Source organism: Gossypium hirsutum, chromosome D13 (assembly GCF_007990345.1).
Source record: "Gossypium hirsutum isolate 1008001.06 chromosome D13, Gossypium_hirsutum_v2.1, whole genome shotgun sequence".
NCBI classification, from domain to species: domain Eukaryota; kingdom Viridiplantae; phylum Streptophyta; class Magnoliopsida; order Malvales; family Malvaceae; genus Gossypium; species Gossypium hirsutum.
Genome location: NC_053449.1, coordinates 46849642 through 46921496, shown reverse-complemented (window position 1 = coordinate 46921496; position 71855 = coordinate 46849642). Strand labels below are relative to the sequence as shown.

The 71855-nt window shown below is 34.0% G+C and overlaps 5 protein-coding genes and 1 long non-coding RNA gene across 10 annotated transcripts in view; 4 read left to right on the top strand and 2 right to left on the bottom strand.

Moving 5' to 3' along the window:
- The window catches only part of LOC107919578 (uncharacterized), a 1269-nt gene extending 530 nt beyond the window's left edge, over positions 1–739 (top strand). Inside the window, exons 1-2 of the long non-coding RNA XR_001690390.2 lie at positions 1–127; positions 245–739. The exon at positions 1–127 is cut by the window's left edge and continues 530 nt beyond it. This is a non-coding gene — a long non-coding RNA (uncharacterized lncRNA). The remainder of the gene's footprint in view (positions 128–244) is intronic.
- Positions 740–12866: 12127 nt separating this feature from the next.
- Positions 12867–15073, top strand: LOC107920468 (GPI-anchored protein LLG1). The gene is made up of 3 exons (XM_016850197.2): positions 12867–13267; positions 13355–13411; positions 14521–15073. Exons 1-3 carry the CDS (start codon positions 13189–13191, stop codon positions 14880–14882), a joined length of 498 nt encoding a protein of 165 aa, XP_016705686.1. The 5' UTR covers positions 12867–13188; the 3' UTR covers positions 14883–15073.
- Positions 15074–30536: 15463 nt separating this feature from the next.
- Positions 30537–35436, bottom strand: LOC107918385 (actin-related protein 8). 2 transcript variants are annotated; one of them, XM_016847939.2, is made up of 12 exons: positions 34872–35436; positions 34547–34632; positions 34342–34412; positions 34133–34200; positions 33958–34019; positions 33325–33422; positions 32979–33060; positions 32580–32722; positions 32025–32173; positions 31594–31727; positions 31364–31482; positions 30537–31023 (listed from the first exon to the last, which is right to left on the bottom strand). In XM_016847939.2, exons 1-12 carry the CDS (start codon positions 35207–35209, stop codon positions 30946–30948), a joined length of 1428 nt encoding a protein of 475 aa, XP_016703428.1. In that variant the 5' UTR covers positions 35210–35436; the 3' UTR covers positions 30537–30945. The 2 variants fall into 2 exon arrangements, with proteins under 2 accessions (XP_016703428.1, XP_016703429.1); XM_016847940.2 differs by having other exon boundaries at positions 34890–35305.
- Positions 35437–54647: 19211 nt separating this feature from the next.
- Positions 54648–55450, top strand: LOC107919873 (photosystem I reaction center subunit V, chloroplastic). Its single transcript, XM_016849281.2, has one exon. The coding sequence runs from the start codon at positions 54830–54832 to the stop codon at positions 55304–55306; it is 477 nt and encodes a 158-aa protein (XP_016704770.1). The 5' UTR covers positions 54648–54829; the 3' UTR covers positions 55307–55450.
- Positions 55451–55827: 377 nt separating this feature from the next.
- Positions 55828–59231, top strand: LOC107919872 (high mobility group B protein 10). 3 transcript variants are annotated; one of them, XM_016849280.2, is made up of 6 exons: positions 55828–56259; positions 57232–57310; positions 57448–57610; positions 57721–57798; positions 58463–58740; positions 58926–59231. In XM_016849280.2, the coding sequence occupies exons 1-6, from the start codon at positions 56102–56104 to the stop codon at positions 59010–59012; spliced, it is 843 nt and encodes a 280-aa protein (XP_016704769.1). In that variant the 5' UTR covers positions 55828–56101; the 3' UTR covers positions 59013–59231. The 3 variants fall into 3 exon arrangements, with proteins under 3 accessions (XP_016704769.1, XP_016704768.1, XP_016704767.1); XM_016849279.2 differs by having other exon boundaries at positions 58385–58740; XM_016849278.2 differs by having other exon boundaries at positions 58382–58740.
- Positions 59232–59332: 101 nt separating this feature from the next.
- LOC107919871 (WPP domain-interacting protein 2) lies at positions 59333–62862 on the bottom strand. 2 transcript variants are annotated; one of them, XM_016849276.2, is made up of 3 exons: positions 62582–62862; positions 61081–62226; positions 59333–60210 (listed from the first exon to the last, which is right to left on the bottom strand). In XM_016849276.2, exons 2-3 carry the CDS (start codon positions 62222–62224, stop codon positions 59468–59470), a joined length of 1887 nt encoding a protein of 628 aa, XP_016704765.1. In that variant the 5' UTR covers positions 62225–62226; positions 62582–62862; the 3' UTR covers positions 59333–59467. The 2 variants fall into 2 exon arrangements, with proteins under 2 accessions (XP_016704765.1, XP_016704766.1); XM_016849277.2 differs by having other exon boundaries at positions 61081–62279; positions 62582–62754.
- Positions 62863–71855: the final 8993 nt, after the last annotated feature.

Genomic DNA, 71855 nt, shown 5'->3' with positions numbered 1-71855 from the left:
CCCAGAGGCATTTCTGGCCACCACTCCCGATACCAAATTTGCCTGAGATTCATCGAAAGTCGCATCAAAGTTTAGTTTGACATCAGACCCATCAGGGGCACACCAATTTGTTGGCTCATTTCTTTTGGTAAGATTCTTAACCTTACAATCCTCCATCTCTTTTATATAACGTTTTATCCATGCAACAATTTCTGGCCCCATACTTCTTCTTCCCTCATGGAACTCCTTATTCCTGTCTGTCCAGACCGCCCACAAGGAGCAACAAAACACGCGACATTGTAGACTGGTACTATTCTTGAACACCTAGGCAACCCATTCCCAGTTAGACAAATTCATCTCCGGTAGCACCCACTCCAAATTTAAACTAATCCATACTTATCGTGTTACATAACATTCTTTGAAGATATGGTCCATATTTTCAGTCGCTTCTCCACATTTGGGACACATCGCCTCCGACATCAATCTTTTAATTCGAAGATTAGCAAAATAGGGGATAAATTTCCATGAGATTTTCCAGATTAATATCTTAATATTCCCTAGAATGTGAATATTCTACTACTTTTTGTAAAATATTTTTGCCTCTGTCTGTAAATAACTAGGAGTAAGGTTACTTCCATGTAATATCTTATATGCACAACGTACAGAGAAATCTCCAGACGACTCCCCCTTCCATACCATAAAGTCCTCATGAAAAGGTAGAATAAATAATTATAAAATAGCCCGTTTCTTCTCTTGAAAAGGTAGAATAAATGAGTTCAAGTTTCCATTCCTTCCTATGTTCATCAATTAAGGGTGAGTTTGGATGGGCGATTAGGTGCGGTGCGTTTAACTTACTTTTTGTCTCACGCTACAGTATCGCTACAGTATTTAATCTCACCGCCACCGCTGTTTTTACACTGACCGCAAATAAACGCATCGCCCATCCAAACTCACCCTAAATCTGAAACCTTACTAATTTCGTTATTACTGATTATTGACTCCACCTTATTACTTGCATTTCTAGGAAGCCACACATCAGCCATAACTGAAATGTTCTCTTTGGTTCCTACCCTCCAACAAATCCCGTCCTTCAATAACCCTTTTGCTGACCACTCACTCTTCTAGGTATACGAAGGTAGTCTCCCTAACGTAGCATTAAAAAAATCAGCATGTGGAAAATACTTGACTTTTAGAACTTTCAATAATAATGAATCTGGATAATTACTAATGCGCCAACCCTGTTTAACTAATAATGCAACATTAAACTTAGCTAAACTACGGAAACCCATACCCCCATTCTTCTTAAGGTCGCAAAGTCGATCCCAACAACATCAATGGATCCCTTTTTTGCCACCAGAATTGAGCCATAATACTATCCAATTTTATACACAACTTACGAAGCAAGAAACAAGCCATAGTATAAGTAAGTATAGCCTGCAATACTGTTTTTATAAACACTTCTTTTCCCCTTTATGATAGGAACCTCACAATCCAATTCTCAATTCTGTGCCTCATACGATCCTTTAAAAGCTGAAAACAAGCCCTTTTTATTCTTCCCCACCACATTCGGCAAGCCTAGATACCTCTTTATATTATTATAATTTCTCACCCCAAGGATGGTAGATACCACTCGTCTAGAACATTCCAATGTGTTACTGCTATAATAAACTGTGGATTTATCATAATTGAAACCTTGCCCCGAGCATCTCTCATATTCTCTCAAAACTGATTTCATAACATGCGCTCCCCTTTCACTTGCTTCCCTAAATAAAATACAATCGTCAACAAATAATAAATGGGAAACCTAAGGGCCCCCTCTACTTGCCTTTGCACCCTGAATTAAACCTTCCCTCAAAGCAAGCCTGATAAGTGATGAGAGGCCCTCACTACAAATTATAAACAAAAAAGGACTTAAAGGATCCCCTTGCCTTAGTCCTCTCTCTGGTTTAAATATCCTTCTTGTTATCCCATTAACAATTACTGAATATGAAATAATCATACATTTCATAATGTTATCCACCCACAAAGTATGAAATCCCATCCGCAACCTCATTACCCTTAGGAAAGACCGTACGCTTTACTCATATTCAGCTTAAGCGTCATGAATCCTTTCTTTCCTACCCTTTTTTGTCGAAACGTATGAAAAATCTCATAAGCAAGTTGGACATTATTTGATATTAATTTACCCGGCACAAAGGTACTCTGAGCACCATCAGTGCAAGTTTTTATTACATTTTTGAACCGGTTCGCTATTATCTTAACAACTACCTTATAAATAACATTGTATAAACTAATAAGTCTAAAATTCTCCAAACTTTTCGGATGGAAAACTTTAGGAATCAACACAATATTGTATTATTACAGGGGTCCATAGGCATACCTTTATACAAGACGCCCAAGTAATATTTGATTACATCATTTCCCACAATGTGCCAAAAATGCTGAAAAATAAAGCCAGAAAACCATATTCCCCCTAAGCCTTTTTTGGCCTTATTTACTTTAAAGTCGTCAAGATCTCCTCCTTTGTATAATTTTCTATCCGCTTTGAATTTACTTCCTCAGAAACATATCTCTCAACCCTAGAAAGAACATGCATAGTATCTTTACTCCAATTTGACATAAAGAAATATTGAAAGTAATTTCGAGCAATTCCCTCTATCTCCCTCTCATCAGTAGTCTCTATACCATCATCATGACTTAAACTTCGAATAGTGTTTCTGTAACAACTCGATTTGGGCCTAGTCGAAACAGTAGTTTCGGGACCACAAATCCAACGAGGAAAAATTTATTCTTATTATATTTTTATGGTCTACAATTTCACAGAATAATTTCATGTAAATTTTGTTCGAAAATTTCGACGTTTGAGCACTCAATTTAGTAAAAAGGACTAAATTGTAAAAAGTGTAAAAATTGAGTTCTACATGTTAGAAGTGTCCAATTATTATGAAATTTTAATCTGAAGATCCTTATATGGTAATTAGACTATTGGTTAAGTTGGTGGACAAAAGTGGACATGGTTAGGCATGTTTCTAAAGTTTTCATTGAGGGTATTTTAGTCATTTAGTAATTAAAATGAATTAAAAACAAAATTAAAAGCCAATTTTTGTCCATCTTCAAGCTAGGGGCCGAAATTTGCATGGAGAAACCATGGCTAGGGTTTTTGAAGCTTTCAAGCTCGATTGTAAGTCCGTTCTAGCCCCGTTTTTAATGATTTTCACGTTTTTGAAATCCTTGTAACATGATTTATTTATTTCTACCATTTATTTGAGATATGATGAAGGTTTAGGTTTTGACCCATGATAGAAATTTGTGTATTTTGATGGTTAATGGTAGGTTATGCATGTTTATGGTTAGAGAAACAACTTTTACTAAGTGATTTTCGGTGAAAATGCATAAAAAGACTAATTTGTAAAAAGATTGTAAAATGTGTGTAAATGTGCGAATAAGTGAAAATTGTGGACTGCTATAGTTATGAAAATGGTTCGGCTAGGCCTAAAATGTAAGGAAATTGAATTAGAGGATGAATAATATATGAAATTAAAGCTTAATGAGTCTATTTTCACATAAAAGAAACAGAGCAAGCAAAAAAGTTTTATATTATGAGATATTTGAATTTTAGTGAGACAGAGCCAAAATGATTTCGAAATTCCCTATTTTGACTTTGGAAAATCATTAAAAATTGTAAAAAAATAATTATGGGCTAAACTTCATATGTTTAGAATTTTGAATTCAAAAGAAACAAACGAGAACATTATCCGAATTCTATAAAATGAGATAATTAATTTTTAGTGAAGAGGGGTCAGAACTATCGAGCAGTGAAACAGGGGAAACTTTAAAAAATAAACTGTACTTATTGGATAAGCCAAAAATTTTGAAAATTTTATGGTAAAAAGATATATGAGTCTAGTTTTGGGGAAAATTAACGGATCTTAAGTTGGAGCTCTGTAGATCGAGATATAAATAAATTAGTGACTTTGACTCAAACAGACAACTTGAATTTATATACAGGAAAATAGTGAAAGTATGGATAATGTGGTTTAAGTGTGTTATATACATTAAGGATGTGGAATGGAGAGGAGGAGGAGAAAAATTGGAAAATATATGAATTATTTGTCTATAATTAGTCATATGTTCGATTATAATTAATAAATGATGAAAAAGAAATAACGCTTATATTTGTGTATTATTGGTTATGGTTTAAGCTCATGTGGGAAAATAAAGTTTCATAGTATGTGTGTATGGTATATTGGGTATATGATTTGGCATGAAGTAATGTCATGAATGGTTTATGAATTAACTCATGTTGGTAAGTTTGATACATGAACAACTGTTGTGCTCATCCATGCTTATAATGCTTATGCTATATGTTTATTTGGCTAACATATTTGGTGTATATGCTTAGGCTTTGGCCAAGTTGTGGCTGGATTATGCCACGTTAAACTTATAATTATGCATTGAAATGGTAAGTGCCTAAATGGAAATATGCGTGTGATCAAGAAAGGGGTGATAAGATTTAAATTATGTAATCTCTAGTGAAATGGTTTATCATGTGGTTGGTTCCAAAAAGAATTATGTTTAAATGCACTAGCTTGCGACTATAGTTGAATGATATGTATAGGAAACGGGTATAGAAAGGTAATGAAATAGTAAGTTCATACTTGAAGTGTAAAATGACGAAAACGGGGATAATGAGTTGAATTGATGTTGTTATTTAAGCTAAATTGATATTTTCATTGCAAAATTAAGAATTTCATAGATGTGTTAATGAATGGTATAATCAATAAACATTGAGTTAAATGGTAAATACGTATTAGTATTGATCTTAATGATATTGAATTGTAAGTGAATTAAAAGGAAATTGCCAGTGATATAATTTGAATTGTAAGCATGAGAAATTGTGAAATGAATGAAAAGGAAATGAAGCATTGAATTGCATGAATATGTATCGAGTCTAGTAGGCCCTATTTATTATAAATATAATATTTTGAGGATATATAGTGAAGAATTATAATAGTATGTTAATAATTTGAAATTTTTAATTTAGATGAAATTTTATAACTCGATTCAATACGTTTACAAGTGTATGTGTTTTGGTAATGCCTCGTACCCTATTCCGGTGTCGAATACGGGTAAGGGGTGTTACAGTTTCTTCTTCTTCTTTGCAAGGCGTGACTGTGAAAAAAGTTATATTTTTGTCACCCAATTTCAACCAATTAGCACGAGCCCTTTGCTCCAAACACATTTCATCTTTATCAATATTAAGATTGATGTGAATTTTAGCATCAATCAAATCCACCATATTCTCAACAATTTTGTCTTGATCCAAAAGGACTTTTACTTTCTCTGCCAACTTGTTTTTACGTCCTTCCCTTCTTTACCTCATCACGACAACCCATCTCCTTAATCTCTACTGTAACTCTTTTAATTTCTTCAAGACATTGCCTCTAGCAGAATGCCATAGACTCTGTACCTCTTCCTCAAAGGACTCTTTCTTAACCTACCATGCAAAGTTAAATTTCCTTCTAAACATAGTATTTAATCTTGTGTCTATATTAACCAGAAGAGGGTAGTGATCTGAGAAAGAATGTGAAAAATATTGAATCACTACTAAAGGAAACATATTACTCCACTCCAAATTAGCCACTCATTTGTCAAGCCTTTCACGAATATTAGTCTCCGAAAAATTCCCTCTTTCCATGTAAACCAAGTTCTCGAATAACCAATATTTATTAATTGGCAATTAACCAAAACATCCCTAAAGTCTACCGTCCTCTTCTCTTCCTTTGGTACATCGCTTACATTCTCAAAGGAGTATAAGATTTTATTGAATTGCCATATACCATCCATGACAACCCATGAGAGCAACTTAAGTTTCTCAACAAATCCCACGAAACCCCTCTACTATGCGTATAAAGGGAGTCGTAAAACCCGGTAAACCTCTATTCCTTTTCCCCATCATATTCTTTTAAGATGACATCAATGTGATAATCAAAATAACTTTTTAATTTAACTGTAGCATTTTCCTTCCATGCTAAGCATAATCATTTTCTTGATTCAACCACAGATACCTCAATCCCATTTAAAAAATCACACCTCCTTTTAACACCTTCCATTCGCATTTCACTTAACTTAGTCTCCATAAGGAAGACAATCTAGGGATTGTACAACTTCAACACATGTCAAAACCTTCTAATAGCCCTTGAACTCCCCAATCCACAGACATTCCAACTACATATTTTCATTACGATCGGTTGGCTTGCCCCTTGGCAGTTGCTGATAAAAAATGGTTTTTTTTCCAACACCCTCATATTCCTAATAACTAATTATCCCACCCCATCCCCTTCCAAAGGTTTATCGCTCTCTTTTCTAAGCTTTTTTTCCCGTCTCTTTCTTCCAGTACACGAACATCCGAATCATGATCTATGTTTGATTGACCTAATATTTTTGAAGGATTGCCCTCCAAACTCGAAACCCGATTCATATCTCCCTCCAAATTACACCCAGAATAGGGTTAATAAAACTTCTAAATCCACCTCTATCTGCTTCTTCCCAATTGCGCCTTTCCAAATCAGGCCCCTCATGAAAACTCTCCCTTTTCACACTACCCTCATCTTCTCTCAGCTACACACTGTTCATTGTAAAAGCACGTCGAGATTGAACTTTCAGTGTTAAGTCCCAACCCATCTCAGTTACTTTAAACCCCAACTCCATCTTAGCTTAACAGTAAGAGTCACTATGCCCTAACCGGCCACAGAAAAAACAAAACAAAGTTAATCATTCATATTTAAAGTTAAGATACGAATAATTCCTTGATGAAAATAATATATTCTTTCTCCTCAAAGGATGCTTTACATCTAATTGAACCATCACACGCAAATGATTTCGCAAACCTCTCCCGGATTGGCATCACCGTATTCTAAAAAATTCCCAAGAATAAAAATCCCCCATTTTCCTCGCCAAAGCCTTAGAAAATATCCTGGAGGTACCTCATGAATTTGAACCCAAAAATTTGCAAAGATCAGTGGCACCTTTAACGGATCCTTATGTTTCCTCAATGATATAACATCAAAATGTGGTTATTAAAAGTCCATGAAGACCCTTTTTGAACACTCTCCAAATCTATCCTATGAAATAATCTATACAGAACCTTTTCTCACCTAGATTCAAGATTTGAACCCCTTTTATTGGATGCCAAAGATTTTCTATTGTGCTTCTCATTGCTGGAAAGTGTAACATTTGTTGTTAAAAAACACCTTACCAAACAAAATTCTTCTTCCTCAATAACCAGATCAGACTTTATCGATGCTTGTAAAACTTTCTCTTCCTCGTTATCCAATGACAACGCAGCAAACCCCTTTCCATTTTGTTATACTGCGCTAAATAGACACCCACAATTAGAAACAAAATCGTGAACCCTAACCTCATCACCACCGCCCAGACCTTACGAAAGCCACAAAGAAACACAAAAACCCTAAAACAAAAAGCTGCTAGAAATAACAGACAGAAACATGCTAGGATAGTAAGACTTCAAAACCGTTGTTTGGATAATAATAATGAAAAATTTTAAAAGATGATTTAGATAACTCAAATTTCTTTTTCCAAATTTCATTTTGTGGAGTGCGCTTCGCATTTTCAGACCTCTTCAAGCATTTTTCGTTACCTGTATCGCGACACGAGGACTTCAGAATTGTAACACCCCGAACATTGCCGCGACGATGAGGTTTCTAACGTTACGATAATGGTGAATACAACGTTGTGATGATGTGACTTTTTCCCCAAGTAATTCCTTCTTTTTTGCAGCAAAGTATGATTACTTTTCTGAGTTAAACTTTAATTACTCTAGCACAATTCTAGTCATATTAGGTCACGAATTTTAGCCTAGTTAAAGGCCATAGTAACACTAGAATTAAAAGATAGAAAATACAAAATTGAGAGGAAAAATAAAGAAAGAGTTTTGTGGAAATTTTGTGAGAACTTTGTATTTTAGGTTTGGATTTGTTTTAATTCTTCATCTTGTACTCTTTCAGTTTTGCTCATTAGTGAAGTTTCTTTTGCCCATGGTTTTTATCTTCTTTGGAGGAGTTTTTCATGTAAAATTTGTGTTTGATCTTCTCTACCTTTTCTGTTTCATTGATTATACGGGTTGATCCCCAACAAATTGGTATTAGAGCTTGGTTCGGATTCTATATTTAACCCGTTCAGAGATGGCGACAATGAGATACGATATTGAGAAGTTTGATGGGATCACAAATTTCAGTTTCTGGTAAGTTCAGATGACAACAATTTTGGTTCAGAACGATCTGAAGAAGGCCGTTACAGGGCAAAAGCCCGCGAATGCGAATTAGATAGAAAGGGATGCGTTTGATGAGAAGACGCTATCTACAATTCAATTATGACTTACAAATGTGTTACAAGAGGTGCTCATGGAGAAAACGACGTTAGCCTTATAGAAGAAATTAAAAGCTCTCTACATGACAAAGTCTCTCACAAATCGTTTAGTATTGGAACAATGCTTATATGTAACACCCCTAACCCGTCTCTGTCGCCGAAATAGGGTCACAGATATTATGAAAATTAACATATTCAATAATATTTAAACACAATTCAAAAATCAATTTAAATATCATAAATCAATGTCCAATCAATAATCATAGCATTCAAATAAACCTATGAGACCATAGAAACAGTTCAGAAACAAATAGGGACTAATCTGAAACAAAATAAAAAAATATGGAAAAATAAAAATAGGGGTCACACGACTGTGTGACAAAGGCCAGCCTGTGTGGCTCAAAGACATGGCAGTGTGGCTACCTCACACGCCTATGTGACTACTCCACACGCCTATGTGCTTAGATCGTGTAACTAATTGTGACAATGTGAAAAATTCTGCACCTTAAATTAATAAGACACACGACCGTGTGAGGTGGTTGTGTGTGTCACACGGCCATGTGGCAGCCCGTGTTCCAGGCCGTGTGCACCCAAAAAGACCCTTAATGCCAACCAATTCAACATCCATTTCTTGGACACCAAACCAAACCTTTTTCAATAATTTTCACATGGTTAAAACACATTGAAATATACCTAAAACATGCCAAAATCATTCATCCTATGTGTCTAACCAATATGCCATCACTTGGCACCACACTTCAAACATTGAAACATAATCCATTCAAGTGCAACTACTTAGCATTTCATACTTCTTAAACTATCAAATTTACCTCATTTATTATGACCAAAATCATCAACCAAGATTTACCTAGTTACCTAAGCATTTGTACCAATTCAGCCATTCCATTCACTTTCAATCCCACCATATTTCAAACACTTCCAAGAAACATATACCAAACAACTAAAGACATACATATATGGACATATATAAGACAAATCCAAAGATATATATATATATATATATGCTTAAACTAAGTTTAAATAACATCATTATAGCAAAAGAACTTAAATGCTCCTAGAACATGCCACTTATAACCTAAATTAGAAATAATCACATCTTATATCGAATTGTTGAATAGATAGTGTGGTCTCCAAAAGTAATCCAATCAACAAATCGAATCTAACAATCTACAAAGAAGAAAAACCAAAACAATGTAAGCTTGCATAAAGCTTAGTAAGTTTGTGATAAACTTAAACTTTGACTTACCAAAAAGGATGTAATAAAACATTTTACAAGATAATTCAATGTCCTGGTCATGAGTTGGTTAATTTCCTATACACATCACAAGTCTCACAAGATTACTGAGTTCATATATAAAACATGTAACTTTATCATGTCATCAAACATATACCTAAAAACTCATTTGGTACATAAACCAACCACTACATATTCATTTACCATTTAAGATCTTTATTCAAGTATATATTACAAATATCCATTTTTCACATATTTATATTCCTAAAAGTATTTCGTATAAACACTTTATATATTCGTTTCATATATCTATATTCATAAAAATTTTTTGTAGAACCATTTCATCTAAACATTTCATTTTACCATTTAACACATATTCATTCATTAAATCTTGTACTTACATTTCTTTCCTATACAACACAACCTCACAAGGCTAGTAGGTATCGCAAAGAAACATATAATTCCAACAAATAATGGAACATGAAATAATAACATAACAAGTACATATTATATCCATCATGTGTTCGATAAACATAACTTCCCATTTCAAGTATTTATATCAATATCTTCCAATTCACATGTCTTGACCATATAACATTACATATATGTACATATTCGTTTAAACCTTTATCACCCGTTAAACCAAATGAAATAACATCGGATACTCGAGAATTACTCACACAAGCTGTGACTATAACATGTAACCGTTTATGTTTACAAGATCTGCGAAATGGGTTTACTCACAGGAGTTGTTGGTCGGGATGTTAGGCTACACGATGATGCTCACACGAGTTACGAAGAATCCGTAACAAATGTAGAACCCCGACCATGAGTAAGACATCCAAGACCAACACCCGAACTATAATAACCCTAATGACATGTCATTTGGATCCTAAGCATTCACAAGGTTCATACGGGCCAATATCCATTCCAATTCGTTTAAATTTCTCCATATCATACCATAACAAGAACGTATCCATATAGTTTCTATTTATGATCATAATCATTAACTTAGCTAACATGGTAATTCAAATCATTTCATTAATTACTATATATATTAATTAATCCAATTCATCACTTATCAATTATCAAACAAATGCACTCAATCACAACATATATGGATCACCATTAAATCACAAAGCAACAATTAATTAGTCAAACTAATTTATGAACTTACTTAAATTGATTCTGCAGCAAACACGACTCTAATGACTAATCAACAGATTTTCCTTTTTCCGCATTTGCCTATCAATTGATTTGCTTCTTGATCTATATATAATAATTTAATTCAGTTATCCAATTCAAATACTTCAATTCATGTAATTTATCCTTTATCAAAAGTTTACACTTTTAGCCTGAACTTTCACCTTTTATTCAATTTAGTCTCTAAACCTGTAACTTCAAATTTAACATAATTAAACTCAAATCATGTTGACCGAATATTTCATAGTCCCTATACAGCCCATATTTATTACATTTTTACAAGAATTTCACGAAATTTTACTATTTTAACAACTTAGTCCCTAAATACAAAATTAACAAAATTTTCTTAATCAAATAGTTTTTGAACATTTCATAGCTTCCAAATCTAACAATTTCTTTCAAAACATATAAGATTCATCGATGACAAGTTTTAAAATCTTTACCAGTTTTGAAACGGAGATACAGATCAACGATCTCAAAAACATATTAAATAGCAGAAAAGGTTGTAGTGGTCTCATCGACAACTCTTAATTTAAACTTGAAATTTAGAAGTAAATTAATAATTTGTTAATAAGTATGCAAATATAGAATTATATTTCTGTATAATGATAGATTTGTAATCATATTAAAATTTAATGTTATATTTTTTGAAAAAATAATTTATATTATTATAAGTTGAATGATATGAGGTATACATGATCACCACAATTGTTACATAGGTAGTAGTAGCCGAATTCACTATTTTTCATACATTCTTTAATCGACCATAATATGTCTAATTAGGTGAAAACACTACTTGTGAGAAATGTGTTATTTTCCCGTCCGGAGTCCATAAAATCAAATAACACTTTATTGCCTTTTACGATCTCCATTTCTGTTAAACTGCTGCTAAGTGGATTTCAAATGCCACGTGTCATAAACATTTTTCCCTCATAAAAATGAAAACACCCTCCTCCTGCTCGTCTTCTTTCTTCATCTCCCTGAATTCATTCGAGTCGGTCCTGTGGAATAAGGAGTGAAGGTTACAGGGCAAATTCGTGGTGAGACAGAAGAATGGTCCCTGATGCAAGACATGTTGGTGTTGGTAAGGGATGAGATGGAAGAACTTGATGCATCTCGTGATTTTTGGGAAGCAGATTCAATCTCTGCAATCTGCTGTAAGATTTATTTCATAATTAGCTACTTCATCCCTGGAACTATATATATTTGTACTTAATAATGTGTGTGTTGGTTTGATTAGGTGAAAGAATGAAGACAAAAAGCAATGTCATGGGAGTTAGAGGCACAAATCTATGTGGAGATTGAGGTAAGGAAGAGATAGAAAAACAGGGAGGCGCCAAATTGCATCACCCATCAAGCAAGAAGCACAAAATGAAACAGAGAAGAGGGTGCTTGTGTGCCACTTGAAGGATCTCTTTAAGAGATGGAAGACGAAAGCCCCAAACAATAGCAATTTCTCGACAAGCCCTTCTCACTTATCTTTGCCCTCGTTGATAGAAAATAATAGCAATCGAGTTTCAATTTAGGGTTTGATTAGAGGCTTTGAGTCGATTTAGGGTTTGTGATTGGAAAATATACCTGATACATGATTTAGGGATTTCACTGGAAAGCTTTTATTTATTCAATTAAGTTACTTAAGCGGAGTGAGGGTGAGTTTGAATGTATGGTGTGTTTATCTGCTGTTAGTATAAAAATAGTGGTAACGGTGAGATTATACATTGCGTAAATCAAAAAGTAAGTTAAACGCATCGCACTGCACCTTACCGTCCTATCCAAACTTACATTGAAATTTAGTTTAGATGGGCAGTCCGTTTACCTACGGTTAATATAAAAATAACAGTGATTATGATATTAGATACTTTATCCTGAGACAAAAAAATAAATTAAACACCGCACCTAATTGATATTAATATTTAAGAAAACATCCTTCAAATTGCTATAAATTTTGATGAAATAAATCTAAAACTTAATTAGAGAGATAAACTATTTGAATCTGTAATTCAATATTAAATATCATTTTCATCCTTACTATTCAAACCATTAACTTGAATAAAAATTCATCAGAGTTAGTAGCTGGAAAAGGAAAAAAAGAAAAAAAAAACAGAGATGAGCTGTTATCAATTTTCAGTGATAACAAAAAACACGGTTTTTCCTTCTTCCCTGTCTTTCTCTGTCTTCTCTTACTTTTTATATTACTCTCAATTCCCATTAAAACTTTCAATCTTTCAGCCATAATTAAGCTTCTTCCCTTCAGAAAACATCGACTGAAGCTGCTCCAAGATTAAAGAAGCTTCAATTTATAATACTCTGCCCCTTAAACTAGCAAAGCCTGATCTGCTGCATAATCGTCTAAAGAAAAATTGATGGGGATAAATAAGTTGCTGTGTTGGTTTGCAGTTTTCTTCTTTTTGTTGGGTTTCTCTGCTTGCAGTTCGATTTCTGGTATTTTATCAATAAATTCATAGCTTCTCTTTGTTTGTTGTGAAACCCATTTTTTTTTCTGATATGCGACGATTTGAATGAGTACAGATGGTGTTTTTGACTCTTTCACTTCTACTGGAAGGCACCTCCTTCAAGCTAAGAAAGGTTCTTTTTTCTATCTTTTTCCTTTGTTGGGTTCAGTTTTGTTTACATTAAGATAATAAATATTTGCTATCAGATCTGATTCCTTGGTTTGGATATTTCAATTCTTGGTGTTACTGTGAGCATATTTGAGATCTTGCGACCTTTTAGGCTAATACATGAGTTTGTAACACAAATGAATATGATTAGGCTATTTCAAAATCTTGAACAGAGGGAGAAAGGGATTGAAGGGTACTTTTTCATTTTTGTTTTTGGGCGGTTTAGATCTTGAAAGGAGCAGAAAGGGCTTCAAAAGGATTGGTTTTCTGATTTCCATGAAACTGAAAAAAATCTGCTGATTAAGGGTTACTTTCATTGATGCTCTGCTTGAACTGAATAAAAAAAGGGTATCTGACTGTGTTTTCTAGGTTTATCCCATATTTTAAGAACCACCTAAGGTTATCATTTGTCAAGCCATTCTTTTCGTAACACAACAACATATATTCAGTTTATTTTCTCTTTTGTGTTCCTGTAAGTTAAATATATTCTTATATGGGGTTTTCCATTGGTATCATTCATTTGATGTATGGCTGTTAGTATTTGTCCTTTTTCCTTTGCCAATTTCTCCTTCCATCGTAAGGGAAATATTGAAAGTGCATAGTAATGTTCTTTGTAAGGACACCCTATACTTAATGCTGATTTTTCTTTTGGTACAACAAAGATTTGAACCCAGGTTAATTCTGGGAATTGAACACCCAGCCAATAGGCCAGAACTTCGGGTTCCTATAGTTAATGCTGATTTTGTGAGTCCTATTGTTTTATTTTCTTTGTGCTAAAGGTGACTCAACCAAATGCGGCAAATGTTAAAATCAACAGATTTATGTCTTGAATTAGATGATCACCCTTCATTTTGATTTGTGCCTGACACGAAGTTGGCAATTGGTATGGGGACAAGAGCCTCCAATGACCCTCTAAATGCGTAGGAAAACTTTAAAAAACTTAAAACATACTCATGTTTGACACGTGCACGTATTGAACACTTCCATTTGAGTCCGAGTAACATAGCACCTAATACCTTGAAAGGGATATATGATTAAACTTTTGACATACTATTTCTGATGCATCATTTGCAGCTTGCCCTGTTAACTTTGAGTTTCTGAACTACACAATTATCACAAGCCAATGCAAAGGACCAAAGTATCCACCTGAAAGTTGTTGTTCTGCATTCAAGGAATTTGCTTGTCCTTATGCAGAACAGATCAACGACTTGACGACCGAATGCGCTTCAACCATGTTCAGCTACATTAATCTTTACGGGAAATACCCTCCTGGTCTTTTTGCTAGTGAGTGCCGTGAAGGGAAAGAAGGGCTCGCTTGCCCTGCCTTATCGCCATCAGCATCAGCATCGGAGAATGCTAATGGTAGTCAACAGCTGATACGTAATCCTTGGATGCTGGTAATGGCCGCAATCATAGCTGCAGCTATGTTGTTATGAAAGCCTGGAAATGAATTCCGATTATTCCATTGTTTGATTTTTATATAATATTTATATTATTTTCCCACTTTTAACGCTGAAGAAGAGTGCAGTATTTTGATTTCATACACCAGGTTCTTTCTTGGTGCATCCTTTTATTTGTACTTGAAATGTTGTAGAAATAATATACTTCATTTGGTTTTGCGTGGACAGACATCAAGTCTAGTAGTATTAGGAGATTTCAAGTCGGTTTCTACCACCTAAGTCAAATTGGGAGAGTTGTTTACATTTCGTCATTCTTATTTGGTTTGATTGAACAATGGAGACCAGAGCATGGACAAAGTCAAAGTGAAGAAAACTAGATTGTGAGGTTAAATTATAAAAAATTAAAACGAAAACTAATGCATAATGTTAATCTTTGATAAATCATTGTATAAATGTAATATTATTACAAAATTGTTGAAGTTACTTATAAGGTTGAAATTGCGAGGTTGATACTATCCTTTTTATTAAGGTCTTCCTTTACTTCATTAGTAAACTTTCTTTTAAATTATTTTTCATTAATGTTAAACATTTAGAACAAATATATTTAAGCCTTCAACGCAAAACTTGTTAATAAATCAATATGTTGTTACCTTAAATTGCTTGTTTGCTTAATATGAAAACTGTAATGGAAGTGTTTGATGGCAGTGGCCATTACGGCTTGACACTGTGAAAAATTGTGCAAACAAAACTAAATAACACCAATGATTCGCAAAGCTTGTTAATAAATCAATATGTTGTTACCTTAAATTGCTTGTTTGCTTAATATGAAAACTGTAATGGAAGTGTTTGATGGCAGTGGCCATTACGGCTTGACACTGTGAAAAATTGTGCAAACAAAACTATATAACACCAATGATTTGTTTACGCAGTTCGGTTTTCCTAAATTTGCAGAGCATAGCTCAGTGAGTAATTCCACCATCTTTAATCCACAATACAACAAGTGATTTGCACTCTATCATCTCACCTTCATACCTAAAGACTAAAACACTCACCTACAAATCCTCCCCCTGAGAACTTGGGCAATAAACATTCAACAATGTTTACAATTCAGTTTGCGCTCTCTTACAGATTAGAATGCACTCAATAAGCTCTCATCCAAAACTTAGACAAGCGTCAAAGCATATATCAATTTCGGCTTGCTAACATAGAATCTAAGTGAATACAAAGTAACTCTTTGAAAATAGCTATTACAATTGCAACATTCAAAGCACAATCAATCGAAGATATACTCTCCATATTCAACAATGTAATCTCGACCGAATCTCCACATTCCAGAGATTGATTTGATTCACTCGAGTTCAATTCAATTTTCAAAAACCAAGGATTGATTTCCATAAATGGACCAAAGTATCTTTAATATAACAACACATTATCAGGTCTAAAGATTTTCTTCATTAAATTGCCAAGCTAAAAAAGGTAAGTAATAGTGGCAGCCTACAGTGGGCACTGTCGAGTGCCACTCAACTCCATTAAGCATATCTTGCCTCAACATAACATACAACCAATAATTTTCTTTCACCAAAAATAAAAATCACTGAAGTATTTTTTTTTATATCATGAGAATACAGTATTCAAACAATAGAAGAACACTAGCAATAACAATTTTTAAATAAAAATGTCAAATTTCTAAGGGTAAACTACACTCATGGTCACTTTTGTTTACCTTAGGTTACATTTCAGTCACTTATGTTTGAAATGTTACGTTTTTGTCAGTTATGTTATCGTGTTGTAACATTTTAGTCACTGAGCTATTAATTGTCACTAACGGTGTAACGGTAAGTTGATGTGGCAAGTTAAATCATCATTTCAAACAAAAATTTTAGGGTAAATTATACAATCGATCCCCATATTTTTTTTATTTTGAGCAATTTAATTTTTTTTATGTTCTTTAATTTTTTTTCTTTATTTTCCATTATCTTATGTTTCTCCCTCTATTTTCTTACCTTCTCCATTTCTTTTAACATATCAAGAAGTCGAATTGGCAGTGAATAAATAAGTAGGAAGTCAAAAACCATCATTGCCTATAACCAAAACCCATAAACCCATACCATGCTGTTTTCTTCACCGCCAATTTGACTTCTTGATATGTTGAAAGAAATGGAGAATGTAGGAAAATAGAGGGAGAAGCAGAAGAGAATGGAAAATAATGAAAAAAAAAGAAAGTTAAAAGAACATAAAAGAAAAAATTAAATTGCTCAAAATGAAAAAAATATGGGGACCAATTGTATAATTTAACCTAATTTTTTTTGTTTGAAATGATGATTTAATGCGCCACATTAGCTTACCGTTATACCGTTAACGACAACTAATGGCTCAATGACTAAAATGTTACAACACGATAACATAAGTGACTAAAACGTAACATTTCAAACATAAGTGACTAAAACGTAACCTGAAGTAAACAAAAGTGACCATGAGTGTAATTTACCCAATTTCTAATCAATATTCAAGACAATCAATATTAATTTATTCAAGGATTTGTATTAATCAACCTCTAAAATTTATTATCCATCAATATGTTAGTAATCTTATACAAAATCAATATCCTTAAATCATTCAATCGATAAAAAAATTGAATCTTACATAAAAATCTCCTTCTATCACAAAAAAGCCACAATCCTACAAATTCTAAAGAGAAAGTGTGAGAAAATAAAAGAAATTTGAAAAAAAAAGTGAGAAATATTAAAAGAAAATAAAAAATGGAGATTTTTAGGCTTTAATGGGTGGGTAATGAATTTGTTTTTATATAAAATAATTTATTTTATAAAAAATTCTAAAAATTTTTGGTGGGACCATTTTTCAAATGTTTTCTAGGCAATAATATAAATTGAAATATTTTTATATAAATATTTTTTCCTACAATTTAATAACGTTAGAATATGTAGTGTTGTTAACGGGGCTTCCAACATAAGAATGTCTTATTGAGCACAATTTAAGGTAGATCCTTTACGAAACTTTTAGAATTGGTACTGACCTTTTAGTTGATTACAAAGGGTTTCGAGTGAAGTTAGATTAGTTGAACTCCATTGAAATTGCAAAAGTATGCAAATACAAATCTATTAATTAAGAACACTGAATTTCATTGAATGTAATCGAATGCAACAACAATCATATCTCTTAATCGGCTCACCGGTTGATTTCTCGAGGCATCCATGTCAAGTCCCTTATATAGCATGTATGATTCAAGCGCCTTCTAAATCTTTTCCATTAATCAATGCAACAAGAGATGTTATTGGTATTGAAAAGCATTCTAAGATATTATACAATATGATATTTTTACTTTGTGATGGTTTGGAAGGGATAAATGTTAACCACAATATGTGTATTCATACCAATGATTATAGAAGCAAATAGTAATCGTTCATTTTATCAACCGATTCACACACCGCCATACAATGTATCCTATATAGATATGTCAGAGTGGCGAAGTCTAGTTGAATCTATCAACCGCCTCAAAATCCTTTAATAGAAGAAGAAACATGGTATGATCTTGTTTTCAAACACTGACAATAACATTTATTATGTAAAAGTCAAAAACTCAATTTATTTAATATTTTTTGTCATTTGTTAGTGATTAAATTTAAAAATTTTTTTATGTTCATGTTGTGTTCATATTCATGTCATTTTCTACTAACAAAAGTGTTATAAATTTATATGGCTTAATTAAACAAGAGGCTTCTAAACTTTTTTTTATTGAATTGAGTACCTAAACTATAATTCCATAACCAATTGGCTCCTACTGTCTTAAAAAAAAAGCCAAAACCAATCATGAAGTGCCACATCATTAAAATTCAATTAAATAAAAAAAATCCCTGTCCCCCTCCTCCTTTTCATCTTCTGCCTCCCTCCTTCCGTCTCTCCCTTCCCTTCTCTCAAATAGGAGGAGTCTAGTGAATGTAGGGAAGAAGAAAAACTAGGAAAAAAGTGAAAAAAAAAGAAATGAAAAGAATGAAAATAAATAAGAAAATAAATGTGTCATGTGTCACAATTTGATTAGTTTTGACTTTTTTAACGGAGTGTAGAGATAGGGGCCAATATTGGTTACAAAATTAAAGTTTAAGTATCCAATTCGAAAAAAAATTGATATAGATCTTTACATGTTGATTGTTTTATATAAAATTTGATTTGGTTGTACATTGTTGCTGTGTCATATTGTGTTGAATTTTAATGATTTTTCTATTGTTGTTTAAAAAATAAAATAAATGCATTAATGGAAAAATAAAATAAAAAGTATTCTTTACGTCCACTTTACAGTCTTTTCGAAGTTTATAGTTATATTTGTAAATGTATTAATATCGTAATCTTTTATTCTCTCTGAATATAATGTTTTTATTCTGGTATTGGTATGTTTTAGTTTTAATAAAAAATATATTATATATACCTCTATTACGCACAAATAAATATGTTTTAAAATAATTGAAAGGTAAAACTAAAGTGTTTTAAAATATTAATACGTATTAAAATGACTGGAATTTTAAAGAAAGAAAAACAAGATGAAAATGTTAAAATATTGACTAATCACTGATTTTGGAGATAAAGAATTGAAGGCACCGATGCGGATGTGGTTTGCACGACCATCACACCCCAATTTTCATGGATTTCTGCACCCAATCAATTTTTATTTTATAAACTTTAATTATTTCGCTTACATTCAATTTTAGATTTCATACATTTTAGCTTCTTTGGGTTTAAAGCTCAAAATTTTTACTCTTCATTATTTTAATTTTGGTATTTTTTGAATTTAAATTATTAATCTTTTGTAATCAAATTTGAATTGAAATCAGATGTAGTGCAATTTAACTTCTCTAACTCATTGTCCTTCATCCACTTCAATGCAAATTACACGTGGGATCGAAAACGGAAATAAATATCACTCTACGTTGGGATATATTGTTCCTTGCAGAAACACTTCATGTTGAGAATGTTGTGGAGTTAAGCTTTGTAAGGTTGGTAAGATTCTACAGTTTGCTTTACTGTTGGGATGTCTTGGAGTGCATGGTTTGGAGGCTCAAATACGAATATTGTTAAGAATTTCACTTCACTTCTTAACCTTTCTTTGGAGCACAAGTGTTTTTTTTTGTCTTTCCCTTTTCTCATTGAATCAAACTATACACTTGTGTCACGGGCCAAAGTGCAAAGCCCGTGACCGTTGCACAAGATGCGCCCCATGGAGGTCTATCGATTAGATGGGGAACATTTAGCCCACGAGAGCTGGCCCGATTCAAAGAAATATTGGAGAAGCCTATCAGATTGAAGCCTGGTTGGCCCGATAATGAAGACATGGCAACTTAGGCTAATATAGTAACTAATCTTAGAATATAGAGGGAATCATATCTTGTAAAGATTAGATTAGATTTGATATGACATATCTTGTAAATCTCTAAAATAAAGGGATATGGTTAATCTCGTCCGTCGATGTAAATGTATTTTGACCGTCGATTTTGGGGGAACTTAACTATAAATAGAGAGCCTCCCATTCATTTGTACTCATTCCATTATATTCTGAATTCTTAAGAGTAATAGAATTCTGAGAGCATTTACTCAAACACCTTGTGTGCATTCTTTTCTGTGGCTTTCTGTTGTTCTTTGGTTTAGCTTCTTTTGGTATAAATCGCTTCCGCTTTTCAATTTGGTGCCTTGGAGGAGTTCTTAAAGAATCTTCACTTCAGTTAAGGTTGACTTAGGCGAGTTTGGACGAACGGATTGCCTAAGGCAGCACAGTTCGCGAGACAAAAACTCTAGCCTTGTGACAGTTGGTATCAGAGCTTTTGGTTCGAAGACACTGTTGGGATGTCGAAAGAAGTTGTTGGTCAGGGTGAGCCAATGGAGACCCGAGGAAGGGCCAAAAAAGCGAGTCGATCAAGGGACTTATTGTCAGCTTTGGAGGATCGAGTCGTCACTCTCGAGGAGTCCATGGGGGATGTCAAGGAGAGGATCGACGATGTCGATGATAGACACAATGATGGATTGTGAACATTGCAAGAGCAACTTAGGGAATTTGTGTGGGATACTATCGGTTCCTCGGAGAATAAGCTGGTTGGAAAGGACGATGCTCTCGAGGTTTTGGTGACAGATCTAAAGGAGGAGATCAATGAGCTTAAGGAGGAGCTCAAGATTTTCAAGGCTGCCATAGGGAATGGAATGTTGGCTTCAAATTCGAAACCACAAGCGATAGATGTGCCCAAGCCGAAGGCGTTTAAAGGGGCAAGGTCCGCAAGTGAAGTGGACAATTTTCTTTGGGCCATGGAGTAATATTTACGTGCGATGAACATCGAGGATGATGTCACAAAGGTAAAAACTGTTGCTATGTATTCCACTGATGTTGCTTTGTTATAGTGGCGACGTAGGTCCACTGATGTGAGACATGGTGGGACTGAAATTGGAACTTGGAAGGAGTTCCAAAGTGAATTTAAAGCACAGTTTACCTCGATTATGTCGAAGATAAAGCTCGGGCAAAGTTACGACGGCTAACGCAACAAGGCACGGTTAGGGAGTATGTGCGAGAGTTCAGTAAACTCATGCTCCAGATCTCTGATTTGAGTGAGAAAGAAGCATTTTTATCCTTTACAGATGGGTTGAAACCATGGGTGAAGTAAGAATTGCAACGTCGAAGAGTTCGGGAACTTACCAATGCCATGATGGTAGCGGAGTCCATAGTGAAACTTGCTCCAAGAAGAGACAGGTTTGAATCTTGCAATCCCAACAGGAAGGGCAATGGTGGGTACCATGAGGAGGATGAAGATGGACAAAGCTATGATGGCAATGGTAGTAGCAGTGATGGTGATGATAGGAAACCACGAAGTGGGAAGTGGAAACCTAATAGCCCGAAAGAAATGAAGGGAAAGTTACGGTGCTACTTTTGTAAAGGACCGCACATGAAGAGAGACTGCCGAAATGTATCTTCAGTTTTGGCTATCAAGAGAAATGATGAGCCGAAAGAGGCGAAGCCTATTGAGGAAAAGCCATTGGGGGTCAATTTGATGGTGCTCATTCCTAAGAAGAAGAATGGTAAAGAAGGGTTGATGTTTGTAGACATCAACATTGCGGGTCAGAAGCGGAGTGCTCTTGTTGATACGGGAGCATCGGACTTGTTCATATCGGAAAAGGCTGCAAGGAAGCTTGGCCTGTCGATTAGGAAATTGAATAAAAAGATCAAGACAGTAAATTTCAAGAAGGCCCCAACTATGGGTGTAGTTTAGAATGTGAAGCTACAAATCGGCAAATGGAAGGGCAATGAAGACTTTGAGGTAATCGAATTAGATGATTACGATTATGTACTTGGCTTAAACTTCCTTGACAGGATTTAAACAGTTCTGTATCCATGGGCCGATCAAATTCATATTATCACCGGTCCGTTAACAAAGATTATTGTGCCGGTGCATTGAGATATGAAAGTGGGGGCAAAGGTGTTGTCGTCAATCCAACTAGTCGAGGATGTTTCGTATGGGAGGAACATCGACTCGATAGAACGAGTAGTTACGAAAGCTCCTTCAGAAGTGTTAGTGGCGCAAGAGTTCGATATGAAGCTTGCAGATTCGACTGTGGGGCCGACACCTTTGGGAAAGGTGGGTTGTACATTGGGCTTCAAGAAAAAGGGAGCGATGCAAAAACAGTGAGGACGAGTAAATGCTACGAGTAAGGTACATTACGAACACTTTGATAGTGTTTTAAATTCTGACTTGTTGGCTTGGCAAGGTCGTAGGGGCCTTTTCAAAGTTCATGAGCAAGGAGGCCAAGGGACTGTGGGCAATACGAAGCCAAGATGTGAGAATTAAGGTGATTCAAGAGAGAACAAGTCAAAGTTGAGGCAAGTTAGAGCGGAGACTTCTTGCCACTAAGATGTACCAACGAATGCAACAGTTCAAGTGAAGACGCGACGGAAGTCGAGGCAAAGCTTCCAAAGGAAGGGACAACCTGATTGCAAGGCAAGTCAGGAAGACGCCAAGGCAACGAGAGGGTTCAAAGGCAAATCAAGTCAGTGCCATTCAGAAGTCACAACGAGGGCGTTGCGAGAATGGGTGAGGGAGAATGTCACGGGCCAAAGTGCAAAGCCCGTGACCGTTGCACAAGATGCGCCCCATGGAGGTCATCGATTAGGTAGGGAATATTTAGCCCACGAGAGCTGGCCTGATTCAAAGAACTATTAGAGAAGCCTATCAGATTGAAGCCTGGTTAGCTTGATAATAAAAACATGGAAACTTAGGCTAACATGGTAACTAATCTTAGAAGATAGAGGGAATCATATCTTGTAAAGATTAGATTAGATTTGATATGGTATATCTTGTAAATCCCTAAAATAAAGGGATATGTTTAATCTCGTCCGTCGATGTAAGTGTATCTTGACCGTCGATTTTGGGGGAGCTCAACTATAAATAGAGAGCCTCCCCTTCATTTGTACTCATTCCATTGTATTCTGAATTCTTAAGAGTAACAGAATTCTGAGAGCATTTACTCAAACACCTTGTGTGTATTCTTTTCTGTGGCTTTCTGTTGTTATTTGGTTTAGCTTCTTTTGGCATAAATCGCTTCCGCTCTTCAATTTGGTGCCTTGGAGGAGTTCTTAAGGATCTTCACTTGAGTTAAGGCTGACTTAGGCGAGTTTGGACGAATGGATTGCCTAAGGCCGTACGGTTCGCGAGACGAAAACTCTAGCCCCGTGACACTTGCACTTAAGTTTGCAAATAACACTTTCCTTGCTAAAATGAGTTACATGTCTGAAACTTTTACTAAACTACCACTATATCCACTATTTTCATAACTTCTCCCTCATTATCCACTACAAGTAACATAAACATGATTTCATTCATTATTATTACCCAATAATTCATAATACGTTCTTATGCATTTATCTACATCTCTCCCACATTCCACAAAATAAGTCACTTGTTTCATAACCGTTGTTTGAGATAATTTCCTTTCTAAGGCCTATAAATAGATGTTTGAATGTCTCATTTTAGTGGACTTTTTGATCTTTTAGGCAAACTAAGCACTCTAAAATTCTCTTTGCAACTTCCTACACAACAACCAGTGTAGCTCTCATCTTTCTCGACTCCTTGTTGGGTCCATCATCACTACTTGCCACAACACATACTTTCTAAAGTCTGCTTCGATCTGTAGGAGAAAAATCAAGTTTGAAAACGATTTTCTTGCACAACAAAATTTTTTTTGAAAATCTGCCCAGTTTGTGATATTTATAACAATAAATGTTAATCGAATACGTACATGTGTTTTTGGATAAGCGGATCATTGATGTTTTTAAACTTTCAACTAAATAATCTTCTCTACTATTCTCGTACCACGAACTGCTTTAAGTGTGAACTCGAACCAAAACACAAAACTAGAAAAAGTTTTCTTTTTGGGGTGAAAATGAAAATTCTCTCTTCTTAATATAAACCGATAAAATTATTATTTTGGAAAAATATATCTAAAAGTTGAGAATAAGTTCTCTCTATTTTTTGGTAGAATAACAATATCTTAAAAGTTGTCTTAATAGTTCTACCGATACCATCTATTTATAGGAAGATAAGGTAGAACCTTTGTAGAGTTGTATAAGTTTATTTCCACTAGAAAAACAACATCCTACTTAGAGTAGGAGAGGGGGTGCACGTCCCACCCTTATATTTCTACTAGGGTTGCCACCCCCTTCATGTTATATAAGGGGTTTGAGGCTTCTCTCACTCGAGTCCAACTTGATTCAGTTTTTCTTTTTCCCAAAATAAACTTTAATATTTATACATAAAAACAATTTTTTCATCCTTATTTTTACCTCTAGCAAAATTTTGACGATTTTGTCCCTGGTAAAATTTTGAGAAAATATGTTCAATATTTTACAACTCAACATATTCATTATGACTGAATGATTTATTTTCATTTACAAGTTTCAAAATAATCTAAAAACATAAACCCATTCTTCCATCATTTTTTAATTAATCCTATATAGAATTGCAAGTTTTAGTTTTCATTTTCATTTCTATTTTTGGAAACCTACATTCATTTTTAAATGATTCCATTTCTCCATTTCATAGAAAACCATAATCGTTCTTGAATATTTCCTATTTCTCTTTTTCTATTCATTCGTTCATTTCTATTCAAATGCGCAACTTATTTCTGATTTCAACGAGTTAGCGAAAGGATCGATTGGACATATGTGGTTGAGGCTCCAATGAATTATTTTTAAGTTTTGGCTTTTCGCCTTTTAATTATAAACTCATTTAGTCATGAAGTCATTCCACTATAGTATCATGACTGAGCTTTCCTCAACGACATACCATTATGAAAGCAACTACTCCGTGCTCATCTAATGACCTTGTCATAAGTGTGTTACCTTCATAGGACATTCTTGGTCTCTTTGGGATAATATTTTTTCTTCCAATATAATCATATTTTATCTCATGGTAACCATTACATCTTCCTTTATGAAAAGTCAATCACTATCAAATGGTGATCAAGTCATCCATCATAAAGACAGACGACCCGTGACCACATTTATTTTTCATCAATCATGCAATGCCAATGAGAAGATATCATTTACTCACGTTTTGGGCTATGAATTCCACTATTGTGAATGATCCTGCATACTACAGAAATCGTACACCCAATGCACTAGCTTTCGGTTCCTTATATATTTGAACTCAGGCTTTTACTTACATCAAAGTGTACGAGTCACACATACATAGTCCATCATCCACTCAGGATTTAAGTACGCCATACTATGAATGTCACAAGTGAATAAATCTATAAACGGAATCAGGATCTATTCTGCTTGGGTCTCGTCCGATGTATTATCAGTCCAGTTAGTCACATCTATGTCTCTATGTTCTAGGAGTCATCCCAAGACAATGCATCTTCCCAATTGGACTTGATAGATGGCATATTAGTCTTTTAATCAATTTGTTCATTTCCGATTAGACTAAGGACTTTTTAGGTTCGTCTACTAATACAATTTGTCTTTTTGTATTACGATCCGACCACGTAATACTGCTTAGTATTAGTTAAATATTAGACAACTAGTGAGCAACATTTGCTTCTATTTTGCTTTGCATGCAAAAACCATGTGAGGACAATTATACAAAGTATATTAATGTAATCAACGAATTTATTTCATTAACCAATCTGTTCCAAAAAATTACAAGTGTTTATTGACAAAAATACTATACTTAGGGCGCCAAATCCAACACGATCTTCCTCTCTGCCATCTCTTTACGACATCTCGTTTTGTTAAATTAACGTATCTTCACCTTATCAAAAAAACCCTTTACAATCTCAAATTTTATTTTATTTAGTTTAAGTAATGATTAAATATGTTTCATTCAATTTTAAAATATAAAAACAAATATTTATTTTATAAAAGAAACTTTTTAAAATTAATAGAATCTAAATCAGTTAGTTGGAATATTTATAGTAGTGGTTTAGAAAGAAATCAGAGTACTCCACGTCATAATAAATAATTAAGTTATTTGTTATTATTAGCTTAAGGTTAGATATAAGTATGGCATCCTTCACAATACATCTAAACTTTGTTTATTAAGAGATAGAAAAAAAATTAGAAAAATTGAAAATAATAGAAAATAATATTAGTAAAATATGATGGTTGAGGTATATAAAGCAGTATCTTTTAAGACTACAATATGCTTTCAAGATACAATAAAAACTCTTAACACTCAAGCAAAATAGTAAAAATGACTAATAATAAGGTCATTTATGTAGATACTAAATAAATATATCTTTTCGTATGACACCCTTTCATAAGGATATATTTTTTAATGATCCTCCTTTTTATAGGGTTGTGTTGTTTTACAAAATAATTTTACATAAAGTTTTGTCTTTAAGATAACTTTGTGTACAAAATTACATCTTTACAACATAATATTTTATCAATAATTATAATTTATTATAAACTACTAACAACCCCCCTTAGTTTCAAATGTTGGTATCAAACTTTATAGCCTTTCGCACAAACAAATATTATGCATGCAAGATGTTATCTCTCAATTTAAATCATCAATTGGTGGATGTATTTAAGAATTCTAATGAATTTGTTGATGTTCGAAGATTGAACCACAACTTCTAATAGTAGAAGTGGAAATACACCACATAATATTTATTTATATTTCTGTCAGAAGTTGTTTACTTTTAACACTAATATGGTCATGTGTTTATCTTGTTCATAGTAGACATTTATAAGAGAGATCTCACATCTTCTTGCTGAAACAACATCATTTTTTATGTTTATATAGGTAGAGTTCCTTTAATATCTCCATTTCTTTAGAAATTTAAACAATAAACAACAGACTCTATTAAGAGCATTCAAACTCATCTTCTATACGCGTGGACCACACTAGTTTCCGTTAAATTTGTTTTAAAATGAGTTTTAGTAGTGCAACACATACACATAACGATAACTTGTTTTTACCCATTGAAATTTAAAATTAGAATTTATTAATTAAAAGTTGGGTTCCTATTATCGGTGTCTAATAATAGGGTCAAAACTCATTCTAGTTGGAGTACTACTAATCAAACAAACTTATTTGCTCACACATTCATTACCTTAAATTAGAGATTGAACCAATATAATCAATTCATATTCTAACATGTCCAAACTTCTATTTTATAACATGCTTTTAGACATTGTTTCATTTTTCTAGAAAATAGTTAGCATTGACTGTGGTCAAAACTCTAATTCTCATTAATATAAATTTCAACCATTCTATTTCCATAACTTTAATCTAAATTGAAGTTTGATAAAAGAATAATAAAAAAAAGCTAACCACTTTAATTCTTTAAGATTAAGAACAAACTCAGACTTTTTTTTTTTTCAAAGATAGCTAAACTTATTAGCTTGCATATTTTCACAATGTGAAACTATATCAAATCTTACAATACTATGGTGATATATATATATGATTCTAATTTATTCTAAATATATAAGAAACCAACATACTCACCCTGGGCAAAATGTACATTCTTTTACTAAAGAGGGTTTATTTCAACACTCAATATACCATATATATCAATACCATGCTCTTGTATTTATCTTTTCAATATTTGGTGGGTCCTTAAATATTATTTTCACATAACTAGGAGGCCTCCAACTATTGACCCTTAGTGAAATAACATTGACACAACAAGTAATATCTTAAACTTTTCTATAAAGTTTTAAAACTTTTGATAAATTTAATAAAAGTAAGTATATATCAAATATAATGACTCTCAAAATAAAATATCTAATTCCTTGACATCGTTGTGTTTTACAAATATAATATAAATCTATATTTATAGTGTATCAACTGGTATATTAATGCCTTTACCAATAAACACCATTTTTCAATTTTAAGCAAACACACCACAAAATCTTATTTGACATTTAATCATCAAAACAATACAACAAATAAATATAATTGTTAGTAATCATCCCAATGAAAGGACAAACTTTTGGTCTTATGAAGTTCCAATTTGAAACATAAATTTGAGAGTGGTTTTATTTTATATTATGCACTCATAAATTTATTTTTATTTTATAAAAAAAATCTAACTATACACATTCTTAAATTAGACAAAATACTAGAAAAAATATATTTTTTATTTATTGAAAGATAAATTTAGTCACTATAAACATAAAAAATGTCGATCGAAAAACATGTGTTAGACTCGAAAATACCAACAGGGGGTGAATTGGTATTTTAAAATTCTTTGCAAACTTTTCTAAATAATGAGGAAATGAAAAAAAAAACTTGGACACTTTGATTTATAGTTGTTCGGCCCCAATTGCCTACCTCTACTACCTTGATATACCTCAATTAAAGATCTCTCAATTCACTATACTTGAATTGTTACCTTTCAAGGAAAAAAGTAAAAACTTTACAATCTCTATCTTTTTCACAATGCTAAGATAGAACTTTCCTCCTAGTTTTTATGGCTTAACTAGAACCCTCTAGTTTTTATAAGGCACTACTAAAACCCTTTACAAATTACTTAAGGTTTTATACTTCAAAAACCTTAACTAGATGTTTCAATATAAAGAAAAGATGTAAACAATGAAGACCTTTCAAAGACGTGTGTTTATAAGTGCTAAGCTATCTCAAAGAATGAAAATGATAATGACAAAAAGATCTAACAATAAGTACCTAAGAGGTATGTACAAGAGAAAATTATGAAATAAAGAATTGGAGGCTTCTTTGGATTTCTATGCTTGGATGCTCATCTCGTGTGTCTTGATGTGTTTTTGAATTGTATTTATATTAAGGAATGAGTTTTTGGATGTTTATGGCTATTGGGGATGAATTCTAGTCGTTAGAAGCATTAATTTCAGGCTTAGAAAAAACATGCAGAGCTTTCAGGTGCGATACTTAGCCTTTGAGGTGTGATACCTTTTTTTAAATTTGACCGGTGAAACAAGTATTGCACCCTAGCTGGAAGAGTGCGTACCTCTTGAAAAAGGAGGTGGTACCTCTTGAGTGGGGTGCGGTATCTAAGTGAAAGGGTGTTGTACCTTTGTACTTTTTTGCACACTAACTTCTAGGTACCACACCTTTTGGCCATACTTAAAAAAATTCTTAAAAATTATTTTTCAAGTCTTAAAAGTGTTTTGAGAATGTTTGATAATATTTTCAACTATATTTTCATTAAATGAATTTGAAAATATAATATATAAAATTCATTTGAAATATTATTATATCAAAATCTTGAAGCATCAATACTAATAATATGAGATATTGCGACGAAAAATATGCCATTGCTATAGTGGTGTGTCGATATAAATCTTCACACACTAAATTTTGGTAGGCTGACACCTAATTTATACGAGCAGCCTTTCCGTCAGCAAAACTACCATCGGTAGTGTTTCGCTACCGATGATTTTGTAACAAGCATTTATAGAGGGATGTTTAGAAAAATTCCTGTATCAACAATGTTTAGTTGTTATATAGGTAACAATCATAAATAATATTATAAGTTAGAAAACTTATCCTACTTTTTTTTATTGAAAAATCATCAACTTGTTCCTCAATCATAAACATTCATTTCATCTTTGTAATCATCAATCCACCTTTTTGGAATTTGTTTGATGCGAGATTCATCTGAAAACATCATGCTTTGTATTCATAAAATAATTCTTGCTTTACATTTTTAAAGTTTTAAGATTGTTAAAAAAATAATAAAACATAATGAATTTAAGATACATCAAAATTCACAACAATCTAAGCAGAATAGTAAAATACCATTATTATTTGAACCGAACCAAATTGACCTATTGAATCGATTGGACCAGGAATCGACTAGGGTGATAATTTGAAGAGTGACTTTGAACGAATTAGATCAAAAACCGGTACGAACCGGTTAAAAATTGATTGCACTATTTTAATTTTTAAAATTTTAATAATTTTTTAATCAGACTAGTCGAGCTGACCAAACTAATCAAATCGATAAATAGATGGCTTGATCAATTTGACCAACAGTCCGATCTAAAAACATTAAGAATAACTAATAAAAAAGTAAAAATACCAAATATCGTTTCGTATGATACGCTTCCATAAGAATTCAATGAGATACATTTGTATAAGATTGTGTTATTTTACAAGACAACTTTACATAAAATTTTATCTTTATAAAATAATTTTAGGTACAAAAGTTACATCCTTACAACATAACTATTTATCAATAATTATAATTTATTAGATTTCTTTACATAACAAAAATATTAATACCTACCAATATTAGTAATAATATTATAAATTACTAACATTAGGGATAATTAGATTCTAAATAATTAAAAAAAAAGACTTACCTCATATGTGTGCTATTTAAAATTAAGTTCAATTGAGTCTAAGATAAACTCATATGTGTGCTATTTTATACTATGCCCTACCGCCCTTAAATCCAGGTGGCAGGAAGGAAAAAAGTTTACAGCAGCTCAATAACGCTACCATAACTGTTGCCAAGCGAAGCCATGGCAAGAAGCCCAAGTGCTGCTTCGCTATTATATCATTATACAACTACCACGACGGGGATGAAGGTGGTCGACTTTAGAAAACCCCAATCTGCTTCACCACATGATGTTGGCTCTGGATTTACGTCGGAACTGCTTCTTTCTTATGCACCAGGTCCCTGGGAACGTGCTCAACTACAACACACCATTTATAAAGGGGTAGGGTTAGGTCTATGTTCATACATAAACCAGATAAAAAGGAAAGGGCATTTTCATTTTATCATGTAACATCAAGTTCATGACCGTAAAAGCAAGGATATGGGAATATAATAACCTTTCGAAGATCCACTAAATACAAGAAAAAAAAACCCCCGAAAATAACTGTATCGAGTAACATAGAAAAAACCATAGCATCTAGAATCATTGAAGTGACAAAACCATCAGATGTCGGTCATACAGAACATAAAACTTTAATGCAAGTGAACACCGGTAACTATTTTCATGTAGTATTCTTTGATATGGTTAAGTAGCTTACGTTGCTGATAAACTTGGCCCCAAACCATGCAGTATCTGGACCATGAGGAGGAGGAATGACTCTTAATCCATTTGCTAGGGAAGGGGAAAGAGTCTCATGTAGTTCCTTCTCTAACCTCTCTGGGAAAACAGTTGCAACATACTCAAAACCTTAGATATAACCCTGCTAGTGTCTATTAACCCAAAAAGAAAAGGAAAGGAATGATAGAAGATTGAAATTTCAGATTCTACCTGCTAGTCCCGGTAAACATGCAGTTCCCCCTGACAAAACTATAGTCTTGAACCAAGTATCATCGCATGTCAATTCTGCAGCATGGCAATGATCCATGCAGAGTGCTACCGCCTGATGCAATCCCATAGCACGCCTGTACAAAGATACAACTTATAAACATTCAAAAAAAATTTCTTCGTGTTTCGGTTTCAAATCATGTGCAAGGTGTCAATAAAACCTCAAGAATATTACTGGTATTCAATTAATCTTAAGATGGTTCATAAACAATTTATAATGTCTTTACTTGTATTCAGTTCAGTTCCTTGAGAATTTAATTTTTTAATCATTTGCAACTTGCAAGTATCAGTAAGGTCTCACGAATAGCACCTGTGCATCTTCCTTAAGTACTTGACAGAAACAATTTTATAGGTGCTACTAGTTATAGACTTACACTCCTCCAATACGTGGCTGGAATAAGATCTCTCCAGTTTGAAAACGTTCCTTTGACAAAGTAAACCAACCCATGGCTGGAACCTCCATTGATGCTCGAGTATCTTTTGATAGTTCTGTTTTATAATCAGCAGCAACATAGCATAGGTTCTGTATTTTAAGCAAACTAAAAGAGCATCAAGAAACTAGAATGAGCATGTTGCCAATTACAGAAGAAAGTAAAAGGAACTGTCTTGCATGAACATTATCGAGTGAAGGTGAGGAGTTTCTAAAAGAGAACAAGGCATTGATTCTAAAAGGGAGCAAATGCACCAAAGTAAATTTATCAATTTGTATCACCTTCGGCAATATCAATTAAGCACATAATATATGCAATGATAAGTTATATATTTACTAATACATCAGAAGCATGATATATGTTGGATTTGTTATTCTTGAATTATCAAATTTTTTGGCAAGGAAACAATCCAAGTGTGGTTATCCTTCTACTACTTGAGCCATAGAAAGGAAACACCGAAACAGCCTCAATCTAAAGTTGCAAAGGATTAAAGCATACCTCTTTTAGTGTCCGCACGGTGTACAATGATTCAAAGTTAATATTGTTCTGCTGCATGAGTTCCTTGAGGTATCCTGTGAGTTTTAATGCTCCCAGTCCAATAACTTCAACACCCACCTTACGCATAACTTTCCCATTTAAAACTATTAAACACATAGACAAACCATACAAATTCAGAATTCTATTAAAAAAAAAAATAGGTGAGAGAACATAGTGAAATATAAATTAGGCTGAAAATAGTCAAATTGATCAGTTCTCTTATTTCTCTTTTTAACAGGGAAAAAATGAAAACAAAAGGATTAAAGAGAAAGGATAATAATGAACACATGATAAATCACCATTAATTATATATTATCAACAACAGATGATAAGAGGACTTGAGAAAAGTCAAGTTCTTACTGGGAACAACAGATGTAACTTGAAAACCAATGTTAACAACAATTCCTGATGTCCGTCTTGCTGCAAAGAGAGCTAATGTTGCCTGCAATGAATCACTTGCAAAAGTCATTGTGTTCAGACAAAATGAATAATGGAGAGAAATCAACATCTCCACATATGGCTAGAAAAAAGCATGACTAGGGGAAAGATGTAAGGTTCATCAGCTTGTGTTGTGCATGAGCTTTAAGAGAGGGAATAAGCATTTGAAAACAACCATATTCCTTGTGTGTGTTGCTTTGACTATTTCTTGTTTGGTTGCTTCTTTTGAGATTAATACTAGACAGTATCTAAAAATACAATGATGCACCTGATTCACAGCACAAACAGCAGGAACATTCATGTCAAATAAGACAGTGTGGATGGCATCTTTAAGCTGCCTTCTTGATGCTTTGGCCGAATCTGTATCTGGAGAAATCAATTCAGAAGAGGTTAAACCTGGATGTTAACCATGCTAGCCCAACTATCACTGGCTACAACCAAATTTACACAATCAGGTCTGACAAAAATATCAGTGGTGTATTCTCTTCTTCTCAGAGATAATACTTATCTCAATGTTTTCCCATGGTTCCCATGAAGAGAATTATGTGATGCAATCAATACTGTTAATTCAATAATCAAAGCAGAACAAGTGCTTGATCAAGCACATATGACACATCATCTTCGTCCATAGGGATAACCCTCTGCTCTGGTATTGTACAAATTGGCCAATACATACCGATAGGGAAGGTTATAGACCCAGATCAACTAGCTAGAAAGCTACGATTTAAAAAGCATACTACAAAAATGGAAGTACGAAGATTGAAGGGTATTAAAGTCGTAAAAAATTCAGTATAGCTATGAAGAGATATTGCTTCATTCCAACAAATAATGGCATGAGATTCATAAAATTTGAGCATTAAAAATCATGATTAGGAAAAAGAAGAAGAAGATAGTAGCCAACCATCATAATGGCATATTGGAATGGACAGGACAATTGGTTGAGTGGATGGCTTAACCTGCATCCTGTACAAGAAGAACGTCGTCATATTTACAATCCAAAATCCCCATGCGAGAGTAAGTTCAAGAAATTAGAGGAAAGCCAAGGAAAGGAATGAACCAGTTGGAATACAACAAACCTGCTATAAATAGTGCCAAAAAAATGTCGAAGTCTAGCATACATTGGAGATTCGATATTACCAAACTCCTGACACATTGATGTCAAAGACAAATTTTAAATTAACATCACGTCGTATACATATATAAGGAAAGATGAAGACATATCTAACAACAGAATGGAGTTTCCCACATCTAGAAAATCCGTCTTTGTAAAACCTTACAAGCTTACCAGAAAAGTTGCAGACCGCCCAGATGGACAAGCATACTTGCTCCACCCAAACTTGCAATAGCCGGAACCACCTTTTTCAAGTTTCCAAAGGGAGGACAAGACAAAAAATCAAGAACAGCCCACAGTATCAGGTGTTTAACTTTGTTAAAATCCAGTTAGTCAGAATCAGTGGGGTTAACTGAGACTTGAGAGATAGTTAAATTACCATCAATAATAACAGAACCAGAGACTTGTGCACGTTGACCATAAATGCGCATGAAAGATAACTCCCCTGTGCGACTTGGGAATGTTCTGCAAATCAAAATGCAGTTGGTTCAAAAACTCGTGGAATAAAATAGTTAAAATGAACCCATATAACTATCATCAGTAAAAATGAAAACGCAAGTAAAAGAGGGAATATTTGTCAATTGGTATAGAAAGAAATTCTTGCAGAAAATTTGGGGATTATGAGGCAACGTCAATCATGAAAAAAATACAAACAAATCCAAATGATTTAAGTGAAAAATGGGTGAAGAGGAAAGGGCACGAACTGCAGAGGATAACCGGACCGTAAGTTCAACTCGGCGAAGAAAACGGAGTCCCAGGGATCGTCGTGGCCTTGATAGTATTGGAGAAAATATATCCAAAGGCGATTATCCGAGACAAGGGATCTCCAGGCTCGGCTAACGCAACCAAGCTTGATGGCGTCCTTGGGGCCGACCAGCCGGAGTATCTGTAGCAGAATATCAAGCGGAATAGAATCGAAACAAGGTCCGAGCGATGAGTCGGATGAAATGGCTGAAGAAGAAGTTAACTGGAGAGGTGAGTGGGAGGTGGAAGAAGAACGAGCGGAGACAGACTCCCAGACTTTCCGGAGCAGCGTAGCCATGGTGGAGGGAAGGAGTAAATTGAAGATTAGATGAGGTGGAGAAATGAAGGAGCTAAAAGGCAGGAGGGCAGGGGTAGTTGACGGCAACGTGGATAAATATGATAATGACACGTGGGGGGCTACGCTCTACGTCCTCGTGTAACATGCTAATGCACCTCACACTCGCAAGTCGCAATGGCTTCCATTTTATCATTTGGACTTCTCGCAAAGTCTTAAAACAACAGCTTAGTGTCGCTGAACTGAAAATTAAATTTTATATTTTACCAACCGCTTCAAAGACTGGAAATTCACTTCTTCTCATGGTTTTTTATTTCAAATAATTTGAAGATTTAAAATTAATTTTTTAATGCTTTATTTTCATAACTAAAAATAATAAACTACTAATATATTTTTTGTAAGTGTTGTATACACTATTTAGATGGAACTCGACATCCTTAAATGTTTAGGTCACATAAACTTTAACCATCACTGTATTTTGTTTAAAAATAAGAAAATCAATTCTTAATCCTTAAATGTTTTTTTTAAAAGAAGAAAATCTCACAAATTTAAATTGACTTTGATACTATAAATTAAAAACCCTAACACTAAAACTATAAATAGCCTATTCCACTTGTTCATTTTTCATAGAAAACCCAAATCTTCCTTCTATACATTCTATACTATCCTACACTCCCGAGATTTTGTAAACCCAAATTTTGAAGTTTTATAAAGGTTGTCTCTTTATTGAGATTGAAAGAGACTCTGTCGCTTAGAATGCAACAATAATAGAGTATTCTCTAGTGGCTTTATGTTATAGTAATATGGATTCATCATTTGAAAGGTGTTAGTTTCTATCACATTAGTTAAACTGAGATTTTTACTTTCGTGCCAGCATTCATTTCTATTTTAGTTGAACGATGGAGACCCGAGACCTATAAATTTCATTTATTAAGTGATGAAGCCACAATAACATTGAAAGATGTAGCGTTATTGATGGGCTTTCGGATGGATGAGCATCCAATAATGGGCATTTTTTAGTACAATTGTATTTGTGCAACATTCAAAATTGGCATCAACTATAAGTTTGATTCCAATGGGCTTCAAACTAAGTTAACATGGTTGAATAGCCACTTTAAGCATCTCTCAAGAATCAAACTTGCCTTGATATTGAGTGTCATGTTAGAGCTTACATTCTCTAGTTGTTTAAAAGTGTTTTGATACAGAAAAGTTTGGCAATAAATATCATCCCATCTTTCTCCCATTATGAGCTAATTTTAAACGACTATAACATACAATGGGTGTAACGACCCAATACTCAGTGGAGTCAAAAATGGTGATTTCAGAAGGTTGTTTTCTGAAGATAGAATTAGTGAATATTATTTATTCATAGTTACGAAGGTGTTACAGTATTATATTGAGGTTGATCTAATAATTTTAATTATTAGAAAGTTAGAAAAGGTACAAGTGTATCAGTTCTAAAGTCGATGGTTTTAAAAATTGAGGTATTGGGACCTCGCTTTCCTAAACCGGACTCGTAAATATTTTTATTAAATATTTACAGAGTTATATTAGAAGTGAATTAAATTTTTGGTTATGCAATTTTGACGAAAGAGTGTTTAATTAAAGTAAAAGGACTAAATCAAATAAGTGATAAGAGTAAGAACTAATACTAAATTATAAGGTGGATCTATATTAAGGGACTTATTAAATAAATAAGCCATTATTTATATAAGTCTGTGATGGTGGACGGTTTTAGTAAATATTATAAGTATTATATGTATTAAGTTAGTATAATAATTGGGGGTTAAATTGTTAATTTTTGTGAAGCCTAGGGACTGTTTTGTTGGATTGTTTTTTGTGCTGGAAATTTGAGTTGAATTACTAAGTTTAGTGAGCAAGTAAAATATTTTGTATTATGAGTTTTATTAGTATTAGCTTTCAAGGAGTTAAATACTATAAATTAACCTAGCATGGTGTTAAGTTATAAAGTTCAATAATTTAAGGATTGTTAATAAATTATATGTATGTGTGGTTAGTTATGGAAATTAGATGAAGAAGCAATCAAGCTAATTTTGATGTTAATGATTAAGTTGAGTAAATGTCAATTGTTGAGGGTAAATGTATAAATTATGACCTAAGGTTAATTGATTTAATTAAAAGCAAGTATGGTATTCAAATTAAGTAATGGAATTAATTTGTTAATTTGATCATGAGAAGAATAGATCGGGTATCAACCGTGGGAAGGAAAAGATCACTGAGTAGACGTCTTCGATTCGTAGCATCTGTCATATTTTTGTAAGTTCGTAGTCTCGAACTTAACCTTTTTATTAATCATTTATTTAATTAGTAATTAGATGCTACTTAGATACTTGATATACAATATTATGTTCATATTTGAATGATGATGTTAATTAATGAATGAAGAAATTGTGAAAATAAATAATTATTTATTCGTCGGTTTATCCGACTAGCACTGGGCACAAATATCGTTGGTGTATCGAACTAGAGCTGGGCTCACTATTTATTCGTCGGCTTATCCGACTAGCGTTAGGCGCAAATATCGTTGGTATATCCAACTAGAGCTGGGCTCACTATTTATTTGTCGATTTATCTGACTAGTGCTAGGTGCAACTTCCGTCAGTTTATCTAACTAGTGCTGGGCGCACATTTGTCGCACAACTTTCATTAGTTTATCTGACTAATGTTGGGCACACATTTTGTTAGAATTAAGTGACACAAATTCTTATTTAAATAAAATACAGTGATAAAATAAAATAAAAGTAAAATCCCTATAGAACTATACTTCTTTTATTTTATTTTAAAATAAGGTTTTTTTAAACCTTATTAAACTCCATCTATTTGATATTGATTAGAATAAGGTGTTTCAATCTTACTACACTCCTATTAGAATATGGTTTTACAAGCCTATAAATAGATATAGTCTACTCCTCTTGTAATAATTTAAATTCGACATAGTGAATTTTCTTCTCCTTTGCCCGTGGTTTTTTCCCAAAAGGGTTTCCACGTAAAAATCTGTGTGTTCTTTATTTTTATTTCTCTTTTCTTTGTGATATATTGTCATTACTGACATTCTATTTTTACAAATTGTATCAGAGCTTCCAGGTTGTTCATCTCAATCACGGTAATGGCGTCGTTGAAGTATGAAATTTTGCTGTTGGATCTCAACACCAGATTCGCGTTGTGGCAGATAAAGATGTAGGCAGTTCTTGCACTGATAGACTTAGAGGAAGCCCTACTAGGGGCAGATAAAATGCCTTCAACATTGACAGAGGAAGAGAATAAGTGCAAGGATCGAAAGGCGTTAACACAGTTACATTTGTATTTGTCTAACGAAATTTTACAGGATGTGATGAAGGAGAAGACTGTCGCTAGATTATGGAAGAGGTTGAAACAAATATGTATGTCGAAAACTCTAACTAGCAAGCTGCATATAAAGCAACATTTTTATACTCATCGTTTGGAGGAAGGTGCATCTGTGCACGAACACTTAATAGTGTTTAAAGAAATTCTCTCAAACTTGGAGGGCAAGGAGGTTCAGTATGATAAGGAAGATCTAGGGTTGATTCTACTTTGTTCGTTGCCCCTGTCTTATTCAACCTTTAGAGATACTATTTTATATAGCCACGAGTCTCTCACAGTTGATGAGGTTTATGATTCTTTAACCTCGTATGATAAGATGAAAGATCTTGTGGTTAAAACTGACTCTCAGGGAGAGGGTTTCATTGTTCGTAGAAGATAAGATCGGAATGATGATGATGATCGTGGAAGGACATAGGAACGAATCATCGCGGTAAATCTAAGGGTAGATCGAAGCCTTCAAATAGAGGTAAAACTTGTAACTTCTGCAAGAAGAAAAGACACATTAAATCTGAGTGTTACAAGCTACAAAACAAGATCAAAAGGGAGGCTACGAATCAAAATGGAAAATAACCAGAAGATTCTGGTAAAACTGATGTTGTAGAAGACTATAGCGATGGTGAACTTCTAGTCGCTTCTGTCAACAATTCTAAAGTGAGCAAGGAGTGGATCCTTAATTTGGGTTGTACCTTTCACATGAGTCCTAATCGGGATTGGTTTACAACTTACGAAATAGTGTTTGAAGGTGTTGTTTTGATGGGAAATAATACTTCTTGTAGAATTGTAGGTGTTGGAACAATTAAAGTTATGATGTTTGATGGAGTTGTCAGAACACTTAGTGACATATGACATGTTCCAGAATTGAAGAGAAATTTAATTTCATTGAGTACTCTTGATTCAAATGGGTACAAATACATAGCTGAAAGTGGGGTTTTGAATATTTCCAAAGGTTCCCTTGTTGTGATGAAAGGGCAGAGAAAGACTGCCAAGTTATATATTTTACAGGGTTCTACTATTACTAGTGATGCAACTGTCGCATCCTCTTCCTTGTCAGATGATGATATTACTAAACTTTGGCATATGCGCCTAGGGCATATGAATGAGAATGGCATGGTAGAATTGAACAAAAGAGGACTTCTTGATGGGCAAGGAATTTGCAAATTGAAGTTCTATGAGCACTGCGCTTTTAGGAAGCAAAAGAGAGTTTGATTCACCAAAGGAATCCATAACACGAAGGGAACGTTGGAGTATATTCATTCTGATATGTGGGGGGCTATCCAGAGTGTCTTCAAGAGGTGGAGCTAATTATATGCTAACTTTTATAAATGATTTTTCCAAAAAAGTTTGGGCGTTCTTCCTGAAGCAGAAAAGTGATGTGTTTTCCATATTTAAGTCTTGGAAAACTATGATTGAAAAATAGACGAAAAAACAAATAAAATACTTTTGCACAAACAATCGCTTAGAGTTCTATTCTGATGTGTTTAATAAATTGTGCAAGTTAGAAGAGATCTTAAGACACTTGACAGTTCGTCATACTCTATAGCAAAACGGTGTTGCAGAATGAATGAATAGAACAATTATGGAGAAGGTTCGATGTATGTTGTCAAATGCCAAATTACCAAAGTCATTTTGGGTCGAAACAACATCTACTGCATGTTTTTTGATCAACTGATCTCCATCCGTTGCCATTGAGAAAAAAACTCCACAAAAGGTATGGTCTGGTAATCCTGTTGACTATTCTGACTTAAAGATATTTGGATGTCCTGCGTATGCTCATGTTGATAATGGAAAATTGGAACCGATATCCATTAAATGTGTTTTTCTTGGTTATAAAGCTAGTGTAAAAGGGTATAAGTTATGGTGTCCTGAAAATAAAAATGTTGTGATTAGTATAAATGTTGTTTTTGATGAAACTGCTATGCTACCTAACTTATCTCTTAAAGACTCTTTCAATAAAGAAAATCAAAAGTAGGTGGAACATCAGATTAATCCAAAATCTACAATAGAATTGACTCCTTAAGCTAGTACAAAAATTCAAAATAGAGTTGCTTCTTCACCACAATATCGCCAAAAACAGAACTAGAAGAGAAATTAAACCTCCAAAAAAGTATGCCGAGGCTGATCTAGTTGCTTATACTTTAAATATCGCTGAAGATATTGTAACAGCTCGATTTTTGGGTCTAGTTGGAACAGTGGTTTCGGGACCACAAATCAGACGAGGAAAATTTCTAGGACGAAATTTATTTTAAGAGGGAGAGAAATGTAATACCCCGAAAATTTTTATAGTAAGATATTATCTTTGATGTAGTAAGGAAATAAAGTGAAAAAAGGAGAATTTTGAGTTATGACAACATTGGGAATTATATTAAGACATATTAATTAAAGAAAGGATTAAATTACAAAAGTGAGAAAAGTTTGTTATTCAAGAGTAAATACTCAAAATTTGAGGGGTTAAAGTGTAAATATGAAAATTTTGAAGGACCAATTGTGTAAATAATTTAAGGGTGGAATAATCTAGAAACTAAGGAAAATGGATGAATTGGGACCAAATTGAATACATGAAGAATAATGAGGGACTAAATCGTAATGTTACCAAATTAAGTGATGACTCAAGGATGGAATTTTAAAAGATCTAAAAGGAAAAATGGTCAATTAGAAGAAAGAGAAATCTAAAAAATAATGATGATGTTGGAGATATTTTAGATCAAATAAATAAATAAATATTAGTTTATTAATATTTTAATTTGATTTTTAAATGACATTTCATCATTTTATTATTATTTTATTTAGTATATATATGTGGAAGAAAAGATGAAGAATCATCTTCCTTTCCCATGCATTTCACGTTAGAAGAGAAGAGAAGAAAGAAAGTTTTGCTTTCTTTACAATTTGGTCCTTCCACCAAAAATTTACCATTTTCACCTAGAAATCAAAAGAATTTTCATATCTACCAAGAGAGAAAAATGTTAAGGAGCATATGGGGAGCTAGAATATCAAGTTAGATTCGAGAAATAGAAGCTGGAGGAGAGAGAAAATCAACTTAAAGATTGAAATCAATAGAGCAATGTAAGAACATCAAGATTTCAATATATTTTTAAATTTTAGATTATTGAAAAAGTATGAAATTGATGTTAATTTAGGGTTTTATTATATAAGGTTCTATGTTCTTGATATGTTAGTGAAGGGAAATAAGAGGAATTGATTATCAACATCTTGCACTAAAACAGTTTTGGACAACAGTAGTAGGTTAACTTTGAAAATTACCATAAACCTAGAGGATGAAAAAAATATGGAATTAAAGCTTATTGAGTCTATTTTCTCATAGAAGAAATGATGTAAGTAATGGGATTGTAAATCTTGAGATATAATGAATTTTGTTAGAAAGGTCAGAATGAATTCGAGTTCCCCTGTTCTGACTTGGAAAAATCATTAAAAATTGTATAAAAATAATTATGGGTTATAATTTATATATTTAAAATCCTTAATGAGTATATTTCAATAGAAATAAATGGGGACATCATCCAAATTCTATACAAAGAGATAATTAATTTTTAGTGAAGAGGGGTCGAAACTGTCGAACTGTGAAATAGGTGAAACTTTAAAGAATAAACTGTACTTATTGGCTAAACCAAAAATTTTGAAAATTTTATGATAAAAAGATATGTGAGTCTATCTTAATTTTGATCTCTGTAGCTCGAGATATAAATAAATTAGTGACTCTAACTCAGACAAATAGCTTGAATTTACATACAGGAAAATAGTGATAGTATGGATAATGTTGTTTAAATGTGTTATACACATTAAGGATGTGGAATGGAGAGGAGGAGGAGAAAAATTGGGAAATATATGAATGATTTGTGTATAATTGGTCATATGCTTGATTATAATTGATAAACGATGAAATAGAAATGATGCTTATATTTGTGCATTATCGGTCATGGTTTAAGCTCATGTGTGAAAATAAACTTTCATAGTATGTGTGTATGGTATATTCAGTATATGATTTGACATGAAATAATGTTATGAATGGTTTATGAATTAACACATGTTGGTAAGCGTGATACATGAATAAATGTTGTTTTCATCTATGCTTATAATGCTTATCCTATATGTGTATTTGGCTAACATATTTGGTGTACATGCTTAGGCTTTGGCCAAGTAGTGGTTGGATTATGCCACGTTAAATTTATAAGTTATGCATTGAAATGGTAAGTGCCTAATTGGAAATATGCTTGTGATCATGAAACGGGTGGTAAGGTTTAAATTATGTAATCTCTAGTGAAATGGTTTATCATGTGGTTAGTTCCAAAAAGAGTTATGTTTAAATACACTAGCTTGCGTCTATGGTTGAATGATATGTTTATATATTGTGTGATGTGTGCATAGGAAACGAGTGTGGAAATATAATGAAATAGTAAGTTCATATGGCTAAAATTTAATGATTAAATGTTAATTTCATGAATTATATAATGTATGACGAGATATATTTGTTGATGATTTGAGAATAAAATAACAATGCGAAAACTGAATAAATAATCAAATTGAGCGGAACATCAGATTTAAGTACTTCTGATCAGTGACAAGTGATAAGTGGTAGCTTTAGCTACACTTATCTGATTAGTGACAAGTGACAAGTGATGAGTGGTAGCTTTAGCTACACTTATCTGATCAGTGACAAGTGACAAGTGATAAGTGGTAGCTTTAGCTACACTTATCTGATCAGTGACAAGTGACAAGTGATGTGTGGTAGCTTTAGCTACACTTATCTAATCAGGGACAAGTGACAAGTGATAAATGTGATCCGTGTAAGACCATGGTAGGGATATGGCTTCGGAAAGTGCTAAGTGATCATACGTAAGACCATAGTTATACTATGGCAAAGTGGAAGTGAAGTACTCAATTTTTCATAACTGTTCCCTAATTTGACTAAGGATGGTAAGTGACAAATGGGCCCAAAAGAATTATAGTAAATGGATAAGTGGTAGTGAATTTATACCAAGATGATGAGTTGAGTTGATGTTGTTATTTAAGCTAAAGTGATATTTTCATTGCAAACTTGAGAATTTCATAAATGTGTTAATGAATGGTATAATCAATAAACGTTGAGTTAAATGATAAATACATATTAGTATTGAACTTAATGATTTGAATTGTGAACATGAGAAACTTGTGAATTGAATGAAATGGAAATGAAGTATTAAATTATTAAGACTTGTGAATTGCATGAATATGTATCGGGTCTCGTAGGTCTTATTTATTATGAAAATAATATTTTGAGGATATATTATGAGGAATTATAAAATCATGTTAATAATTTGAAAGTTTTAATTTAGATGAAGTTTTATAACTTGGTTAAATACGTTTACAAGTGTATGTGTTTTGGTAATGCCTCGTACCTTATTCTGGTGTCGAATACGGGTAAGGGGTGTTACAGATATAGATGCAAACCAAGAGCCATCTAATTATTCTGATGCGGTTAGTTGTGAAAACTCAGAAAAGTGGATGTTTGTTATGCAAGAAGAGATGGAATCACTCAACAAAAACAAAACATGAGATCTTGTGAAACTTCTTAAAGGTAAAAAGGTTGTTCGTTGTAAATGGGTGTTTAAAAAGAAAGAAGAGACTCTAGGAGTTGAAGAACCCAGATATAAAGCAAGGGTTACAGTCAAATTCCAAGAGTGGATTTCACAGATGTGTTCTCCCCAGTTGTGAAGCATAGTTCGATTCGATCTTTATTTGGTATTGTAGCCATGCATAATTTGGAGCTTGAGCAGTTAGATGTAAAAACTGGATTTTTGCATGAAAAACTTGAGGAGGATATTTACATGCAACAACTAGAAGGTTTTACAGTCTTAGAAAAAGAGGACTATGTTTGCTTGTTGAAAAGTCCCTTTACGGTTTGAAATAGTCACCAAGACAGTGGTATAAGAGGTTTGACTCCTTTATGACTTCTCATGATTTCAAAAGAAGTAGCTTTGACTATTGTGTTTACCTTAAGAAAAATAGTGATGGTTCTTTTGTATATCTACTCCTTTATGTTGATGGCATGTTGATAGCAGCGAAAGATAAAGGAGAGATAAGAAAGGTTAAAGCCCAACTAAGTGAAGAATTTGAGATGAAAGATTTGGGACTAACAAAAAAAATACTTGGTATGGAAATTCTTAAAATAGAAAATCAAGTAAATTGTATCTAAGTCAGAAGGGGTACATTGTGAAAGTTCTTTACAAATTCAATATGCAGAATGCTAAGCCTGTTAGTACTCCTTTAGCAGCCCATTTCAGACTTTCATCGGCTTTGTCTCCACATTCAGATGATGAGATGGAGTACATGTCACATGTTCCATGCTCTAGTGCAGTGGGATCTCTCATGTATGCTATGGTTTGTTCACATCCAGATTTATCATATGCAGTCAGTGCAGTTAGCAGATACATGGTGAATCCCAGTAAAGAACAATATTGGAAGGCAGTTCAGTGGATTTTAAAATACTTATGAGGTACTACTGATGTTTGCCTACAGTTTGGAAGAACCAGAGATGGAGTCATTGGGTATGTTGATGCTGATTTTGCTAGAGACCTTGACAAAAGAAAATCTCTCACAGGTTATGTCTTTACAATCGGAGGTTGTGCAATCAGTTGGAAAGCCACTTTACAAACTACAGTTGCTTTGTTTACCACTGAAGCTGAGTACATGGCGATTACTGAGGCTTGTAAAGAAGCCATTTGGTTGAAGGGGACTCTTTAGTGAACTCAATGAAAACCTTCAAATCAATACAGTATTTTGTGACAGTTAAAGTGCCATCTTCCTTACAAAAGATTAAATGTTTCATGAAAGAACAAAACACATTGATGTTCGGTATCATTTTGTTCGTGATATTATTGCTCGTGGTGATATTGTTGTGAGCAAAATTAGTACTCATGAAAATCCTACAAATATGATGACTAAGTCACTTCATATAACCAAGTTTGAGCATTGTTTAGACTTGATTGGTGTTCATTGTTGAAGTTAAACCCTTAAGGGGTTTTATAAAAGAGATGCATAACTTGTTCGTTGAGAGTTAGCAATGAAGAACTTGTTCGTTGAGAATTCGTGTCAAGGTGAAGATTGTTAGAATTAAGTGACCCGAATTCTTATTTAAATAAAATATAGTGGTAAAATAAAATAAAAGTAAAATCCCTATAGAACTATACTTCTTTTATTTTATTTTAAAATAAGGTTTTTTTAAACCTTATTAAACTCCATCTATTTGATATTGATTAGAATAAGATGTTTCAATCTTACTACACTCCTATTAGCATATGATTTTACAAGCCTATAAATAGACATAGTCTACTCCTCTTGTAATAATTCGAATTCGACATAGTGAATTTTTTTCTCCTCTGCCCGTGATTTTTTCCCAAAAGGGTTTCCACATAAAAATTTGTGTGTTCTTTATTTTTATTTCTCTTTTCTTTGTGATATATTGTCATTACTGGCATTCTATTTTTACACATTTGTCAGTTTATTCAAATAGCGCTGGGCGCAAACTCTTTCGTGGTTTATCCGCTAGGCACCGGGTGCCATGTATCGATTGGACTATACATCAAGGTTATATGAACCATTGAAGAAAGTTGGTTATAGGTATTACTAAGGAAGAATTATATTTACTTATGTATATATATTTATTCATTGAAAGATATGACATATTTCTTGAATTAGATTATTAAAGTTGTGAAATAAATTCAAATGCTTTAGATATACTTGTGGTTATTTAAATAAGTGAAATCTATTTAATGTGGATTGGTTCCCATGTTTACAAGTTAGATAAATAGTAGACTCAGACTCAACATCTTACAAGAATCCCATACTCAACGTCGGTGATGTCATCTTTTGTGTTTTTTACATGTACCTAGGGGGTATTAGTTGATTAATATCTTTCGTTTATGGATAGTATTGATGAATGTTACTTGTATGATACATAAGTTATAATCTTGTTAAATGATGTATATATTTTGATATAATTATGTTTATATATGTAAATGTTTGGAAATGATGTTTTCTTTAAATAAGCTAGATGTCCTATTAAAATTGGTAATTTAATTTGGTTGACATGGAAGTATTGAATTAGGTATTAGCTTTATAACATGTTTATCACTCTTGAGTTAGAATAAAGAATCAATTTATATTTATGTTCGGTCATTTTGTTGATGCTTGAGTGCATATGGTAGATGTTAGATAGTGCATTGATTCAAATGACTTACTTGATTGTTTAGTACATGGTTGAGATGCTTTTGAATGACATATTGGTTAAGTACTCAATATTGTTGTTTTGACATGTTTTGAGCATATTTAATTGTGCTTTGAATAGGTTATATGATTGATGGATCAGTTGTTTAGTGTCCAAGAAACCACAATTTGGTAAACTTGAGTTTTAAGGTACATTTAAGTGCACACGGCTTGAGGCACGATTTGTCACATGGCCGTGTGTCGTACATGAGCAACACACACGGACGTGTGCCCCAATTTCGAAAGTCACACGGTCTGGGGCATTTCACATGGCCGTGTGTCCCCTATTCCAATTTTTTTTCAATTTTTCCTAACTTTTCTAATATGTTACTATTTGACCTCGAAATGTTTCCAAATTATTCTTAGGGCCTTACAGACTCGTTTTTAGGTCCGTATATGTATAATAGCTTATGAATGGAATGAGATTGATTAATTGTAATCATGATTGAATAATTATCGTATGAACTGTTAAATGTTTAGAATGTTATTGTAAAACTCGTGACCTAATCCGACGATGAAATCGGATTAGGGGTGTTACAGTGGGGGTTCAGTAGTTTTGGTATGCTATATAAAGCATTGTGTAAGGTGTGCAGAGTGGGTAACAATGAAGGAAATGATTACCTTGTGATTTTGCAATTATGGGGGGTAGATATTGACTTTTGTGGCTAATGTCCATCCGTATGAATTTCTCAGTTTCTCTCTCGCTAAAAGGCAAAATTAGAAACATATGTTATAAAAGGGCATTACATTCTAAACAATTTATATCAATACTAACATTTAATATTTTAATAGATATCTAAGCAGCATGACCATACAGCTTACTAGAAGGATGGTATCGTAGCGATACAATCATCTATTAAGATTGAATCATATGATTCAATAATTTATTTGTTATACTGATATTTAATTAATATAATTACTAATATAAATGCATTTCTTTAATTATTTTTAAAGTTGATATGAATGTCATACTAGGTGGAAAAGATTGTTTTCGATGGACTCATGAGCACACAACGATGTTTTTAATGTGTGTATATTGTTTATATGCTTCTCTTGCGTTGCGTGGCACCAATCTAATCGAGTTTTGCAATGTTTTGGGATGATCCAAGAAAATTTGGAGAATCCAAAGAACATTGTCGACTATTATGATAATGATTTGTGTACTAGGAACGAGCGCAACTAGGGAACTTGTTAGAGTTGTCTGACACGAACCCCTGTTAAAGAAAATAGAGCGGTACAGACCATGATGCACAAGTAGAATCTGTATAGAACTACATTTCGTCTATTTAACATTGATTAGAATAAGCCTTTTCAACTTTTAAATAGATGTAGCCAAAACTCCTCTTGTATCATTCAGTTTTTAAAATTAGTGAATTTCTCCTCCTCTGTCCGTGATTTTTTCTCGAAAGGGTTTCCACATAAAATTTGTGTGTTTTATTTTTCCTGTTCTTTTTTGCTTTGCGATCGTTTTATATTATCATTATTGATGTTAGTTTTAATAAAACTATTTAAACTTAGTACTCTTTTGATTAATGGTGGGTTTGGATGAGCGATTGGGTGTGGTGCGGTGCGTTTAGCCTACTTTTTGTCTCATGTTACAGTATCTAATCTCACCACCACTGCTATTTTTACACTAACCACAAGTAAACGCACGGCCCATCCAAACTCACCCTAAGTGAAGAGGTGGTGATGAAATATTACATGCGGTCATGATGATGGGTTTTAGAAACATATAGATTCCCACTTCATTAATTCAAATAATAAACTGAGATCAAAGGGTTTAATGAAAGTGAGAGGCCGCCAAGTTAATAAGGACATCACATGGGGATGCCAAGCTCTTTTACCTATAAAAATCAACTCATTAACGACTATTATTCTTCAGCACCTCTAAATTCACTTGTGGGAGAAAGAAGAAGAGATCCAACGGTTCATTGTATAAATTTTAGTGTATTAATACGTGTTTTTGTTTATTTATATAATTTTTATGATTTTTTAAATTTTTTACACAACTATAATTTAAAAATATATATATATTTTTCTAGTTTCAAAAAATAAATAATGAATTTTAAGATTTTTTTTATATTTTTAGAACTTTTAATAATTTTTTCACAACCTATATTTGTAATTAACTTAATGATATTTGTATAAATTTACCTATTTTTGCTATTTATTACGAAGATATCTATATTTTTTAGACATTATTATTCATAGTTAATTATTTTAGTTGCATAATGAATCATGAATGAATTTTATATATCATAAACATCAATTTAATTATTATATTTGATTGTGCCATTATTAAATATCATAATTTTTATTTAAAATTTGCATCAATTAATTATTTAAATATATAATAATTTTTAATTTTTGAAATGATAAATATTTTATAAGAAGTGGTTCAAAAATTTATAAATTATATAATTTTTTATGTTATTAAATATTTTTAATATTAATTTATTAATATTTCTATTGTTAAATTGATGGATAATTTCATAAATATGCTAAAAAAATAATTGAGAAACTAGGTTAAAACTCTAAAAAATTATCGATCTACGTTGTTTTTGGAGAGAGAAAGGAAAACGCGTTCTACAAGGCGCGTTTTCATTCTCTCTCCATAAAACATGTTATACATGGAGCGTTTTCACTGACACGTTTTTACTTAGGTAAAAATTCTTTTTTTTTTCTTGCAATTAGAAATTAGAAGTTTGTAGATTGATTTTTATTCGTGTTTGAGATAGACAGACATGGTTACAGTTTTAAGGAATGTTTGAATTTACGGTGATGTCGTGGAGCTGGTTGGCCTGCAAATTTCATCTGTCATGTAAGTATAGAGCCATCACCCAAGAAGCTGGATCGTGTTGCAACTCAAGGTCCCAGTTGACAGTGATTATACAGTTTGAGGTTGAAGTGTAACTAAGACTTCAAGTTTACAAAGCTTATGTTGTCAAGAGATGTGGCATAAATGGTGGTAGTAGTTGATGGTGGATATGCGGGCACGTCAATGAGTTTCTCATCAGAAGAGGATGCTTTAAAAGACTCAAACATAAATATGAGGAAGAAAAACGTAGTGACGTTTTAGTACAATCAAGTAATGCGTCTTATCCACCACCATCAAAGGTGGTGACCCCGTTATTATAACCCGTGACAGCATTGGGGTGTAACATGTTATACTAGCAAGGTCACAGCTTTCGATGGAGATGGACAACACGAATAACTCGATTATACTGGAAGACCCCTTGCATTTTCCTTCCTCGCACCTATGTTTGAATTTTATGAAACATGTTATTCTGACGAGAAGACTCATTGTCGTGCTTGCATTAGCACCATCAACTATGGCCCCATTTATGTGTAATCCTTTGACAACATAACATTTGTAAACTTGAAGTTTTAATTACACTTCAACCCGATACGATATAATCATCGTCAACTTGAACCTCGAGTTGCAAAGCGATCTTGGCTTCTTAGGTGATGGCGCCATACCCGTACGGTAGGTGAAATTTTTAGGTTATCGAACTCCATGACATCACCGTGAACCTAAACATAACTTAAAACTATGACTACGTCTCCCTCAAAGTGAGAGAGAAATAAATCTTTAAACTCAAAATTTTCAACACGTAATAAGAAGAAAAAACAATTTAGAGGAGATTGAGATATTGTGAGTAGAGGGATGAAGAATGGGCGTTTATATAGGGGATGAGGTGTGATATAAAGGGAAAAAAATTTATCTCGGGAATCCCAAATTGCAGGCTCAGAAGCAATCAAGCTGGGGTAGTTGAAATGGCCAGAGAGAAAACGCTCCCTACAGGGGTGTTTTAAGCGTTTTCATTTGACATGGCAGTAAAAATGCTTCCTGTAGGGGACGTTTTTCTAGGACATGTTAGACATATGGCTTGAAAACACATTCTGCAGGAAGCATTTTCACTGCCCTGTCAGAGGAAAGCACCCCCTGCAAAGAGTGTTTTCTCTCTGGCCATTTCAACCACAAAACTTTATTGCTTTTGAGCCTCCGCACCCCGAGATTCTTGGGATAAAATTGATTGAGGAAAATGTAGAAATTGCGTATGTAGAACTCATACACCAAAGTTAATATTAATTCACTAACTCATGTAGAAGAGGTAATTAAAACACGAACTCATGCAGTGAAAACACTAACTTATTCGTTTATTCATTAATTTTTGTTCTAAAGTAAGGTTGAGCATTCAATTAAATCTAATGAAAAAATTCGAGTTAATCAAGTTGACGAGTCATATTTTATCATCCTAACTCGACTTGAATTTTTTTCGAATCGAGTTGAGTGAAATGAAATTCGAGTCGAGTCGAGTCGAATTTAGTAAAATTGTTTGAGTTAAATTTAAAGATTAAACATGTCAAATTATAATTTTATGCCAATAAAACCAACTCCATATTAGAACACATAAATTTGAAACCATATATATTTGAAAATTTTTTCAAAGCAAAATAAAAAAAATACTTTAGTATGCTAAACTTGAATTGTTAATTAACTTAGGTCTCTAAAATTATTATTCTACAAAGATTTTAATTTTTTAAACTTTCTTTATATTTTTTTAGATTTTTTTGGAAAATTTTATAATTTTTACATATAAAATTTGTTATTTTAATTATTCGAATTATTCTAGTTATTCGAATTGTAAATTTACAACTTGATTGCATACAAATGAAACTAATTTAATAAATGTGTTTCATATATTATAAATAAGTATACATTTTGGATGTAAAACAAAGTATATAAAAAATTACAAAGTTACAGAATAACGTAATCATGGGCGACCCGAATGTATGCCAGAATCGAGTGGGCATTATGCACGCCTAGGGTTCCATCGAACTATTTGATTCGGTAGTTGCTCGTCGACTTCGGCTTCACCTTGACGTGTACGTCGTGGTTGATCGCTGACTTCATCTCCTTCCTCCGTGGTTGACTACAATCATGTCTTAGCCACCCATTGTGGATCCCTTCGAGTTGAGTCGACGGTTGCAAAAATGATCCACATCGATAGAACAATGATGCTAGGGGTGTTTGCAACACTATCGACGGGCCACTATATGGTATCGCATGGGCCAGTTGCAGATAGAAGGTGGGAATTGAAGGTGATATCGAATGCTTCGGTGTCACTGGTGGGATAGGCATGTAATAAGGCATAGCGGTGACAATCGTGCATAAGAATCCATGAAGAAGGTGTTGAAGCAGAGAATGATGGGCGTGCTATTATGCTTGCGTAAAATAAACTGGTGTTGAATGTGTTGATCTAAAGAAAGATTGTACGTAATGTGGTGGTTGTGTAAAATAAATCGGAACTGAAGTTGATGATGCCAGGAATGAGTGTGCGTGTTGTGATGGTTGTGACAAAAAAACTAGGTTAAAAGCAAAAATAAATGAACCACACTGATCGGGAGGTTGCATGACAATCGAGTCCTTTGATGTAGATGGAGCAAATGTCGATCTTGCTGCGTCTCCATCTCTCGACCTAGGATTGATGGGCCCTTGTCTTGGTCTCCTACGACGACGTTGTCTACTCTTTTTTGAAGTTGACAGTAGATACGGCTTACTGTTATGCCTGAACCAATCCATATAATCTAGAGACGTTGTCAACTTCAGTGTGAGAAATGGTTTACGCGTTGGCAAAAAATAGTATTTATGCTCCCACATCTCTATATACTTCTTGTGAAATGTTGGCCAATTTTCCTAGAGTCTCCCCTGCAAGTTAATCTTGTACAGGTCCTTGAGCTCTTGGGGTGGCGGTGGAATGTGTTGTGTACACCCAAACGACCGCATGACTAGGTCGGATCTGTGTATCTTGAACGTTGCAAAAATGACCAATGACACTTTGACGTGCAAAATGTTGCGATTGGCCAAAAATTCGACCGGAACACATTCTTAAATCCTCAGATTTGCATATGGCATCTATACAAACTGCATTACGAATTTATAATTTTTAGAATGTATGTAATATTTAATTTCAAGTGCTAGAATACATATTATATAATTTTGAAATTTATAAACTAAACTCCTCTTTGGTTTCTTGGTCTAGAGCTAGTTGGATATCCTCGAGCTCAGTCGGTATACCGTTGTGTCTCACAAGGTTATTCCACCTATTCAAATAATATGTTATTTCAAAATTACAACAATGAAAAATAAAAGCAATAATGATATTATGGGATGAATATTACCATATGACGACTAGGAATTCGTAAGGGAGTTCCACTCGGGGGTGTAAAAATGGTAGTCAATACCATGCCCACAATTGGAGAAGGAGCATGTAACCGCCGATTTTTATTTTATTTGATATCATCGCTTGACACATTTCTCGGTATAATGTCGCCAACATTGTTGATCCTCAACTAAGTCATCTCGATTCCTTCAAGTCAACTAATAGTAGTAATAGCCACCTCAAATGCACCAGATTGTGAAATTTATCTTGCATTAGCAGACCCTCGATCAACTTCAAGATGATTGCGTGCGTGAATTGTTCCTTTTCAATGTTGCTTGCTGAAGCCTCGACAGTTTGGAAGTTGTCCTCCAATCATCTCATCTCGATCCGACTACCTTTGAACTTGTTCGACACCTTCCTTAGCAGTTTCTCACATGTTACACTCTAATCGGCATTAACAACTGCCCTCGTAACGACATCCTCATTGACTGGTAGACTGAGTTGTAAACTGATGTCCTCGAGTGTAATTGTACACTCGCTGCAGGAAAGATGGAACGTGTGCATCTCTGATCTCCATCTCTCAACCAAAGCACTGATGAGTAGGGGATCCAATTTAGTCCCCTCGAGCATGCGAGCCGCGTATGAAAAGCTTGCATCTTGCAAGTGTCCATGAATGACCTTCGGTGAACCTTCTCTTAAATTGTTTATGTACGTCTCCAATATCCGATCTTCGGGTTGAGTATATAAATATAAAAGATTAACAATCTAAATAGTATAATAATTAACTATTTCAATTTAAATAATTTAATAAATTTTTTTACCATTTGCAATTAAACATCAAAGATATGCTTGTCGTCCAAATGAATAAGTTGATTTGCCATTTAAAATTTATAAGAAAAGAATAAAATCAAAGAGAATAAGATTAAAAAAAAAAGAACTTAAAAAATGATTGAGGATTGAATATCTGAAATTAAAAATTGAAATTAAAAATTGAAAATTAAAAATTGAAGATTGAAAATATAAAATCAGAAATTGGGGATTGAAGATTGAATATTGAAAATTTAGGAAGAAAGAATGAGTATGAAGTATTTGGTTGAAAAGAATGAAGTTTGAAGGTGGAATAGTTACCGTTGAAAAAGTTATCGTTGGAATAGTTACCGTTGAACGGAGAATAGGTCCTACAGGGTGTGCTATCACTTATGTGGCGGTGAAAACGTGCCCTGTAGGTTGCGTTTTTGTTCTCTCTCTTCAAAAGGCGCCTTGTAGAACATATTTTTTTTCTCTTTCTCCAAATACAATGTAGATTGATAAACCTTAAAAATTTTAACCTAGTTTCTCTAATATTTTTTTTCAGCATATTAATATAAATTAACCTAAAAATTATTAATAAAGAAAACTTAAAATTCCTTCTATCTGAACAAGTTTTTTTTATCTTTTGACCATAAGGTCTAAACAAGTTTTGGATAGTGTAGCTTGAATTGAATTGGATCAGACAATTCAATCAGTTAGATCGAGAATCAATCAAGTTATTGATATGGTGAGGGATATAAAACTAGTTGATATAGGCTAATTGAATTGAATTTTATAAAATTTATAAAATTTATTAATAATTTATTTGTTTTGAATAGGAAAATTGGTTTAAAAATGGGCTGTGATATAGATTTGGATTTAGATTAGATAAAAGAATGTATGATCCAAAATAACCCAATGAACCAAAGCCAAGTGGACATAAAAATCTTCCTCCAATCTCTCATTTTTAATCCCCTCCAGAATTTATCTTAACTTTCCCATTTTCTCTGAATCTCAATTAATCAATCCACACACTCAGGCAGCCATGGCATCAGCCTCAGCTTTGTTAACCCCCATCTTCACCACCACCCTCCAAAACAAACATGGCAGCCGCCACAACATCGCCACCCCATCGTTCCATGGCCTCAGGCCCCTACGCAAGGTCCCCTCCTCCAAGCTCACCCCCATGTCTTGTGGTAGAAAGGTTGGTGGTGTGAAGGCGGAGCTAAGCGCCCCAGTGGTGATAAGCCTAAGCACAGGGCTCTCCCTTTTCTTGGGTCGGTTCGTGTTCTTCAACTTCCAAAGAGAGAACGTGGCGAAGCAAGTGCCTGAGCAAAACGGGTTGACCCATTTCGAAGCGGGTGACACTCGAGCCAAGGAGTATGTTAGCCTCCTGAAATCCAACGATCCGGTGGGATTCAACCTGGTGGATGTTCTGGCTTGGGGATCCCTGGGTCATATTGTTGCTTACTATATCTTGGCCACCTCCAGCAATGGCTATGATCCCAAGTTCTTTAGTTGAACAATCTTGTTCTTAGTTGATGTTTGACAAGATTATCCCTTTGTAATTTGTATAGTTAAGTTTCTGGGTTACTTTGGAGTGTATGTTAGTTTTCTAGGTTGATAATTTCATATATATAACTAAATATCCCAATTTAGCAGTTTATTGAAGTAGAAGATTATTTACCAAAAAAATTATAACACAATAATCAACCATATGCGTTGAACCACCATGATTTCTTTGGATTTATTTTCTTTCTCTGCATTTTTGGCATATATCAATTTATTTTAACTTAAATCCGAATTTATTATCATTAAAATTTTTCACCTAAATTCTCATTTTTAAAAGAAAGATCATGCAATTAACTAAAAGTTAATATTACCAAAACTATTAAATATAATTTAAGATAATATTATCCTTTATTAAACCATATTTAATGTTAAATAATTATTTATTCACTGATATATCAAATCTCTATTTTTCTTTTACAAGCTACCACTTCCAAATTAAATATTTTATGGCAGTATGGTATCATTTAAGGGTTAGGGTTTTTCAGATTTTCATTTATTTTTCCTCTCTCCTGTATCAACCTTCTTATTTATAAATAAAGACTTGCTTTAGCTTATAATAATATTCTATACCAACTTTACTTTGTTCTTAGCGTTAATTTAATTAATCAATATATTAATAGGGTAACAAGCAAGCAAGCATACCATTTGAATAGCCAAAAGAAAAGAAAAAAAAAAGAAAAGAAAAAAGAAAATCGAAAATCACCCCAAACTGATTTACCTTTGTTTTAGAGTTTAGAGTCTAAAAATGTCTGAGCATCAAGAGCAGAGTGAGAGTAGAAATGGGCACGCCAACATGTCTCGCTATCCCTCTCCTACTGCTACCTATGAGGATGTTCTTCAAAGCCCTGACCTTTTCTGGGAAAAGCTCAAAGCTTTTCACATATCTCTCGGCTTCAAGTTCAAGTATCTCTCTCTTTATTTTTTATAACAATTCCTAGCAATTCCCAACCAGATTTCCTTTCCCGGGCCTACTTTTTCTTGCTTTCTAACTGCTTATTTTGCAAGAGTAGGATTTAGCAGATCCTTGTACTTTATGTTTCAACTCTCTCTCTTTTTCGTTTTTCTTTGCAATTTTTTAGTTCCTCTACTTTGGCTTTAGGGGTTCTGGAAATTGTTAGAGGATGAACCGGTGTTCCTATTATTTGCATTTATTATTGCATCATCTGTCTGCAACACGAGCATTCTGTGTGCTTAAAGAAAATGTTTTCCACTTTAACAGTTTAATTTGAAGTTCCATTGTTGTAATTTTCCCCAGTTCCCTTTTTCTTAGATTGCATGCGGGGTTTTGACCAACTATTTTTGTATATGTAAAGGTTTTGATGAACATAGCACTCACCGAGTCTTTTGCTTGTATATAGCTGCAAATCGCAACATTTTCTGCTGGCATTTTCTTTATTGAAAAATGAACCAACTGAACAACGTAAAACTTTGCTCTTTGAGGGAGGAGCGCAGCAAATCCTGCTTGTTCTTTCTTTATTTTAACAATCACATTTACTCTAAGATTAGATTCAGTTGTGTTTAGTTCTACTATGCATAGATCCTAACACTTTATGGCATCAATTATATGGCTATAGTGGATGCTGCTTCTTTCTTGTTACTTATTGCTTAATATACCTATTCTCTTCTTTGATATGAAGTTTTAACCTTTAGTAATCCGCGAGCTTCATACCTTGATTTACTTGAGATATGATGTAGAAATATTCATGCATGAACAAACAAGAGGCTGGGGTTCCTTTTTCTTTTTCGTTAACTCTTTTAAAGTATGTGCCACTTGACTTGTTAAAGAGAAACTGGGGGTTGGGAAATAATAAAAACAGATAGGGAAAGGAAAATACTACTTAGGCTATATTATCTTCTGGTGTTTTGGTTGGATAGGGTTCCGGTTGTTGGAGGAAAGGCTCTGGATCTGCATCAACTCTTCGTGGAAGTCACATCACGTGGAGGTCTCGAAAAGGTATTAAAAGTTTTTTAAAAGTTCTCAGGTTATCGACACATTGAGTTGGTCCAACATGTTAGTCCATTTATTACACCCCCTCTGAAAGGAAGTTTATTTTCCTTTCCTATTTAAGTTTTCCTTCAAATGGTTTACAGGTAATAAAAGATCACAAGTGGAAGGAAGTGATTGTGGGCTTTAGATTTCCTACAACCATTACGAGTGCGTCTTTTGTTTTAAGGAAGTATTATTTATCATTGCTTTATCACTTTGAGCAAGTCTATTACTTCCGTAAACAACTCTCTTCAGTCTCAACCCCAGGTATTTGAAAACGGTACTCCTTTTTTTTCTCTGATGAAAGCATCGGATAGCTTCTGAAGAAATATTTATAGCTTGTAATTTATATATATATTTTAACTCTATTCTGGCAGGCATTGCCAGTGAGAGCCTTGTGACTGGATCTGCAAACGCAATGGAAGATGCCTCTACAAACCAATTAACAGCTGTTGGTATGTTTAACTACCTATTTATATGAGGGCTCCGATTACCATGGCGGCTATACTTGTTTCCTTAGACTTGTTTGCCTTCAAATGAAAAAGTTATTTCATTCAATATTCTCTGGAATGATATCGGTATCTCTAATCTACATTCATTACTTGATATTTCTAGACTTATTAGGGTTGTGTAGCCATGTTTTTGACAATCCAATCATATTTGGTAGCCATTATAGTTGCAATTTTTAGTGAAGAGAAAGTTATGATACATTTTAAATGAAAATCATGCATTACAGTGGCTTTTCCCTGAAATAGTTATGGATTTTTGCAATTGAATTTCTCAGCATTAGTGATTTAACAAATATTTTCAATGTAAATTGCTCAGTGATTGAGCTTCTAGAATGCCTGTTTAACTATGAATGCTTTGTTTGCAGTCAAGAAAGAAAAACTTGAGATAAAGTAAGGATTTCATGGGGTAGTTGTAGTTGTGTTTTATACCAAAATTTTCATATCCTTTATGTCTATTTTGTATACCTGTTTGCAAGTGTGTTAATTTAGCTGTCTTAGTAAATGCGGGTTCTTACCATTCTCATACAAGAAGGAGCTCAGGAGTTGCAGATTGGCAGTTCCGTGACGGGGATCATTGATGGAAAATTTGATAATGGCTATCTGGTTACAGTTAGGTTGGGGTCTGATCAATTTAAAGGTGTCCTATATCATATCCCCCAAATGCATCAACTGTCTCAAAGTTCAAATACTTCAGATGTACCTCCTCGACGCCGAAAGAGATCCCGGTTAGCACAGGACCCCTCCAGGCCAAAATCAAACAGGAGTGGTTATAATCATTTCTATGCTGAGCATTATGCTCAACTCAAACCTATGTACTACGGGGAAGAGAAAGTCATCAGCAAGAAAATTGGGAACTTATGGAGCAATCTGACAGAGGCCGAGAAACAGGTGGGAGTAGACTAGTATATCCTTTGCCTGCATTTGTATGTATGCGTCGGTGTGTGTGTGTCTGCGTTTGTATGTATGTGTCCGTGTGTATGTGCGTTTGTTTGTGTGTGTGCAGTTTGAATCCTGCATTGTTTCATTTGACCGTTGGAGCTCTCTTAAAACGACATTTCTTGATTGTGATGTAGGTTTATCAGGAGAAAGGGATGAAGGACGAGAGATACGGAACTGAAATGTTGGAATATCGATCTTCCCATGATTCGACACCTCAATAGCATCTGATGAGTTGGTCGTTAGGAACTAAATGATGGGGTTGCCAACCCTCCCTCAATGTTTGTTTGTTTGTTGTTGTTGCTCAACTTTTCCCTTGAAAACTCTATGAACAGATTATCTGAACCCTGCCCCCTTTTCTCAGACTTTGGGTGATCAGATGGAAGATCTTTGTAAAATGTGGTTATATTAATCTATCAGAATGCTAGAAGCTTAGAACAGTACATAGCGCTTTATGATATAAGGATATAGTGATGTTAAAAAATATACAATCTGGAAGGCATATGATATAAGATCATGGTGATGTCGAGAAGAGAAGCTCAAATAAAAAATGAAAAAGGTTTCCACTTTTAATCAAGTTGTGGTATTTAACCAATGAAATCTTACATTTTGGATCATTGCCTAGACAGTAGAATACACACATACACTCACAAAAAAGAAAGGGCCTATTTTCCTTAACTCAGGTGGGGACAACCACCCCTGAATGGATTGACAACTGCAAAATAAGGAATAAGAACACTAAAACCAGTAATACTAGTTGTGTAAAAAAACATGACATAACCTTGCATACTCTTCCGCGCATCTGCAAAACCTCTTCCACATCTAAGATGTCTCCATGATATTTTTCCAACTCCTCCGCTTGTTTCTTTAGCATTACAGCCTTGCTTTCTACCTCTCCAAGCTTATTCAACATCTGTTCTTGCTCCACAACCAATGATGTTTGCTCTTCAACTACTGTGATTTGATTGCCTACTGAAACTTTCAACTTCTCTATTTCCCAGGTTAGAACTAGAAATTCAATTTCAGCCTCCATTTTCTTTTGAAACAGGCCCTCAAGGTGAAGTTCCATTTCTCTATATTCATTTTGTTGCGACTCTGCAATGCTTCTTGATTCTTCCTTCCATGACCCGCTACTCTTCACACTAGTTTTCAGTTCAGAAATCTTTGATTCCTTCACCTGAAGTACGGACCTTGCTTCCTCCAGTTTGCTCTCCAAATATTTTACTTTATGTGTTAAGGTGAATACCTGAGTTTCCAAGGAACCTGAAGCACTTTTTGTGATCTTTTCAGAACCTAATTGGTCAGAGGAGCTAGTTTCGTGGATTTCCTCATCAGCAAAAGTAGAATCCACAAGAACATTGTTAATGTTAACTGAACCATCACGTACAGGTTCCTTGCCTATCTCTACTAGCTTCTGTACTTCTGCATGTGAAAACAAAAAAGGACATAGTCAGCAATTATGCTAGCAAGAAATGACTAGTACTTCATAGGCGATAAAAATTTTACTTCACCAAGAATGAAACATTTATGTTATAGTGCAAGACAACTCCACACGATTAATGGTAACCATCAAATAACCATGAAGCATTGAAGACAAGCAAAATAAATGTGGCAATATCATTGTAACATTAACCACAAACCAGAAAAAATCATTGGTGTGATTCTCAATATGAACTAAACATAATCTTACTGCTTCTCTGACTACAGTTTCTTGCCAAATTTCCTTTTCTAGGTCAACCTTATTCCTGATGCAATCGGACTTCACCAGATACTTACCATCACTATCAATTGCTAATTATTAATAAATGCCTCACTAACTTAATAATATAAAGTTCACTTATGCTATTCGCATTAGCTTTTTACCCTATGTTGACTGCTGCCCTACTTGCCCATTAAGATGCTTGTTCTAGACTTATCTAAGACTACCAGCCTAGAACATGCATGGAGACTGGTTTTGCAAATTTCCAAGTTCCCCTAATAATATAAAGCTCCCTTATGCTATTCGCATTGGCTTTTTACCCTATGTTGACTGAGGAATTATGATTAACAACTAAAGTCAATATTTCTCCTAACTCTGAAGCAAAGGAGGACATTGTTATCTCAGCTGCAGTAAGTGGATACTAGTGGAAATATCTCAAATTTCAAATAACTAAGCTAAGTAAAATATGAACCAATTAGGAGGATCATCAAGCTAGATTTGCAGAATATAGGATACAGTACAAATGAGTAGTAAGAATATATAAACAAACCATGAGAAGGTTTACCAAAACTGTAAGGAGGATACCCACTCACCATTTTCAAGGGCTTCCTGGACAGATTGGAGAGCAAGAATAGACTGGACCAATGGGTCTTGATCTGGTGAAGGCCGGTGATTCCCACTTTTTTCTTCTTTGTCCTCCCAAGATAATTCTGCAGCTAAATCTTCAGGTGAAAGTTCCTCAATATCACCTGAATTTTCTTTCCTATAAACAGTTTGAACTTCCTCACTGATCTGGTGGTCGTCTTCATGAGCTTCATCACTATTTTCTCCATCATAATTCATGGGGTTTCCACTTTGCTTTCCATTACTTGTCACAGCAATTGGATGCTGCGTAAAGATAAAGTTGGAGCTTCTTGAGTCAGATTCCATACTAGAATGAGAATTTTCCTTCTCGATTTTGATCCTTACTCCTCTGGCCTTCTTACTGCTTTCAGCACGGCCCTTTCCCTGATGAACTCTATGACTTGAATTACCCACAATGTTCCCACCTAAATTCTTCATCTGGTTTTTATCATGCATGTACCCCAAAACTGCAGGCAGGTCGTATCTCACCTTTGGCATACTGGCTGCTGTTGATGACTTGCTACTCCGGTCCTCACTATTTTCAGAGTCTGTGGCAGAAGCAAAAGCAGCTCCAACAGCAAACATGGATCCAGGAGCAACACTTGTGTTCAACATATTCACAGGTCCAATAGGGGATGCACGATTCTGCTTGATCTCAGGTGATGCCCTCTGTTGAGGTTTACTTGGATCCGGATTTGCAGAACCGGTCAAACCTCGCTTCAATATTTTACTGCTGTCCATTGAGGTGGTGGAATCCTTAACAAAGTCTCTCTTGATCCGCCTCCATTTCTTCAAGCCATACCCTTTGGTGGTAGGAGGAGATGACCCACCAGGGGATTTACCTGCTACAAGAGGTGGTGAATGCATCGGCAGTACAATCTCAGCAGTACCCTTTACATGATTACCAGCTGTCAAAGCATCGGAATCGCCAGTTTGATCGATGGCCGACCTCTGAGTCAGATTATCAATTGCGCATGATCCATTATTTTTACTCTCGCAATCATCACCGTGATTATTCTTCATTTTATCATCACCAACATGAGGTATTGTTTTTTGAGTGGCTTCATTATCCTCAACCAATTCAAGCGCAGAACACTCGCTTCCCAAATCCATAACTGTAAATTGGGTTTCGTACAAGATTTACTCAGATCAGGATCGAGAACTATAACTACCATTCCAACAAAACCATGTCCAAATCAACCAAATTTTGAAAAAAAGAAAATCAACTCAGCTATCATCCTCAATTTGGAAAAAAAAAAGTCAATGAAGTGAAATAAAATCTAAACTCACCCATCATTGGATTATCAATTAATTATCAATTTCGAATACAAATTAAGGAATTCAAAGAGGAAAATGAGCTTAACTTTTCTATAAATATACATATCATGAAAGCACATTAAAGAATTAGAAGTGAGAAAAAAAGTAAAAAATAGGATGTAATTAATAAAGCTATGCAATTAAAAGTCGTACCTTTTATGGTGTCATAGATATATATGTTTGTGAGAAACGGAAGTAAAGGCCTAGAATCGAAGATGAAGAAGGTAAGGGTGAAGGAAATGGGAAACCCTAGGCAGTAGTTAGATTTGCAGTTATATAGGGTAGGATTTTACTCAATTTTTTTTTATTAAGTAAAAAAACAGTGTCATTTAGATTTAGTGTTTTATATATTTATAGATATAAATATATTTTCTCGAGAAGCAATGCAATTGGTGTAGTAAGTACAAAATATCGAGAATCTCCATTATCTTTCTTTTTTTCTTCCAAGCCAATGCAAAATCTATTTAAATTGTAACGGTTTTATTATTATTATTTAGGTTGGATTATGATTTTTTGTTGGAATTTTTATTTATGAGTTAAAAAGTTGGTGATATTTTTTGATTCACATGGATATTGTTGTTAATACAGGAGGACGTGGGTCTTTCTATTTATGGGTTACGGAAGAGTTATGAGTAATTCTAGACATTGTGTCAAAAAGAGCAAATATGACTAAAATCTGTAATGAGATTATTTAAAAAAAAGAGTTGTTGATGTTTTAAATTGATGTAATTGGTCCAATTGAGAATTAAGAAATTGTGCTAGATACTTATATATGATTTCTAAAATTATCTTTTTATTTATTTTTGTTAGAGATAGTTAGACTATTACAACTGACTTTGTTATTAGTTAGTAGCATTTACTTCTCCTGTATGTGTATATATATACTTCCCATGTATTCCATTTAGCAATAATCACAGAGTTTATTCACAAATTTAGGGTCTGTTTGATAGGGGAAAATATTTTCCGGAATTGGTTTTCCCTATTTTCCAGTGTTTGATTGGAGAAAAATATTTTCCTCACGTAAAATCAATTACAAACACGGGAAAAAGAAGCCTTTAATTTTGGAAAATGTCTTACCGATTTGGAATCAGTAAGACATTTTTCGATTTTTCCAGCGTTCTCCCTTCTCTACACTCTCGTTCTCCCTTCTCCTCTCTACACCGATCTGGTTTCGTTCTCCCTTCTCCCTTTCGTTCTCCCTTGATTTGGTTTCGGGCTCCTTTTCCCCCCTTGATTTCTTCTTCTTTTTATAAATTGATTTGGGGATTTTCTGCTTGTTTTTGTCTGAGATCTTGCTTGGGTTTTCTACTAGTTTGACTGTGCTGTTTGGCTTGTCTTGAGCAGACTTTCTTCACAGACTTGCTTTAGAAAGGTATATTTTCTTCTCCATAGTTTTGTGTATCGGTTTCTTGTCCATAGTTAGAAAGATTTTGGCCCCTGTTTATGCTAAATGTCACTTCTGCTCTCACTGATCTGTGCGTGCTTTTTTTGTTTGATTTTAAGTGTATTTTTTAGCAGATCGAAGCTTGTTTCGCTGTTTTTGATCAAAGTGTTTTTTTTTATTTTTCTTTTGATTTTCGGTTTTTGATCGAAATTCTGTGTTTTTCTGTTTGTTTGTCACTATCTCGTTTACTAACTGTTCATGCAATTATTAAAGAGTATTATATCATAATTGATTCTTTTTAAGTCTCTGTTTGGTTGATAGGAAAATTCTAGAATTATATGAAAAAAGAAATGTAAATTTAAGTCTCATTCAGAAAATGATTTCTACTTCGATTTTGTTTTATTATTCTGTTTTGCACGTTCTATTTCGTGCATGCTTCATCGTATCCATATTATGTTACTCGTACTCAGATTTGTATATATGTATATGCATCTGATAATAATATGTTCAAAGAATTACAACATTTGATGTTGAAGAACAAGAAATTAGCTTCTTCGTTTTCTTTTTTTTTTTTTGGTTTAAGTGATTCTGTTTTAAGTATATGTTTTACCTTCTGCAGCCATTTCATATCTTTCAAGCCTTCTCTCCCAAAGCAGGCCAAGGTAAGGATCTTTGACTGGTTGTGAAAAGTGAAAGAAAAGCTGGTAAATGATTCTTGTTATGCTTTAAGTCTAGCATCACGTAAGCAGGGTTTGTGGTTCATGTTTTAAGTATCTGCTTTACCTTTGTTCTCCAGAGTAGTTGAATATTTGTTTCACAGCTACATATATAGGAATTTGTGGTTCATGTTTTTAAGTATCTGTTTTAAGTATCTGTCTTACCTTCTGCTGCCATTTCATATCTTTCAAGCCTTCCCTCCCAAAGCAGGCCAAGGTGAGGATCTTTGACTGGTTGTGAAAAGTGAAAGAAAAGTTGGTAAATTATTCTTGTTATGCTTTAAGTCTAGCATTACGTAAGCAGGGTTTGTGGTTCATGTTTTTAAGTATCTGCTTTTCCTTTGTTCTCCAGAGTAGTTGAATATTTGTTTCACAGCTACATATATAGGAATTTGTGGTTCATGTTTTTAAGTATCTATTTTAAGTATCTGTCTTACCTTCTGCTGCCATTTCATATCTTTCAAGCCTTCCCTCCCAAAGCAGGCCAAGGTGAGGATCATTGACTGGTTGTGAGAAGTGAAAGAAAAGCTGGTAAATGAAACTTGCATTTGTGCCGTAGAGCCTCATTCGGAGGCATAGCTTTTAACACGCTCTTATATAGAAAATAGTCATAATTGAGCATAATGCAATTTCAGTTCAATATTTCATTTCATTTATCAAGGTTTCAGTTTCGTATATGGTGGTGCTGCATTATTGATATTATCCCAATTATGAGATATTATTCCAATGATGCTAAAAGAGAATGGGGTAGAGCTAACAAGAACAAATTCATAGCATGTGGATGGTTTTAAATAGTTGTGCAAACACTTTGAGTGTAAAATTGCTTCATGATATGGTTGTGGAAAGATTGTGGGTTAAGCAAATGGCACAGTTTCTGTTTTAATGTAGTAGGTTGTACATTGGTTTTGGTTACATTTCTTGGTGGATGTCGTTTGAATAATAAATTAGAATAACTAAAATTTTTTCTTACACCGATTTTATTTTTGATTCGTATAGTGTACACTGACTAAAACATTTCACACCGACTAATGCACGAACAATACTAAAAAATTATTTTTACCAACTTTATGGATAATAATTTAATTATGGATAATAATTTAATTAAAGATATAACATAATGAAATATGGATTATTCATTTTTCTTTATCTTTTTTTTTGTAAATTTATTCGTTTTTCTTTATTTACAAGTAATCGATATCAAAATCTTTTACGAAAAATCTTTATTTATAATTATTCAATATTATTACTTGTACTCATTGTGGATAATATTTTTTCAATTTCTAACGATCAATATTGTAGCTTAATAATTGAGTATTATTATAAATAAATCATTGCAATATATGTAAAAGCAATTTAAAATATAAAAATTTATTAATATATATTAATATATGTAAAAAATAACTTTTTCGGAAAATATTTTCAGGAAATCTATCAAATAGCAGAAAATATTTTACACAGATTCAATCAAACACCAGAAAATATTTTCCAGTAAATCATTTTACAGAAAAGTAAAACATTTTCCAGAAATCATTTTACGGAAAACATTTTACTGGCAATCAAACGGACCCTTAGTATTTTCATTTTCTTACGTTTAGTATATGATTCTTTCATGGTATCAGTTGTTGGCTCCTAGGTTCCGTTCCACGCTTGATGGCTACTCCTTTCGCTAATGAGTTCCTCAAATATTTAACTCCGGTTCACAGCTCCTTCTCGCCTTGTTCCCTAGATGGTGAAAGACCTATTCGTGTCGTGCAATCCTTTCCTAGACATGAGACCGTAAAACTTAAGGAAGGCATGTATGCTCAATGGCAGCATCAGATCAAACTTGTTATTGATGGGTACAACCTTACCGGTTACATTCTTGGTACTCTTCTGATTTCGTCCAAATTTGTGCTTGATAACGAAGGGCATTTGGTCTCTAATCCCAACTTTGTTGTGTATCATCAGCAAGATAAGCTTTTTGTTTCTTAGCTTTATCTACGATTAGCATCGATCTCTTACCGTGTTTTATAGGTACCTCCACTACTTGTGAAGTTTGGAGCAAAGCTTGTCATCTATTTGCTGCGATATCCAGTGCTAAGTTCTCTAGGCTGAAGCATGATTTACACTCGTTAAATAAAGGGAATCTCCCATTTAAAGAATACATGGCTAATATCAAAGGTACCTGTGACCTTCTTGAAGCATCTAGACATCCTGTTTTCACCGCGGAGCAAGTCAATACTATTCTTATTGGACTTTCGGCTAAGTTTGACTCAATGCTCACCATTACTTCTTTTTTGTCTAAACCTTTGACGATGGAATGGCTTGTCGATATTCTGCTAGAGTGTGAACATCGACAATAGAGGTTTGTTTCAGAAATACATGTTCAAGCGAATCTGGTCCAAAGCTCGTCTACGTCGAATGCTTCAATGATGGCTCCATTGTCCGTTCCTGTGGATGGGTCTCGATTGATGGGTTATTCTTTGGGCTTTTATTATAGTCGTGGCCGGAGTTCCTGTACCCGTCCACAATGCTAGATTTTTGGTCGTCTTGGCCATCTTGCTCAAAGGTGTTTTTATAGGTTTGATCAAACTTTTGATAGACCTCTTGTTCAATCCTCGCCGTTGTCTTCTCCTAGGTTTTCTGATGGATACTCATCCGCTAGGTTTTCTTGGTTGTATGATGGGAGTTCTATGGCTGCTGCTAACCCTGATGGGTTTCATCCACTTGGGATGTCTTATGGATCGGGTGCCTTTTCTACTAGGCCTGCGCCTTCACCGACCACTCGGTCTATGCGGGTCATGTAAGTTTCCCAGGCGCATCACAACTATGTAGACCTATTAATGTTGGCTTCATAGGGCCCGTTGTTACTGGATTTGCGAGGCTTATTACTATGGGTTTTATGGGGCCCTCTTTTTATCCAGGTGCTGGGCCTACTCCTCTATTAGGTTATTCGTTTGTGGGGTTTTCTCCTTTACCATCTTTGGGCTATAATTCAGCTACTGGATCAGGTTCTTGACTACACATGGGATTACCTCAATTTGCTGGGCCTGCTTCTTTCTAGCATGTGGGCTTATCGAATAATACCTCCACTAGGCTGAATCTTCTTGTTTCATCTGGGCTTGTTAATGCACTATTTAGTCAGCCTATGACTTTGCTGCATACTTTAACTAAATCTGTTTGGTATCCTGACTCGGGTGCCACTAGTAATATTTGTCAGTCGGTCTCGTTATTAAATAATTATAATGAATATTCAGGTAATATTCCTTTACTTATGGGTGATGGTACGTGTGCCCATATTGAATGTTTGGGTTATAGCATGATTTCCACTTCTTATAAATTGTTGCATTTAACAAATTTGTTACATGTACCTAAGATTAAGAAAACATTGTTCTCAGTTTCTCAATTTGTTTGGGATAATAACGTATTTTTCAAATTTCACCCATTTCATTGTCTTGTAAAGGATATACAGACTCGAGAATTTTTACTTCGAGGCCATACACATGAGGGCTTATGTTAGTTTTCTCCGATGTCGTCTTCAGTCAATATGGAATTCGTTCGTGATGCTAACCTGTCTCTTCACAATACAAAATTAGGCACTAAGTACAATTTGTTTGAGTTGTGGCATCGCCGACTTGGACATTCGTCATCGAAAGTTGTCAATTCGGTTTTAAAAACTTGTAATGTTGTTGTTGATACAAATAAATTACATCATGTGTGTTCTACTTGTCAACTAGGAAAGTCACACAAGTTACCATTTATGGCTTCCACTACAGTGTATTCTCATCCTTTTGATTTGGTTGTTTCTAACCAATGGGGACATGCTTTTATTAATTGTGGGACTAGTTGGTATTATGTTTCATTTTTTGATGTTTGTAGCCGGTTTACATGGTTATTTTTTATTTAAAAGAAGTCTCAAGCTGTTGATTGTTTTATGAAATTTTAGAAATTAGTGAAAGTTCAATTTGGAAAAGATATAAAGCAGTTCTAGAGTGAATGGGATGGTGAATACCGTCTGTTTACTTCCTTGTTAGCTCAGCAAGGCATCCTTCATCGGATCACGTGTCCACACACATCTGAGCAAAATGGGATTGTCGAGCGAAAGCATCGTCATATAGTTGAAATTGGGCTCACGCTTTTTACTCAAGTTCATTTATCAATAAAGTATTAAGGGTATGCTTTTATATGTGCGGTTCACCTGATCAATCGGTTGCCCACTCCGATTCTTCAGAATTAGTCTCTGTATTTTGTGCTTTATGGTACTCTTTCTACATATGATCACCTTCGTTTTTTTGGGAGTTTTTGCTATCCATATCTCTGACCATTTAATCAGCATAAGTTAGAGTATTGATATCAACCGTGTATTTTCCTTGACTATAGTTATCACCACAAAGGTTATCAATGCCTTGCTCCGGATAGAAAGGTGTTTGTTTCTTGGTATGTGGTGTTTGATGAGGGTCATTTCTTTTTTTTCTTCTAGTATTTTGATTATGTCTCTGGCATTTGGTCGATTTAGCACCGTTCTTCATCTTGTTCAAACCCCTTTGGCATGCACTATGTGCTCGGGAGATGATCATTTGGCCCCTCCGCTGGTTTCTTTCTCTGACTCTGCCCTAAACTCACCTTGTCCAGATGAAAATGCTATTACTTCCTTGGAGAATGGGTCTGACATTTCCTTTTTTACATCGAAAGTCCCTGTATCTCTTGTTGATCCTCCACTGTAATGTGTTATACTCAATTTATGATCACTCGATCAAAGGCCAAAATTTTTAAACTAAGGGTGCTCACTATCGAACTTCATGAACGAGAGTCCTGTACTATTGAAGAAGCCTTTGCTATTAAGGAATGGAATATAGTTGCTTAGGAAGAGTATGATGCTTTGATCCACAATTACACTTGGACTCTAGTTCCCTTACCTCTGGGTCAAAAAGAGATTGGTTGCAAATGGCTTTTTAAAATAAAAAAGAATCTTGATTGTACAGTATCCCGACGAAAAGGATGGTTGGATGGAAAAAGGTGTTCGTAAGTCCCTGGGTGTGACTTTCATGAGATATTCAGTCCTGTCATCAAACCGACTATAATTCGCACTATTCTATCCATTGCTGTTACCTGATGATAGTCATTACAGCAAGTTGATGTTAATAATGCCTTTCTCAATAGTGATTTGACTGAAGAGGTATATATGCAGCAACCTTCCAGTTATGTTTAAACTGATGCAAATGGGTAACCCCTTGTATGTCGGCTAAACAAAGCATTGTATGGTCTCCAATAAGCTCTGAGGGCATGGTTTGATAAGTTGAAAGCTATCCCTGCCTCTTTTGGCTTTGTCTTTTCTAAATCTGATTCTTATTTATTCATTCGTATTACTAATGAGTCTCGTATATATGTCTTTGTTTATGTTGATGACATCATTATTACAAGTGACTCCGTTGTTGATATTGATACGTTTCTTCATCAACTTTACACTAAGTTTTCACTTAAGGAAATGAACTCTTTTCATTATTTTTTGGGTGTTAAAGTGACTAATTCATCAACTGGTGGCCTCCATCTTTTTCAAAGAAAATACATCATTGACTTATTGGATCGTTATTCTATAGAAAGGCTAAAGGCATCCCTACACCCATGATTAGTTCGTGTTCTCTATCCAAACATGTGGGAACTCTGCTTGATAATCCTCATGAATATCAGAGTATTGTTGGAGTGCTACAATATATGGTTCTCATTTGACCCGATATTGCATATGTTGTTAATCGTATCTGTCAGCTTATGCACGCTCCAACTGGTGTCCATTTTGTTGTAATAAAATGCATATTCGCTACCTTTGTGCCACTGTTGACTATGGGTTGCATATTTGACCTTTCGAGAGGTTGTCTTTAGTTGGGTATGATGATGCAAATTAGGGCTTGAATTTTGATGACTGTTGATCCACCACAAGGTATTGTGTGTACTTTAGTAGAAATCCAGTTTCTTGGTGCTCTAAGAAACAGCAGGTTGTTTCTAGATCGACGACTGAGGCAGAGTATCACGGTCTCGATACTGCCATTGCCGACATCACGTAGCTTAAGTCATTACTCCGAGAACTTCAGCTACCTTTTAATGATCCACCGACCATTTGGTGCGATAACTCTAGTGTTGTGACTGTTGTGGCTAATCCCGTCCTTCATTCAAAGTTTAAATATGTTGAGCTTGATTTGTTCTTTATTTGAGAGAAGGTTGTTGAAAGAGCTCTAGTTGTTGGTGAGGTACTCGCATGTGATTAAGTTGTCGATATCCTCACTAAACTATTGTCTTCTTCTTATTTTTGTCATTTTCGAGAGTAACTTCGAGTCTCGATATTGTAGTAGTTGGGTGAATCTTAGAGATAGTTAAACTGTTACAACCGACTTTGTTGTTAGTTAGTAGCAGTTACTTCTCTTGTGTGTGTATATATACACTTCCCATGTATTCCATTTGATCAAGCAATAATCACAGAGTTTATTCACAAATTTAGTATTTTCATTTTTTTATGTTTAGTATATAATTATTTCAATTTTTAAGTATGTAATTAAAGTTTATAATAGTAATACCATATAATTATATTTCAACAATAAAATTCCTAATTTTACAAAATTAAAATTCATTTTAATTATAAGAAGGTATGAATAATTCTTTATAATTATAAGATTTTTATTTTAATATTGTGAAAATTATATTGTTTTTTATAGATAGATGAGAAACTTTAGGCTCTATTTGATTTTTAAAAGTATTTTCTATTTTTTAAAATAGTTTTTATTTTTTAAAATAATTGAAAACACACTTGGTAAATAGAACTAAATTTTTTTTTGTTAATACAATGTATAATAAGAAAGAGACCAATGAAGAAGATGCGGTGGAGTTGAGGAGGCTGGTTAACCTTAAGAGGTGGAGAGCAGGACAAGACAAGAGGACAAAGAGAAAGCTAAGGAGAAAATTGAGAAAGATAAGTGTTAAAGGATTGCTTAAGGGTTCCCTAAAAAGAGTCATTTCTCGTCGTTTGAAAGGGTATTTATAGGATAAGTCTTGTCTATTAGCGTGATGTAGCATGTCGTTATGGAAGAAGTTGCCATCATGGAGTATGTGAAAGGCGTACGTAGTGGAGTCCATTTTCTTATTCATTTAGGCAGTACGAGGTTGTTATGCTCAAGTGTGCTTCATAAACTGTTGAATAGTGTGTTCACACTGAAAAGTGTACATTGGTCTATAGCGAGCAAATAACGAAGTTGGTTGGGAGGTGCTTTCCTCATTTAATGAGTGGTCTTCATCAGGCCGAGATGGTGGATCATCTGATGACGGTCTGGGTAGCCGAAAAGGTGCAAGTCACTCTCTGTTG

What these genes read in the sequence shown, in the direction of transcription:
- LOC107920468 (XM_016850197.2), top strand. Translation starts at nt 13,189, where the DNA reads ATGGGGATAAATAAGTTGCTGTGTTGGTTTGCAGTTTTCTTCTTTTTG. An exon ending in TGCTTGCAGTTCGATTTCTG is followed by an intron (nt 13,268 to 13,354) that starts GTATTTTATCAA and finishes GAATGAGTACAG; the next exon opens with ATGGTGTTTTTGACTCTTTC. An exon ending in CCTCCTTCAAGCTAAGAAAG is followed by an intron (nt 13,412 to 14,520) that starts GTTCTTTTTTCT and finishes CATCATTTGCAG; the next exon opens with CTTGCCCTGTTAACTTTGAG.
- LOC107918385 (XM_016847939.2), bottom strand. Translation starts at nt 35,209, where the DNA reads ATGGCTACGCTGCTCCGGAAAGTCTGGGAGTCTGTCTCCGCTCGTTCT. An exon ending in CAGCCACGTATTGGAGGAGT is followed by an intron (nt 31,728 to 32,024) that starts GTAAGTCTATAA and finishes ATCTTTGTACAG; the next exon opens with GCGTGCTATGGGATTGCATC. An exon ending in GGGCCAAGTTTATCAGCAAC is followed by an intron (nt 31,024 to 31,363) that starts GTAAGCTACTTA and finishes GGTGTGTTGTAG; the next exon opens with TTGAGCACGTTCCCAGGGAC.
- LOC107919873 (XM_016849281.2), top strand. Translation starts at nt 54,830, where the DNA reads ATGGCATCAGCCTCAGCTTTGTTAACCCCCATCTTCACCACCACCCTC.
- LOC107919872 (XM_016849278.2), top strand. Translation starts at nt 56,102, where the DNA reads ATGTCTGAGCATCAAGAGCAGAGTGAGAGTAGAAATGGGCACGCCAAC. An exon ending in CACGTGGAGGTCTCGAAAAG is followed by an intron (nt 57,311 to 57,447) that starts GTATTAAAAGTT and finishes AATGGTTTACAG; the next exon opens with GTAATAAAAGATCACAAGTG. An exon ending in TGACAGAGGCCGAGAAACAG is followed by an intron (nt 58,741 to 58,925) that starts GTGGGAGTAGAC and finishes ATTGTGATGTAG; the next exon opens with GTTTATCAGGAGAAAGGGAT.
- LOC107919871 (XM_016849276.2), bottom strand. Translation starts at nt 62,224, where the DNA reads ATGGATTTGGGAAGCGAGTGTTCTGCGCTTGAATTGGTTGAGGATAAT. An exon ending in CCAGGAAGCCCTTGAAAATG is followed by an intron (nt 60,211 to 61,080) that starts GTGAGTGGGTAT and finishes TTTCACATGCAG; the next exon opens with AAGTACAGAAGCTAGTAGAG.